We start from the raw sequence: 72089 nt of genomic DNA, 5'->3' as shown, positions 1-72089 counted from the left end.
GAAGTAATTTACTCAAGTTGCGTGATGGGAGGAGGTGGTTTGCTTGTGCGGAATTGAGAAGTGTGATGGTGAAAGAAAGAGAGCAACAAGTGTGATGCAATCAGCTAAGTTGACGCGCCGTATACTGACGTGTCATTGCTCCTTTGGGAAAGCGCGGTGGGGCCGGAGTCCAGGTTGCCCGAACAGAGCGGGAGGAAAGGCGGTCCACGTGGACGTTAAACGGAAGGGTGTGGTCTAATCGAGGTGGAGCTGGGGCCCGCAACTCTATGGATGCCACGCCATTGACGCCTCAGCAAGGGAGCACTATTTGGGCTAACACTCATAATTACATTTCCACTGCAAGATCTTCACATTTCCTCTTACATGAATCTCTCTATTCACTCTACTTTCAACTTTCTACCCCTCATAATATCAATCGTTTTAATTGTCAAGTAACTTGTAGCTCAACCACACATCTATAACCCTTTTAAATGAGAGATTACATGTTTAAACTCTAAGGGGTCGTTTAGTTCACGGAATGTAAAATTACCTTAGGGAATGTTAAATTACTGGGAATGTTAGATTCCTGTGTTTTGTTAAAATTGGGGTATATAATATAATGATGTTTGGTTTAGAGTTATCTTTTATACACACTATAATATCTTTAACATATTTTCATATATTTTCATATATTTTAATAAATTTAAAAATTAAAATAAATAAATAAGATAATGGTATATATCATATATAATTACATGATTTTAAAATATTAACTAAAATCTTGAACTTGAGAAACAAAATTATTTTATAAGCTAACATAACATAATAAAAATAAAAATATATATATAATTACAAAAATAATTTTATATATATATATATATATATATATATATATATATATAATAAACTAACATAAACAAGGTTATCTTACATTACCTAAGATTTTGAAGGGAATCACATTCCCTTCAAAATCCTATGTGGAGGGAATGTGACATTCCTTGGGAATGTTAGATTTCCTAAGATAATATGAACCAAACACCGGAATGTGAGCTTTGGAATGTCACATTCCCATGGTTATGTTATATAACCTGAACCAAACGCCCCCTAATTGAGACATCAACTCTTTGTGTTTTAATAAATTAGGAAAATATATATAGACAAATATTACATTATAATAGAGTAAAAAAATTTGTTTATTTTAATTACTATACTTATTTAAATGAAACCTAAGACTAATTAACTACTATGGAATGATGTACTACGTGTGTGATTATTACAAAACTAAATTGATAGTTAAATTATACTTTGTGTAATTTAATTACTCTGTAAATATTGTGTGTTTAAGGTGTCTATCACGTGTGTGGGTGGAATATAATGAAGCCTAAGACTAGCTACCATGGAATGATGTACTACGTGTGTGATTATTACAAGACTAAATTGATAATTAAATTGTAATTTTTGTAATTTAATTATATATTATATTATATGTGTTTAACATATCTATCACATGTGTAGGTGAATTTTTTTAATGGGTTGAGTAGCACTTTTCATGTGATGGTTGATTACTTTTTAATGGAACAAACAACAACAATAGATGTGTTTCATTTATACTAAATGTTTAAATTAATAGTTTGACGACATGTTTATTTTTAGTATAAATTAATAGTTTGACGACATGTTTATTATTTATGTATTATAAATTTAGCACTTTCAAATAATGATTATATACAACGTACCCATTAAAGATGTTGGAGATATATACAACATATATTGTGTTTACTGGTGGTGGTCATGTTTGACCTCGTTGGCACGCTTCCCAAGCCCCAAGTAGGGAAGCTGAAGTATTCAGCCTCTAGAACATCCTCTAGAACGACTATTTAGCAGTTCCATATAAGTTCAAATCACTCTAGAGCTAACACGTAATACAATTGACATAATTGACTATTACTTGATGCCATCACCTATGTTGGTGAGATCTCAACGTATGCTTATCTCTTGCACTATAAAAATTAGCCTCCACCACAGTAGATAAGACTTTTAAACCTAGGACCTTATAGCTGGGGTTTGGTTTTGTAACGGATGGGGTGGTGGGTTTTTCTAAAGTCCTTTCTCCAGAAAAATTTAATTTTTTACAGTTGAAAAAAAGGGGAAAATAAGCGTTTGATATCACGCCTGCTCTTAGAGGGCGCGCTTACATTTTTCTTATTTAATATTATTATTAAATTTTTTAAATTTTTTGAAATGTAGTTTTTTTAATGTAAATATATAATTTTATATCATATTATTTGACATGAAATTTTATAATTATTAATTAAATGAAATATTGACATGTTTAATTTAAGGGAAAATTGCATCTTTGGTCTCTGAGTTATACCCAAGTTCCGATTCAGTCCATGGATTATGACCGTATCCATTTTTAGTCCCTCTGTTATGAACAAAGTGGCGCATTTGGTCCCTGACCGTTAAAACTGACGAAAAAATTAAAAAATATTTAAAATTGAGGGGTAAAGTAGGAAATTTACATTTTATTCTCATTCTTATATTAGAACCACTTTCACAACATTATTTTTTACTTCTTAGCCTCTTATTTCAAGATTGTTCAATTCTAAAAGCATTTCAACAACTTTAGTATGACTTGTTAGGAACCTGGCTCTTGTATAACAAACTTAAGACTTAGCCCAAACAAAGAAAACACTTGATCATTGTCTTCAGACACGTGAAACACACTATCCTATCAATTTTCAATTTTCTTTACTAAGCAACCAAGGTAATTAAACAAGAACTTTTGAGATACAAAATGATGTCAGGATGCTTTTACGAGAAATTCACCAACGGAATAACTTAAGATTTTTAGTATGTAAAATTTATTCATATACAGTAGTTTAGTCAATAATCATTTTTAGAAGTTACAAAAGTTTTTAGAATTTTCATAACTGAGTCTTAGATTTCTCATTCATTACTCTAGTTTTTAAGAAAACAGATGAGGTATATATATATATATATATATATATATATATATATATATATATATATATATATATATATATTATTGTATTTCAAAAGTTATGGTTTGATTACCATTATGTTTAGTAAGGGAAATCATAAACTTTTAGGATGATGTATTTTACATGCTTGATATTTTACATGTTTGAGACAATGATCAAGTGTTCTCTTATTTATACAAAGTCATCGGTTCCTTATACGAGACAAAGGTTACTAACAAGTCATACGAAGATTATTGAATTGCTTTTGGAATTGAATTACCTTGAAATAGAATGCTAGGAAGTTGAAAACAATGTTACAAAAGTGGTTTCAATATAATAAAGTGAATAAAATGTGAATTTCCTACTTTACCCCTAAAATTTTAAATATTTTTTAGTTTTTCCGTAAGTTTTAAGGTTCGGGGACCAAATGCGCCACTTCGCTCATGACTGAGGGACTAAAAATGGATACGGTCATAACTCAGGGAATTAGTCGTCATTACCATTATAACTCAGGGACCAAACTTGCCATTTTCTCTTAATTTAAATAATTATTATTATTATTATTATTATAATTTTTAGAATGATAATAAATAAAGAAATAATTAGTACTCCATATATGTTTTTTTTTTTAATAAAAAAAATTGATGAGTCTAAAAAAACTTTGAGAAAATTTAAATTATTGTGATGAAGGATTTTTGAGATTGAGTGAAATAATTGAGGATGTGGTGGATGTTAGGCTCTGCAAAAAATTAAAAGAAAAAAAAAAAACAAAACTGTTGAGGTTGCTTTTAGGGCATCCCCAAAAGGGAGATTTTACATGGCTTTTGGAACTGTAAAAGTTGGAGGTTGCGGTTTTAACAAATGTGGTGCTTGGATTTTGTTTGGGTTCTTTCTCCTGCAAGGAGGGTTTCTTTGTGGGCCCCAAAAGATGTGAAAAAACAAAGCTCAGCAGAAATAATGCGCGTGCAGCGCAATTCTCGCGCCCAGTAAGGCGCATCATAGCACGCGCTTACTAGGCGCGTATTACGCAGCTTTGACTTTTTATTTTTTTATTTTTTTTATATACAGATTACTGTTTTTTTTTTACCTTTTTCTTTTTCTTCCCTTTATTTCTTCATCTTCTCTTTCCTAGTTAGCACCTCAAAAACCGTAAAAAATTCATTACTATTGAAGATGCCAGAGCATCCACACTAAGGGGATAATGTGGAGTTATTTCAGAAATAAATCACTCAAGCCAAAAATAATACTGATGTGGGAATGGGTTATTTGAAAAAGAATCACTCTGCAAATGAAGGGTTAATGTCAGAATTTTTTTTTTAAAAAAAAAAAAAAAAAAAAGGAGTAAGGGCAAAATCCAGGCGCATGCTGGCCTGACAGCATTAGTTTTTTATTTTTTATTTTTTTTTTAAAAAAAATCAATTTTCTCTTCTTTTTTTTTTCTCTCCCCTCTCCCATTCTCTTTCCTAATCACTCTTACATTATTCCCACATTCTTCCCAACTGATGCGATGGGGATGCTCTTAGTATCTTTCCCAAACCTAACTAGAGTTTCTAATCTCATGTACTTGTAACTAATTACCTGTGAACTAATACCTTCACGCGCGTACTTATAAAATTACTTCAATTTTACTCGAGCCTTTACTCTATTTTACATACTTTCATAGTGTATATTCTATAAACAATTGACGGTATTAACATGTCAATTCAATACTAAATAATGGAGATATAGCCCTCCCTTCATTAAATTAATATATATATATATATATATATATATATATATATATATTTTTTTTTTTTTACTACTGGTTTGTTGCTATGAAATTCTCAAATCTGATGGAGCAATTGAAATTATTATTATGTGCTCAACATTTTTGTAGTAATTATTAATAGTGCACTTATTTGCCAAGCACATTGTGTTCAGATGACACCTCTGTGACTCCCCTTGAGGGAAGGTCACATAATCGAATTTTGGTGGTGGGGAAAAATATAGAATAAATATTATTTTGTAATAGAGTTAATAGTGCACTTATTTTCATTTTTACATTCTACCATGTCCTAATATAATAATTAAGCTATAATTAAATTTTAAAAAATGGATTATAAATTATTTTTTGGGTTGTTATATAGAGCAACAATACATGTGTCAAAAGTTAAACTTTGAAAATACATCATTTATTTTCCCCTTTTTGTCTTCTTCTTCTTCTTCTTCTTCTTCTTTTTTTTTTTTAATTTTTTTTTTTTTAATAATGGATGACTTTGTATGTATTTGAAAGATTGTTGTGTGAAGACATTATTATGATAGCTAGACTTATTATACAAATCAAATTGAAAGTTTTATGTGGAAAAGGAAATGAATCTCAACATGAACCCTACATCTTCGGTATTGGGATATGTTCACATAACCTTCTCAAATAGGTTTAGTGTACTACTAGTAGCTCATTACTAGTCAATCTCATCAATCTTCTGTGTTGGTACTTTTTTTTTTTTTTTTTTCTTTTTTTATAACTAAAGTTTTCGACTTTCTCAGATTATGTCTTAAACTCTCATAAACCTATCCAAAGGTGCACGAAGTAAGTAAATTTCGACTTTTTCAAGTGATTTCAAGTTCTCTGTCACTTGTATAATTTTGTGAACGGACAATAACATACACCCATCTTACTTCTATTAGTAAGATTAAGTTTATTTTTGGTAACATAGTTAGCTTATCAGTCAATTTTGACTTATTTGACAATTATTAGCTGTTTGACCACTAACTCAGTTAACGAACAGCTATTTATCAAACATCTTTAAATATTAATTAAGTGGACGTACGCTTGAGCTATTCCATTTCGAGTTCTACTACATGTATTCTCAAATCTTATTCCCTAAATTTTACTCTCTGATGTGGAGGGCTCTGATAAGCTATTTTTTTTACATAAATCCTAATACAAGTGTCTATATTAAGATTTTGTATGTAGGAGTACAAATTGAGAATAGAAAATGGGAATACACGTCATTTTCCATTCCAGAAAGCTATGCGTTGGTAAATTTATCAAGTTGGACTTTACTTTTTAACTTTTCACCATTGATGGTTGTACTTTGGCAGAATCTAAGGCAAGCTAGCTATATGTGGGATTCATTATGATGAGATTTCTGTACGTGCAGATAGCCTTACATCTATCCCTTGCTATGGCTCTTGTTAAATTTAATGAGGGAAAATTGCATCTTTAGCCCCTGAGTTATAACCAAGTTCCGACTTAATCCCTAAGTTATGGTCGTTTTCGAGTTTAGTCCCTCAGTTATGAGTAAAGTGGCGAGTTTGGTCCCTAGCGTTAATATTATGTCTACAGCTAACGGAAAACTTAAAAACAATTTAATAATAGATGAGTAAAATAGGAATTTCAAATTATAACCCTCTTTTTATGTTGAAACTCGTTGCGCAACAATTATTCTTTTCTTCTTATACCTACAATTGAAGGTCTTTTTCTTCCCCAAGCTCTGAAATCTCCCACTTCCGTTAGATATAAGAATAAAATAATGACGGTTGCGCAATGAGTTTCAACATAAGAAAGGGATTATAATTTGAAATTCCTATTTTAACCCTCTATTATTAAATTGTTTTTAAATTTTCCATTAACTGCAGACAAAATATTAGCTCTAGGGACCAAACTCACCACTTTGTACATAACTGAGGGACTAAACTCGGATACTGCCATAACTTAGGGATTGAGTCGAAACTTGGTTATAACTTAGGGACTAAAGATGCAATTTTCCCATTTAATGATGATGATACAATTTGCTTTTACATGGATGTTAAATAATGTATTGTCTATTGAAAATAGAATTGAAATATTTAATAAAAATGTATATTACTTAATTAATGTTGTGTGTCATTATACAATAAATGTTAAAGTATGATATTTATTTAAATTTTATTGAGTAATTAGTATAGAGAAATTTGTAGTCATCACATGAAAGTGTGCATTAAAAATTCTCCACTAAGAAGATTTTGTGCGATAAACTTGATTGAAAGACTGTCACACTATAAGAAGTAAATCACACTATAAAGGTCATGTCGTAGACTCAACTGAAACAATGTTGGCAATAAAAAAAAATAGGATATTATAAACTAAAGTATCACGTCGGGGGAGGGGGTAACTATTAAATTACAACAAAGACTGACACAACTGTAACACTTCAAGCCAAACAAAATGTGCAATATTACTCATTTTCTTTTATTTTATGAGTAATACTATATGTATTTTGCTAATGGCATTGTAGTCTAGTTGTACGAAGTGGCTTTTCCATATGAGAGGTCATGAGTTCGAGCAGTGTTAGTGGGGGCGGTATTAACTTTTTTTGTTTTCGTAAGTTGAGAAAGTTGTTATGAATAGATACTGCATTGTAACAGAGTTAATAGTACTAAAAAGAATATTATATCAGTCACCTTTTTTTATTTTGAGTCATTGAGATGTGAACGAGATAACGTGAATTTCTTTTAATTTAACTAGCTAGATATTTTGAGTTTGAAATTTATCATTTTCTACCTCTCCATGGTTACAAACAAGTTATCGTTCTTCAAGCTTGGGTTGAGAAGTTCAATAATTTTAGAGTTGAGCAGTACAATTGTGTATGTTGTTCTAATGACATGCACTTTTCCTTCGCTATCCTAAGGTCAAAACCTCTTTATTCATTGTGTTGATGATATGATTATAAGAAGTAATGAATTAAATGGCATTAATAATGACCTCAAGTAATATCTATGCTCAATTTTGAGATTAAAGATTTGGAACGTCATAACTACTACTTTATAGGTATGGGACCTAGCAACTATATATATTATTATAAGAAAAATATCAAATATGCTCCTAAAGTTTACTCAAAAAATAAATTAGGCCCTTAAACTTTTAAAGTTGTAATTAAATTCATAAACGTGTTATTTTAAAGCATTAAAGTAAAAAAATCGGTTATAGTGACCTATGATTACAAGTCATTAGGGTTCTGACCAACTCTGGCAAACCTCTGACCAATTTACAGCAACAAAACACCGACCTTGGTCGCATGTCACATTTGGAGTTCGCAGGAACCCTAATGACCTGCAATCACAGGTCACCAATCGATTTCTAGATTTCAATGCTCTAAAATAACATATTTATGGATTTAATTGCAACTTTTAAAAGTTTAAGAGCCTAATTGATATTTTGACTAAAGTTTAGACACTAATTTGACCATTTTTTCCTATATAATATTTGATTTATAGAAAAAGTTTCAATTTGTCGATTTTTTTTTTTAATTGGGTTAATTTCACTTTTGAGTTTTGATTTATTTTTTTATTATTAAGATAGGTAAAAATGATTAAATTATTAGTTTAATTATATAAACGAGTCAATGTTATTTTTATTTAATTATTAAGGGGACCATTTGAGAATCTCAAATGATAAATTATATTATATTGTTACACGTATTTAGTGTGTTTTAAGTTTTCATATTATCCAATTGCTACTTTCACTTGTTAAATTGGTGATATGAATATATGCAAAGTTTTTATTATTATTATTATTATTATTTTTTATTGAAACAAAGGAAGGGGAAATATGCAAAGTTTAATATAGAACTAATAATTACTTTTTTTTTTTTAAAAAAGAACTAATAATTACTGATTTATTGTACCAAGAGGAACTAAAATAATGACTTTGTTGTATAATTAGGGTAACATTATCTCACCAGGACTATGTGGTCTAATGGTATCCGGGTTGGACTTTCATTTGGAAGGTTGTGAGTTCAAGCCTCAGTGGAGGCGTTATTGGCTCTTTGTGTTTCAATAGGTTGAGAAAGTATATGAACAGATACTACAATGTAATAGAGCTAGTAGCATTCAAAAAAAAAGAGTAACATTATCTCACTTTTTTTTTTTGAAAGAAAATATCATTATCTCACTTCTATAATTAAAATACTAATCCAACAATTCTTATCTATTTTAGATAATGAAAGTACAATAAACACTTATTATAACCAGCTTGGTTGGCGTGATTGGCTATGCACTCTCGTTCCTTAAGAGAGGTCGGGAGATTGAAGTTCCTCTCATATAGAAAAATCAATCTTTGCCCCTTAATTGTGGCAAAAAAAAAAAAAACACTTATTATTATTATTATTATTATTATTATTATTATTATTATTTTATTTTATTTTATTTATTTATTTTTATTATTATTGATGGCGACATGGCCCGATGGTCTATTTTATTTGGAAAGTCTTGGCCAAAACAGTTCCCCCCTTACTAGAGGAATTGGGAAAGTCTTGGCCCAAACAATTCTCGTGTACTAGAGGACAGGAAACTCTAGTTATCGCAAATTATGCTGTGGACTCGTGTCCAAAATGCATTGTGGGCACAAGTCCAAAACGACGTCGTTTTCAGGGAAAACGACGGCATTCCTGTTTTTTTTAAAAAAAATTGATTTTGTCACGCCGTTAACGGCGTTATTCGTTTGTGGAATTATGAATGTACAGTTATGGAATTATGAACACAGAGCTATGACATTATGAACTTACAATTATGAGCATATAGTGATAAAATTATGAACATAAAGCTCTAAAATTGTGAACATAGAGCTTCGAAAAGTATGAATGTACAGTTATGAAATTATGAATGTACAATTATGGAATTATGAATCTACAGTTATGAAATTATGAACACAGAGCTCTGATATTATGAACTTACAATTATGAACATATAGTGATAAAATTATGAACATAGAGCTCTAAAATTGTGAACATAGAGCTTCGAAAATTATGAATTTACAGTTATTGAATTATGAATGTACAGTTACAGATATGAATTTACAGTTATGGATGTATGAATGAACTGTTATGAAATTATGAACACAGAACTCTGACATTATGAACTTACAATTATGAACATATAGTGATAAAATTATAAACATATGCTCCTATAACGAAACAGTCTGAAATTTATTTTAAAAAAATGGTGGAAGATAACAGTGCCACTAACGGCACCGTTACCTTGTCCACAATGTATACTAGACACGCGTTCATAGCATAACGATTGCTCCAGTTATATATGAGGGCAGAAAGTTCTATTTATGTATGGGGAGTGAAATAATACAAACTCTTCATCGCAAGTGTCAACTAACATTAATGCAAGTTGTGATAGTTGATTGGAGCATGCAAATTAAAGATGCAAACAGTCCATCTTAGCTTTCATCAAAACTTTATAACACTCCATGCACAGATGCATTCCAAAACATAATCTTGAGCTAAAAACAAGACACATGGCAAGGTGGATTACTAATAATTAATGCTCATCCACAAAGGTTGTTGTCTTCAAGCCAACTTCTAAACAGGAAGTTCACTGTTAACTTTTGTTAAGCAACATCCCCTTGGCGGCAATCGTTTCAATTCTACCAACCACTTTAATTGTTGCAAAAGCTTTCAAATTTAACTCAGACAAAAGCACTTTCTTTGTTTGAGTTAGTCAGCTATGATTCTTATGAATAACGTAACCTAGTTTAGTTTACATCGATTAGAATCACAAAGTGGAGTTTACCTAATGCACAACCTATCTTTAATAACTGCGAATTTCTCTCATCACAGGAAAAAAAGAAATAGTTTCAATTCTACGACCTACGTTAATTGTTGTAAAAGGTTGAAAGTTGCATTAAAGGGCACTGCTGTTCATCTAAATATCTCTGCCAAATCGACATTGCAGTGAGGTTTTTATAGCAATGGAAGAAAAAGGTTCGACAACTTTAAAAATGAAAGGGGTCGTTTACTTCATTTCTCTGTTTTTCCATCTCCAGTTTTTTATTTCTCCATTTTTCCAGTTTTCCATCTCCATTTCTCCAATTTTCCATTTCTCCAATTTTCTAATTTTCATTCCATATTCCTCCCGTTTTTCATTTCTCTAATTTTCTGATTTCATTAAATACAATGCCATATATCATTTGTACATTTCTATAATAATAATAATAATAATAATAATAATAATAATAATAATAATAATAATAATAATAATAATAATAACAATAACAACAACAACAATTAAAATAATAATAATAATAATAAATATGTGTGCATAAAGAGGAGCCAAAAAAGAAAAAGATAATAATAATAATAATAATAATAATAATAATAATAATAATAATAATAATAATAATAATAATAATAATAATAAGGTTTTCAAATAATAATAATAATAATAATAATAATAATAATAATAATAATAATAATAATAATAATAATAAATCTGTAGGGAGGAGGAAAAAGGAAAAAGAAAAAAACAAATAATAATAATAATAATAATAATAATAATAATAATAATAATAATAAAACAAATCTGTAGGGAGGAGGAAAAAAGAAAAAAGAAAAACAAATAATAATAATAATAATAATAATAATAATAATAATAAAAGTAAAATAAAAACAAATCTGTAGGGAGGAGGAAAAAAGGAAAAAAAAAAAAGAAAAACAAATAATAATAATAATAATAATAATAATAATAATAATAATCTTATCTTACTCTATATAATAGCAAAATGTTTTTGCCATGTCATTTTTCCGCCTAAATGAAATGGCATCATTACATGGTATAACCTTAATTGTTAGATTAATTGTAGATTAATTGTGGATGGCTGAATTATTAATCACAATGAGTTTTAAATGTCTTGGGAAAAAAATAAAAAATCATTTATTTACTGTATATAGTTTAATTTATTAATTTTAAATTATGTATATATATATATATATATATATATATTTATATATAATTATTTATTTAAATGTAAAATTTTAAAATATCATGTGATATATAATAACACAATGTTTTATAATATATGCTAATAGTATGTTGTGATGTTTTAATATAACAACCAATTTAGTATTATAAAAAAAGTAACATTTCCTAATTAATTTTAATGATTGATGTTTGAATTTTATCAACAACAAAAATACTTAAATTTTATACCGTGCATCGCACGGGACAAATAATAGTAATATAATAATAATAATAATAATAATAATAATAATAATAATAATAATAATAAAACAAATCTGTAGGGAGGAGGAAAAAAGAAATAAAAAACAAATAATAATAATAATAATAATAATAATAATAAAGTAAAAATAAAAACAAATCTGTAGGGAGGAGGAAAAAAGAAAAAAAGAAAAACAAATAATAATAATAATAATAATAATAATAATAATAATAATAATAAAACAAATCTGTAGGGAGGAGGAAAAAAGAAAAAAGAAAAACAAATAATAATAATAATAATAATAATAATAATAATAATAATAATAATAATAATAATAATAATAATAATAATAATAAGAGCGTAAAGGAGAATAACCTAGAAAATGAAAAAGACTTCTAAAATGCGCACAGCAGGATTCAAACATAGACCTCGCCCATTATGTACTGTTTAACTGAAATTTTTTCACTCCTCCATTTGGAGAAGTCCAAATCTTCTTTCTCCAAAATTGTACATGAGGTTGGAAAATGGAGAAGGAGAAAGCATTTGGAATAAGAAACTTAGTAAACAACTTCTCCAATTTTTATTTTTTCCACTCTCATTTTCTTCATTTTTTTGGAAAATCCTCCATTTTTCCAAGTTAGTAAACGACCCCAAAATATTTCTTGTTTTAAGCATATGCTAAGACCATCAAAGATTCTCCTAATTTGTATACAATTAATTGATGTGATGATAACAATAAATCTGGGAAAAATAATAATTATAATAAAATTAATTGTTATTAAATACTTGAATTATAATACCTCAAAATTCTAATAACAAGATATGACTAAGGCATTCATAACTTAATAATAAGGAACTAATAAGCATAATATACCCGACATCCAATAATAGATAATATGTATATTTAAAGTTTAAAGACACATGTTACTGCCATATCTATTTCACCCAAATAGATGTAAGGCTACTACAAATATCCATCCAAAATATTAAGGATTCTAGTAATCCCATCAACATCGTCTAGCACCAATCCATACATCAAAAATTCAGAACAGAGTAATTAATCTACCATCACCAAATTTCATAATGCCATTAAAGTCTAAGATCCAACAAAATAAGCTAAGGGAGTCTATAGCTTCTACCGTGCACTCGCAAGCAAACAATCAATCAAAGCCTGAAAATGTTAAGTTATAAAAGACGCAAAACACAATGTTAACATAAAGTTAAGTATGTCTTACTATGCTCCGTAAAATACATACATTTGTAATTTGAAAATAATTTTACTTTTTTCAAAATAGTTTAGAAACTTATTATAAGATATATGTTAAAATATTCATTCAAGGTATAAGATTTTAAACAAGGTAGTAAACAGTTGTCAAGTAAAACCAAAGTAACTCAATATAATTTTTTTTTTTTTTTTGAAAACAATAACTCAATATACTAAACAACTTTAGAAAGGCAAATAGGTTGTAAATAAATAAGGTAACTTTCATAACATACTTTTACTTCTTGAAGAAAACATAGACTTTGCATATACTTAAATGATCACCTCATATCATAGACGAAACTTAACTTTACAACATAGTCAAAATATATCCTAGTTTCAAAACATAAAAAGACCATTGCAGTTTGCAGACATGGGTGAGAAAATTAGTGTCAATATATCCTGGTGGTTGCTTCATTTGACATTCTCACTCAGGCAGTCATTGAGGAAAATATTGTGAACATCAAGCTATTTGATACACCAACCATTTGTTATAGCAAGAGATAAAAGAAGTCTTATTGTAGTTGGTTTGATGACTAGACTAAAAGTGTAAAAATAATCTTCTCCTTAAATCCGATTGAACTCTTTGGCAACAAATTTGACTTTGTATCATTCATTTATACCATCGGTTTTTCTTTTGATTCTGTAAACCCATTTGCATCCTATCACATTCATATCTCGTTCATGTGGAACCACCCTCCAAGTGTTGTTGTGCAGTAGTTCATATAGCTTGGGAGTGACACGTGGGTTCTGAGTCATCAACACAAACAATTAAGACTTTGTTACATCGAGTCATGTGCCTTAGAATCATCAGATGAGTGCGTTGATGATGTTTGGGCATGAGAGGATCAACCGAAGGTGGAACAGGATCAAAATCGGCCGGGGGAGAGTTGGGGCCGGTGACACGGGTGTGTCGCAGGCGTGTCTTTCACTGGAATTGGGATACGGACGCAATGCGGTGGCGACACGCTCGTGTTGAAAGTCATTTTCGTGGCTGGTACCGTGACACGCCTGTGTCACACACTAGAAAGTCGACATGATCCCAACACGCTAGCAACACATATGTGTCAAATTTCTCCTATAACGATATGAACATGGACAAAATAGATGTATCCTGACATATCCAATTTTGAATTGCAGGATTGGCGGCTACTAAGGACGATCCATTGGAACCTTAATAAAAGAAGCTTAACACGAGAATGTGCCATCTACATTAACTATTAAGATCTTGCCCGCGAAGAAAATGAAAGAGATGGGTCTTCCAGAATAAATAATATAATTAGAGGATGTAAGTTTTATAGATACAAAATGATTTTCTGTCTATAGGGTATTTATTGATGGTGGAGGGGTGGAGGATATATCGGAGAGGGTATGAGAAGAGGACATTTACTCACCGGTGGGTGGAGGATATATCGGAGAGGGTATGAAGAGGACATTTACTCACCGGTGGTTGGTGGCAGCACGAATGTGAACTCTAAATTTGAGGAGAATAATAATTCTGGAAGAATGAATTGTTATTGAATACTTGAATTATACAATATATGTGAAAGAACTATTTATAGGGATATAAAGAGTCCTAGTCAAACGTGGAATAATACAATGAATATACAAAGAGAAGAACTCTAGTGTGACTAGGAGATAGAGTCCTAATATGATTGACTTCAATTCAAGCTAATGTGCACTTATACATTACTAGTGGTGAATGGACAAACTGCATTATATATTCCCGTTTCCACCTTAGTCTAAGGTTAAGGAAATCGATTTGGATTGGTTCATACAGAAGAGAAGGTCGATTCCAATGTTATTGTAAAAAGAAATTTAAGAAAGGAGTTTTGACGGCCTTAATCGACACTATTATAATTATAATATATTAATATGTATCATACACGGTTAGAGACTTATCAACTCTCGTCTAATTTTTCTAACCTAAAAAGTGTATGAAAATGTATACTTTTTTAAACTTTCAAGAGTATTGTCGGGGTTGTCAGAAAATGATCAAAAATTGTAACATCTAGTCAATCGTTGGTCTGAAAGTTATATATCACAATAGAACATCTAATTTTTGACCACCTTAATGGTCAAAATCTTAGACCAGCAGGAGACAATCTAGCAACTGAATTATCTAAGTTTTTTGATGATCTTTATTGGTGATCGAAAATAACAAGAAATGATTTTTTTTTTAAAGTTACAAAAAGGTAAAAACAAGTGTCATTTCCAAAAAAAAAAACAAAAAACAAAACAAAAACTTGAAACTGCCATTCACTTTTTTTGTTGTGGTTAGAAATTTAAGATTTTCACAGTGATATAGGGGAAGATTTTTTTTTTTTTTTTTTTTCAAAATATGGCCATACATCAAGGTTATTGTTATTATTATTATTTTTTTTTTAATGTCAGGTATGACCATAAAGTAACAAAGCATTTTTTAATAGATTTTAAAGTAGGTGTATTTTAAACATCAAAACCTACCAAGACTATGTGGTTTAATGTTACCCGAGTTGGAAAGTATAAAGTATATGAGCAGATACTACATACTGTAGTAATAGTGCCAATAGCATTCAAAATCTAAAATATTTTGTGTTAAGCTTTGGATTTGTTCCAAGAATTTATGCCACTCCCATTTCTGCACATGACCATATAGCATATATTATCATTTGAGTATATGCTACAAAATTTAGGTCAAATGATCAACTTGGTGTGTGACTAATTCCATTGAAATCCCTGTTCTGTTCTTAATTTCTTATGCCCCTCTTCTTTCATCATTGCAACCAACTTTCTTTTCTCTATTAATTAATAAATCCTTAGTTTTATACATGTTAAGGATTTTTTTTAATTTTTTTTTTTTAATATTGGGAGTGTATGCTGAAGTGCTGATCCTGAAAAATAAAAATTGTTACCTTAACAAATATCTGCAAATAGTTTTGTTTAATTAATTAATTAATTGTGATGATATAGATTATGAGAAGGTCCAAAATATAAAAATAGAAATAATAATGCTTCCGCAATAATAAATAGTGTGTGACGATGCAAGTGACTTTAATCAACCCTGGTCTTCCTCCTCCTCCTACTACATCTGAGCTTTTTTGGTTCATAAAATCAGACCAAAACTCTCACTCTCTCACTCTCTCTCTTTCAATTTCTGCTGCCTTTAAGCTAATGTAAAGACCCAGCAAGGATTTGGGTGGAAGTAGAATGGCATATATGTGTACGGACAGTGGAAATCTAATGGCGATTGCGCAGCAAGTCATCAAGCAGAAGCAGCAGCAAGAACAACAGCAGCAACAGCAGCAGCAGCTTCTGGGTGTAAACTCTTTTTGCCTGAATCCATGGCAGACGCCTCATCCGGCGTTGAGTGGTAGCCCTACTTTGGGATATGGGCTCGCTGGGGCGCCGTTTGCGGACCCGTTTCAGGTCCCCGGCGGCGGCGCGGATGGTGCGGAGGCGGGGTTTCAGTTTCCCAGCTTGGAGCAGCACGCCGGAGGGGTGTTTCCGTTTACTGATTTTGGTGGCGGGCCGGGCGGCGAGTTCGACTCGGATGAGTGGATGGAGAGTTTGATAGGCAGCTCGGAGTTTGGTCTCTACGGTTCGGATCCGTTTGCTGGCCCGAGTCGACTCAGTGTTCCCTCGTCGGCGCCTTCGGATCTCAACCGCGTCATTTTCTCTGAAGCTCAGAGGAATAATAATACTTGCCCTCTACAACCTCAGACGGCGGAGTGGGCCCCTACTTCGTCTTCGCCGCCGCCACAGCCGTCCTGCATCGGCACCAAGCAAACAAGCCCGACTCACCGGAACGACGTCGCAGCAGCAGCAGGCACCTCCTTCAGTTCGCCGGACAATTTGTCGTCAAAACCGTTGCTTAAAGCGTTAGTGGACTGCGCTAGACTGGCGGAGTCGGAGCCGGACAATGCTACGAAATCGCTGGTTCGACTCAGGGAGTCGGTTTCCCAGGACGGAGATCCGACGGAGCGAGTTGCGTACTATTTCTCCGAAGCGCTCTACAGTCGCCTTTCCCGGCTACCGGCGAAGATTCCGTTGGCCGTAGAAGCGAGCTTGGAAGAGTTCGCGCTGTCTTACAAAGCTTTCTACGACGCCTGCCCGTATTCAAAGTTCGCTCACTTGACCGCTAATCAAGCGATTCTAGAAGCTACCGAGAAAGCTTCGAGGATTCACATCGTTGATTTTGGTATCGTGCAGGGCATTCAATGGGCGGCGCTTTTACAGGCACTGGCAACCCGACCCGCCGGAAAACCCAAATACATTCGGATTTCCGGCATTCCCGCTCCGGTGCTCGGCAAGTCTCCGACGGCCTCGCTTTTAGCAACCGGGAACCGTTTGCGCGACTTTGCGAAGGTTTTGGATCTGAATTTCGAGTTCGATCCCGTTCTGACCCCTATCCCGGAGTTAAACGAGTCCAGTTTACGGGTCGACCCGGATGATGCTCTCGCCGTCAATTTCATGCTTCAGCTATACAATTTATTGGACGAGACGACGGCCACCGTGGAGGCGGCACTGACGCTCGCGAAATCGCTGAATCCCAGCGTTGTAACGTTGGGGGAATACGAATTGAGCCTGAATCGGGTCGGGTTCCTGGAGAGGTTCACGAATGCGCTGAATTACTACTCGTTAGTCTTCGAGTCTCTGGATCCGAATATGCCTCGAGACTCGCCGGAGAGGCTGCAGGTGGAGAGGCTGTTGCTTGGCCGGAGAATCGCCGTGATGGTGGGGCCGGCGGAACAGGAGACCAAAAGAGAGTGTACTGAAGATAAAGAACAGTGGAAAATTCTAATGGAAAACGCAGGTTTTGAGCCGCTACCACTCAGCCATTACGCAATGAGCCAAGCAAAAATTCTTCTCTGGAACTATAGTTACAGTGCTTCATATGGGCTGATTGAATCTCCGCCTGGGTTTCTCTCCTTGGCCTGGAACGATGAACCTCTCCTCTCTGTTTCTTCATGGCATTGATTGAATGAATCAACAATGGTAGATTTCCGGTCCCTGTCTTTTCTCTGCAGATCAGATACCTTAAAATCACAGAATTTACCCACAAATCTTCCAAGAATTTGCCAAGTATTGTGTTTTGAAAACATAAGTTCTGAAGCCATCCATGAATGAAGCTTTGAAGAAGCCCCCCTTGGTCTTTTAATTTGATGTTCCCTGTAATCAGTATGACCAAACAGATTAGTATAGATTGATATTATATATTTTTGATCTCTTTAGAGTTTAGACCAACCCAAGATGTTATTAACTTTGCAGCTTGACTTATCAAGATTGATCAAGGTCCCATGTTTATATCTCTGTTGTTACCTTCTCCCCAGGTTTTTGTTTTTGTTTTTGTGGTATTTGGTAGGAATAGTTTCTTACTGCCCTCTTTTTTCTTCAGGGCAGGGTTGGGAATTCTTGAAAGTTGAAAGGCAGGGAACCAAGTGTAACTGTGCATATATGGTTTTAGTTTTTACTATGGATATTGATTTGCATTAAACTCTATGTTTCTACTTTATAATTGTGTGTAAACATGGGTGTGGTGTTCTATTAAGGTTTGTTGCTTGCAGGCTGGTAAAAATATGAATGGGAAAGAAAAGATGTCATTTTCTCTCAGGTTCTGTCTGCAAAATGGGCTGTCAGCTATGGTTATGACAAAGACCCAAGCTTTTTTTTTTTTTTTTTTTTTTGAAAAAAAAATCTTTAATTTCTACTGACTTGCTTCTGTAGACTGTAATCTTTTGTTTTGGATGTGCAATTTCCCATTTCCTATTCAGTCATCCCAGTCCAGTACTGATACCAGAAATGACCTTTTTCTGTGTACTGGTGCACACTTGAAAATAGGAATGCATTAATGGATGGATGTCCCTTTCTCCCTGCAAACTAGCTGTCCATTGTGGGTTTAATGTTAAAAAGTTGAAATTGTCAATTTTGTGTATTAATCTCTGTGGTTGCACGGATTCTTGGTTTAATGAACTATCCAGTATTCAGTGTACTCTGTACTGGATCTGGTATCTGAATCCCACTCTGATTTGGCCTGTGCACTGTTACCAACTATGGGTTTTGTAATTTATGGCCAATAAATAAATGTAGGCCTTTCTCATATCCTACAATCATAAAAACACTAAATCCTAATTTTTTGTGTTAATTTGTAAATGGAAAATCTACCTCAATCTTTATTCTGTCAACTAGGTAACACGAGAACTAGGGCATCTCATTTGATTTTTTTGAGTGGTAGATCATAGGCAAGAATACTAGATCGAGTCTTAGTGGGTTCTTTGTGAGCACCAAACACTTGTCGCCTTAAGGCAAGGGGGTTTCGTCTTTTATGGACAACGAGAAATGAAGAAAAGATTAACTAGGTGGTAGATTATGGATAAATACACAAGATTGAGTCTTATTGATCACTTCTTGTTCTTGGGGACGCCAAACACCATTGCCCTGGAGTCTGGGTTAAATATAGAAGGAGAATAGTTTAGTTTATTTGTGCGTACTAGATTATGAACAATAACACAAGGTTAACTGATTAAGTTTTATTGGGTAATGGGCACCTTGTGACCACCAAACATTGGTTCTCTCATTTAATGAGAGCCATAACATTTGAAGACTTAAGGGCAAAATTGTTTCACTTATCTTCAAAAGTTCGAAGATCGTCTTGGGACGAGGGAGTGTCATCTTTTGTGGGCATCAAGAAACGAAAAACGAGAAGGAGAGAAGGGGCATGGTAATGGGGATTTGAGTTAGATATAGAGCGGAAAAGGGAAAGCGTAGTAGAGTAGGCTTACAGAAAGTGGTGTCGGAGGAGTGAAAACAGAGAAGTATGAATACATTACTGCATCGAAAGTCATCAATAACGAAATTAAATCGTTAACCTTAAAAGTGAAGTGACATTTCTTTCTTTGATGTCGCGTCTCTCTTTTTCCCTACGCCTCAACTAGGAATCCAGGCTCCATTGTCCCATCTACCTACTTACTTTTCTCTATCACCTTAAAATAAATATATCTACAAATAGCCTTGTGAATTGCGATACACATTTCAATACAATCTAGTTTATATATTTTGTTATTTGATGACATTACTGTTACAGATTGAATCTTATTATACTCAAGGTTCAAATCTCATCCTATTCTTATATAATAAGAGTTTGATTAATTTTTAAATACGATTAATTATGTTTTACTTACCAGTAGCCGGTTTGAGTGACGTGGTGATTTGAGGCAACGGTCCAGTGGCAGTGGTCCCATATTGTGAAGACAGAATAACCCCCACAGTGCTACACTCTACCTCTTCATATATTTACTGCACACTACAGACTACAGTATACAAGTCCTTTCTCGCAGCTTCTTTTTTTTTTTTTATATTTTTCCACTTTTCCCCACCCTTTCTTTCTTACTGTCCTTTCTCTCCTGCTACCCCAATCTCGATGACCCATCTCTTACGCCCCCCTCCCCCACCTTTTTTTTTAAATAATTATTATTTGGGTATTGTATAGTGTATTTCTGTACGTATTCACATGGATGGCAGGACCAACTTTATTGCTGAATACGGAGTATGTATAATGGAAAATTATGCTATGGAATCTTGTCCACCTTGCAAAGTGTCATTTTAAAGTGTTCATAATATGAATATATAGTTTAAAAATTATGAACATATAATTTTATAATTATGAACATATAATTGTAAACATAATTATAAGTATATAATTTGTAATTATGAATATAGAGATTCAATAATTGTAAATATGAAGTTCCAAAATTATAAATATATAACTTCATAATTATGAACATATAGTTCAGTAATTGTGAACATAAAGTTCTGTAATTGTAAACATAAAATTAAAAAATTATAAATATATAGCTTTAAAATTATGAATATCGAACTGTGTCTACTTTGTAAGATGGACACGATTTCACAACATAAAGATTTGCACATTTGTATAAAGGGCCGTTCTTCATATAAAGGGCCATAAACCAAGGCTCGAAGCCCATTGATTGAGAGTTTTCTCATGTCAACTGGTAGTGAAAATAAAAAGAAGATTATTGTCAGGAAAAAACGACGTCGTTTTTAATTGTTTCTTTTTTACTTTCATTTGATCTGCGAGACTGCTCTCGCCTCTGCGCCTCCCTCGCCAAAACGTTCTCTGCTCTCGCCACCGCCCAACGCTCGCGGCCCGCCACCACACGGCGCCTCTTCCTCGCCAGTCACCGCCGCCCACCGTCTTCTGCCTCAGGCCTCTCCACTGTCGCAAGCTGCTCAGGTTCAACTTCTCACCCCATTGTTTAATTGTTTGCTTAATTTCAGTAATTTGTTCAATAAGCAACTTCTCTAATATTTTTGTCCGCCCAATTGCCCTAATTTTGTTTTTGCTCTAATTTCCCTAATTTTGTTTGTTGCTGGTTTAATTTATGTAATTATGTGATGCCCTAATAATGTTAGTTGCTGGAAATGTTAGTTTCTAAATTCTAATTTGAGGAATTTTTGCAGCAAATTTGAGTCATGTTAGTTTCTAATAATTTCCCTAGTAATGTTTGCAGCAAATTTGAGTAATGTTTGCTGCCCAGGTTCTAATGTTTACTTATACTGATGGGTGATGTACTGCTTAATGTTTGCTTATACAGAGCTCAGAAAGTACCATTTATGCTTAATGTTTGCTTATAAAGTACCATTTGGTATTTTAGTTAGAAATTGAAATAACATACAGAAACTGAAATACTCCGTAATACTTAAGAAATTAGAATCACATGAATTATATGTTGACCAAGTTTTCTTTGTTTTGGACTCCCTTAATTAGTGAGTTAAAATATCATTTGTTATTTGTCTTGAGTTTCCAACTGAGGATAAAGTACCACTTAGTTGTCATGAATGTTTAACGTTTCTAAGATCGTGGATTTCTTATATTTTCGATCTAGAAATGTTTAATTGGACATTTTTTATTAGTTATTACAAAGCAAAGGTTGCAATCTTGGTGTGGTGTTTAGCTGCTGTTTGAAGTAACGGATTATGATTTTGAAGTCTTAGATTGATTGATGAATGCAGTAGCAATGGAAGCTAAATTCTTTCGCTTTCTCAAGATTGTTGGAGTTGGTTTCAAAGCACGAGCAGAATCTGAGGGCCGTTTGTTGTACCTCAAACTGGGTTACAGTCATGAGGTTGAGCTGACCGTTCCTCCTGCAGTTCGCGTATTCTGCTTCAAACCCAACGTGATCTGCTGCACTGGGATCGACAAGCATCGAACGCATCAGTTTGCTGCATCAATCAGAAGCTGTAAGCCCCCTGAAGTGTACAAAGGGAAAGGAATAATGTACATTGATGAAGTGATCAAGAAGAAGCAGGGGAAGAAATCGAAATGAGCTCCCAGGTTCCATTTTCTTTGCACCTTTCCTGTTAAATTTCTCTGGAGGGATCAAAAACCTACATTCCATTTGATAAGATTATAGCACTCTATTTCCCTTCAAGATTTTGTCATGCAATATCTTTGCTTTGGAAGGAAGTATTACAGTAGCCATGTTCTTGAATTTGGTGTTCTCCCTCTGCATTCTATGACTATCTGATATAAAGATATGCTCATTGAAACACCTTAGAATTCGTATTTATTTCTTAAACTAATTGATTGATTGCACATTATATTGACAAGGAAAGCCAACATTTTGGTTGTGGTCTTGTGGAGATCTCTCAGTTGTTGGCATAATATCCTTGACTGGATGTGATATTTCCCTTATGGTAGACTGACTGGTGCTATTTCAACTTTGCCGGTCAATTGAAGAAAAGAAAATTGCAAAATTGATAAATGATTTTAGGGGATTGAAAAAATCACATTTGAATGACAGCTTGATTAGCAACTCCAAGTTATATTCTCTCACAAAACAATAGAGAGATATCTTAAATGTGAGTTTAATTTAGTTTTTTAAATAGAATTACTATGATTCAATTTTATTTATTTTTTTTTTCTTGTCAATGTTTTTCTAATTAATTTGTAATTATTTACATTGAAACAAACCCCACAATTTGTTAGTCACAATTGAATAACAATTTGATTTGTGCTATGGTGAAATGTGAAAAAGCAAGCATGATTTCATGTTGATAGGAATATTGCACTATAAGTTATATTCTCCGCTAAAACAATAGAGACTAGATTTTTTAGAACTACAATTCTTTTTTTTTTTCCCCAATGTTTTTCTAATTAGTTTGTAATTATTTACATTGAAACAAACACCTACAATTTATTATTATTGTTAAAAATATAGCGGAATAATTTAGAAACAAATAATTGAAAAATAAAAAATTATAGAGAAGTTAAAATAATAAGAAAAAATATAAATGACAAGAGAATTGGGATTGAAAGAATGTAATTCTATATATATATATGTTATGTTATAATTTTTCTATAATTTTCAAATTTTGATTATTCCCTTCTATTCCTAATAATTATTATAATAATTTTTTCTTGATATTAATATCACTACAATTACGATTGCAATACAAGTAATAATAATTTATTGTTGATGGATTATATTAACTCGGGGGTTTGAATTAATTAACCCGATTAAATAATAGAAATGACAAGTATAGGATTACGATAAAGACAATGATGAATTGTAAGGTAATAAGGGATCGAAATATGTACGAATGTAAGTCATGGGGAAAAATATTTGTATTAGTCACGTGTTGAATGTTATTACAAATGTTCAAGTAATGTAATAACAAGACAAGATTGTGGATTAGGACAGCTCGTGTCTCAATAGGGCATGAATGAGGGTTTTTTATACCCAATTTCGTCATAACAACTCCGGAGAAAGTGATGGGAAGTCATCTCAACCGTCTTGGACCGCAACAAACGCCGCAAGACTCGAACAATGCGGAGACCCCGCCCGTTGGCCGAGCACGGAGCTCGGCCAAGCGGCCGACCTCGGCCCTAGTCCAAGTACGGTGCCTCGGATTTGATCCGCTCCGGATCCGTTTCGTAATTATTCCATCAATTGTAATAAGGATCAGTTATCAAATATGTCAAACTGCAAAAACTTAATAAATTGTAATTTGGATCAATGAACAATGCAATATCATGCTATTAAACCAAAAATAAAATGTTTACCCTTTTTTGCTGACATGGTCGTTACCTTATTAAACGATTAAAAATTTAAAAAAAAATCCAACCCCTAACATATAATGTGCCGGGCGGATCAATCGTAAAAAATATATTCTATAAGAATTGATGAAAGCTAGACAGAGTTGCCCGATCAACAAATGGCCTACAGGCAACAGAAGTTGAAAACCGAAAATATAAAAAACGCAAGGTCCCACCGAGATTTGAACTCGGGTTACTGGATTCAGAGTCCAATGTCCTGACCACTAGACCATGGGACCTCTTGTCTAGTTGTCTTATATTTACCATATTTGTATTCATTTCTGTTGTTGTTGTCACTAGCAATGAATAATCCACTGGAATCTTGATCAAACTCGACTGGAGAAGCTCTTAAGTTTTTTACCACACACCACCAGGCTTATAAAAATAATAGTCAGAAATTCTTTCTTAAATAATTATTATTCAATATTACATTTATACCAACATTTTAATGATTTCATTTTGTAGTATAAAACTAGCTTGACTATAGACAATATGAAAGTGAGTTCCACCAATTTGATTTGGTGTAAAGTGAAATTGTCATAGTTGATTCCACCTGATCTTTAGTTTGATTGTTTCACAGTCCCATGCCGCTATTGAACTTTACAGCATTTCCCAAAACGCCTGTTCAAGTTGGTAACACCGGCAACTTCTGTCATTGTGATTCTTATTATTACACAAAAAATCTTAACATTACAATTCAAGATGAACAGGCAACAATGTCAATTTTCACTTCTTCAGATGATCCGGTGACGCCGTGGGGCAGTAAGTTTGCACTCGCTAAAATATCTACAACATCGCAGCATTGCAGATGGTTCTATACCTTCATGTGATTAATATGGCAGGATCAGCTTCTATGAATCCCCGGGGGAATACTTGATAACCAAAGTTTACTTCAAGGTATGGAAATCCGTGCAGTGGGTAAATGCGTAATGGTTGCGTCTGTCAAGTACTATCTAGCCCACCAAGAAGAAACAGATTTGGCCACTATTTTGCTTGCGGTCGAGGCTGACTCTAATCTGTATTTCATTGATACCATTCTCAGTTAAAGAACTCACTTTCACTAATTTGAGCATACAAAGAGCATCATTTTGAAGCCCACCAAGAAACCTCACATGCAAGTGAACATGAGAAGCACATGCATGCATGTGTGACTCTTTTCGGAGTGGCTGCCCGAGTGCATGTGTGTGTGTGTGTGTGTGTGAGAGAGAGAGAGAGAGAGAGAGAGAGAGAGAGAGAGAGAGAGAGAGAGGCAAACTTTGTGATTTCTTCAACAGCCTTCATAAGCTCAAAAGAATCTGTTCCTTGAACTTGACCTCCCAAAATAATTTCATCTAAGATAGCATGCATCTGTGGAAGACATTATATGCATCACATATTGTTGGATGCATTTTGCAAAATTCTAATAACAGATCACGACAGTATCCACACAAAAAGGAATAGCAGAACCTTTAGCAACTACATAAAGGATCACATTAGTCAGCAATGATAATACTGCTACTTTACATTCAGAACCTAGCATTTGATTGGCTAAGCAGCTTTGAGTGGTCCATTGGAAGAAATGATTTCCAATTTGTCATACATAATCATTAGATCACAATTAAGTGATTATCTCTTAATCCAGTAGTAAGTCTCTTTAGCCTAGTTACTAGATATTTCAGAGATTGGAACACTCAACACGATGGATTCTTTTTGGTGTCACCTCAAACAAAGCAATTTGCAAATGTACACCAATTTAATTATTTCATATCCAATGTCTGAACCAAAGTATGTAGGATAAAGGCATGAAGTTTAAAAACTAGAAGAAAAAAAAAAGATACTGAAAATACTTAACCTTGCTATAATTAAATACGATGTCAAGCTCACAAACATTTTTGAAGCATCTGTCCAATGTCTCCACAAGAACTGAAGTTGACATTGAAGATAACAAGTGATCAAATCCATAGCATTTAAGATAAAGGAGAAGCAATTTATGTTAATGATGAAGGAAAATAGTTTGAAAAACATGATAAAGTAAGAGTAATCTTCTTAATCCTCATTCATCTGTTTAGTCCAAGTACAAGCAAATAGTATAAATGTATAATACCATATCAAGTAACTGGCACTAACATGCTTACTTTTTCCAGAATTTTTTGGGCAGTCAAATTTCTTTTCGCAATAATAACACATTCCTTTAAGTAAAGCCAATAGTACGGTCATTCATTTGCACCAAAAGGAAAATGCTAGCAAACGTGCAAAATCCTTATCATTAACCCCCACCCCCACCCAAAAAACAACCTCCTACCTCTCTGCTGAGATAGCTTCCAATAAAGTACCATAAGAAGATTTATAATCAATCGGAATAAACTGATAAACTTCAAATTCAGTGCTACAAGAACAGTTATAACCAATCATTCACATTGTTTTCTGAAGGCAGGTTTAAAGTACGAGAGGATGACAATGATCAAGCTATTACCTTGTATTAGATCAAGCATAGCAAGTTCATTCTCAGAATTATCAAATAGTAATACAAAGTATAAGGTAGCATAGTGTTTGTATACAAGCTGTGTATCCTGAAATCCAAATTACAGTACGAATTAGACCAAAATGCAGTAGGAATCAAAGCCAATTTGAAGATTAACACATCTATTAAAATTAAAATAGCACAACGAACATAAACAAATCAAAATAACTACTTAGAACTGAGGAGGAGGAGGTAATGAACAATGAATTACCGAACCGAAGACTGATCCAATTCCCTGTACAAAGTTGCTTACATCTCCAGGCCGGTTGCTCAGCACTGTAAAACAAATAAACAAATAAAGCAACTATAAAAAAATCGAGAGAGACTGAGAAGTAAGGAATTGACAAACCTGCATAGACTTGACGAATGAACTCTTGTTGCTTTTCCGGAGACTAGAATAAGTAGTCATCATATTGATGTAAGAAAAAAAGAAATTAGATAGCTGATATTTACAAATCTATCAAGAAAGCAAAGGAGTTAGGAGTGAACCTGGGATTCGTAGAATTTGGAAAAGCGAGGCTTGCCGGTGGTGCTAATCACCATCACCGCCTTTATCATTTTGGTTAGATTAGATAGACGATGGACAGTGAGAGTGAGAGTCGCCGGATGTCAACCTTACCTGTCTTAGCATTCACTACAACTCATCATCATTGCCTACTAGGATTAAACAAAAAGGCTTTTGTGTAATTCAGCTCCTAAAATGACAAAAACCTAAACTCAAACTTTTTAATTTCGCGAAAATGTTTTCAATTCTAATGTAACATAATATTCCATGTACTTTCATTTTGTACTTCTAATTTTTATTTTCATATACAAAATTTTGATGTAGACATTTGTATTGAGATTCACATGAAAAAAAGTAGCCTATCAGTGTTCACTCCATCAGAGAGTACAATTTAAGAGTCTATGTAGTAAACTCAGAGCTATATGATTCGTTTTTTTTTTTTTTTAATTTTAAATTTATTTTTAATATAGTTACCCTCTATTCAAGAAGAAGACGTCTATGACCATCTAGACCATTATCTAAATATGAAACTCAAAGATGAGGTTCAAATCTTGAACATTTGAAACGTGAGCGATGACCATGGCTACTACCTATAGAGACTTCATGTCCTTTTAGATTATTCATTTGGACAACAACTATGGTTGTCTCAAATGGTTATGACCGTCTTTTTTTGGATAGTCACAATTATCCAAAAAATTTTAAAAAATAATAAGCGAAAAGATACATGTCAACCATATAAGTATTAAAATGCTATGAAGGGTTGCATTAGAACTCAGTCGAATGTTTTTACCCTTTGAGAGTTTGATTTGATCATTTTTCCCAAAAAGTATAACAATAAATCAAATATTTTAGTGTAGTTTCTTTTAGATTAAAAATTATATCAAAATTAAAATTTTATTTATAATAATTTTTATTTATTTTCACATTATAATACTCCACCTACCCAACCATGCGACCACGAGAATTTAGAATTCTATCCCTTGTATTCATTACTTTTATCTTCCTAATTAATGGTACTTGTTTTTATTTTCAAAAACAAAATCAAGAAGATAATTGAATGTCAAAATTGAAAATTAAATATGAGTTTGAATTATAACCATAATCACAAATGAATTAATTCTCTTGGTACAAAAAAATGTGCGCATTACATTAGTATTATTGCCCAACCACACTAGTATATATAACAAGCTCGGGGTCTCTAATGATGCATATTCTGAGATTTATCTCCTCCACAAAACCTTAGAGATGGGATAATAGGAGACCCTGGGGATTAGGATTCAACCTTTCAAAACCGCAAATAATTTAAAATCGCATTTTCAGATAATCTTACAACACACCTGACACCACACATTAAATTGCACAAAACTTATGGCAACTGTAATACATGAGAACAAGGTTGCTATTTTGCGCTCCTCTCTGGCGCGACGACTGAGAGTGTCCCTTGTAACATCTTTCATGTTCTGCAAATCTCTAAACCAGACAAAGCGTACAAGGTTTGCTATTTTGCACTCATCTCTTGCGCGACTGAGAGCCCCTTGTAACAGCTTTCATGCTCTGCGAATCTTTAAAGCAAACGAAGTGTACAATTGTCTTGCCATTTGGATACACAGCAAAAACACTCGTCCCTATCTTCTTGTTGCAAAGAGAGCACATGCTATCACCGTTGATCTTCACCACTGCTTTCCTCTGGGTATAGAGCTCATCTTTCACCTGCTCATAGTAAAAATGGATACTAACTAAGAACTAAAGCATTGGTAAAAAGATCAATATTGGAGGGAATGTTAGTCACACTGCCAGATGGAATTTACCCCAGAACCCAGAGAAGAGGCTTTTTGAGTTGGTTAAGTGTAAAGACAGCTATTAATGACACCAAAAAGACAGCTGGACAGAAGCATCATACTATGCATCAAGCAAAGCAAGTCCATAATGATAATTTCCACATATGAAACAATACCTGTAGGTTTTCACTCTCCCTCAAACTCCTGATCACTGAAAAGTTTCGGTGTGCTTCACTTGATTTTCTCAGAAGAGGTCCAAGAAACGGAAGCAAGTTCTGGAACAATGTCAAAAGAAATTCAAGATAGGATACAATGTTAAAAGACATTAGGACTAGCAGGTTAAACAAGAAAATTTGGTTAAAGTTGAAGAGTTTATTTTTTACAGTTTCCCTGGGAAGTCTATCTCAGATTGTGAACATTTAAGATGAATTGATTATAATCAGTTTATTATATGGAGATCCAGCCAATGTCTAACTAGTTTGTCTATTGTTTATTAACCCAAATGCTACAGGAAGTGTTACTAATAATTTTATTTGACTTTTAGAGAACTTAAAAGAAAAAGTTATGCTTTTCCTATTGGATATTTGGATTTCATTGTGGCTTGATTTGTCTGTTTGCAATTTTTAAATGTGTGCAGATCTTTCCTTGCATTGTTATGCTGGCTCTATTATTGTTTCAAAACAGCAACAAAAAAAAAAAAAAAAAAAAAAAAAAAAACACATGTTACTCTATCAGAATTGGTAATTTCATATAATAACTGCTTCTAAGTAATGTCATATTCACATTATAAAAAATAATAACAGTAATAATAAGAGCATGTCCAACAAAAATGGTTAGTACCTCCAATTTGGTCTCCCGTGGTAAGATTTTCAAGGCCTGAGCTCCATTGATTCGGTCCCACCTTCGTCCCAACAGATCAAGGACCTGATCAAGCATAATAGTAGAAACTCCTTCCTCACCAATATCGTCTACATCACCGTCACTCTTATTACTATCTGTGCCACTTGGACTGATTCGAGTGTCCTCAGCACCTTCAATTTCTGCAATTTTCTTAAAGCGGTTTCCCCTGAGTTTAGTTGTAGGTCCTGGGCCAGGCTTAGGTATTCCAGGGCTCTGGGATGATACCAGATTATTGATTCTATTTTCAAAGTTTTTTGTAGTCTTCCGAGGGTTCAAATAGATTTGCAGTAGTGTGAGGTATATATTGCTGTGAGATTTTACTGAATTTTGCTGAACTCCAGACTCATATACTCGATCACAATAGGAGAGAGCAAGATCAGGAACATGAAGCTGGCAATGTTTAAAGAAAGACTCAATCATGGCTATAGTATAAAAAATTAGAATAGATGATGGACAAAACAAGAATTACAGTGAGAAACTGAGGGCTTAAGTGCATACCACATCTAAATAGTAAATACTGACAAAAGTAGGGGGTAACAAGTATATTTGAGCCCTTTTCCCAGGTCAATGTACACATGGGAAATGATGAATCAAAGGAGCAAATAACAGTAACAAATTTAGAAAATAATCAGAAGTCCTTGACAGATCAGTAGATGCACTACTCAACAACTAAAGCATATAAACTTCTCAAGAAGAATGATCAAACATTTAGATAATAAAGGGATGAGCAATATTAAACCACTTATCAATAAAGAAGATCCAGAGTCATTAGTCTTTAATGGACCTTACGTTCCTCCAAAGAGAGCCTACACATCAACCTGAAAAAAATACCTTGTGTACATAAATGGATAGGGCAAGCTCATGTTGATTCATTTTTCCCAACAGGATAGCATGTTCCTCAAACAATGCATCTGGAGGAAGTCGCTTCAATAAAATATCTGGATTGTACCCAGAGACACTCTCCAGAGCAGACAGTAGCTTTTTTCTTGTTGGGGAATAAGTTTTCTCATCCCAGTTCTTCTGAGAATTAAGTTCAGTATACCAATCAAGCACTTCTGAAAGATAGATTTGCACCTGTAATGGGTTAATTAGCACATATTTTAGATAGTTAGTTATAAAGGAAAATGCCCACTTCACATAAAAGCATCTCATTCAAGCGGATTTTATCATCAAATTCCCCCCAAAAAAAAACTTTTCACAGCAAAAGAATGCTTTTATGCCTGGATACATTTTTCAGTGGATAGGGAAGTTTTTAAAAGGAAGGAGGGGAGATATGTAAAGGGTGGTGGATAAGAATTGTATTCTTATGAAATTGTGTAATTATTTATTAGATCATTTCTTATTAATTGTTATTTCAAACCAATTTTGGAGCAACAGCAATAGCTTATGTGAAATGGTTTGCAATAATTCCAATTTCACATGTACCTTCTAACCCAACAACGTAAATGCACGTTGCACACCATGTTTAGTCTTTTGCTCTTGTCCTCCATCCACTTCATATTGGATCAGACATGGCCACATGGGTATAGGGAGAGAATTCCAAGTTTCTAACCTAACTTGAGGGTTCTATAAAAATCAAAGGAAAGAACAGTAAGCAAGGACACAAGAATCAACAATATTCTTTACCATTTCATTCTGAAGATTTCCGGAAATGCTATTTTCATTCATTGCAAGCATAAGTTCCAAATATGTAGCCTGCAAGTTAGGAGCATGCTGCTTTAAGTAAGAATTGACCATGTCTGCCGGAATGTTCCCAGATAAGAACAGCTCAATAGTTTGCATCGGACAACTTTCAAGGACGACCATTGAGAACTCCAAAACAAGCATGGGATCAGTCTCACACAGAGGCTGCCAAATAAAAGAATAATCAGATTAAATTTTTGCATGTATGGAAAATCCATGTTACATACATCAAGGAGATCAAGTGAGCACTTATAAAAATAAGTAGATGCGCAGGCAGATAAAGCAGACGTCATAATCTTGAAATCCTGTGGACCTTCTAGGATAATCCTCTTTTCTATCCCTCAAAGAGTGTAAAATGAAGTCATTAATTTTATTTTTAAAAAAAAAGAAAAAAAACACACACACACATCAAGTTAATGAGTCTACAATCCAGCAGCTTCAGAAAACCGAAAAATGAGTCCATATTTGAAAACAAAAAATTCAAGAAAGCAAATAAAATCTCAATCACAAAGAGGCGCATACTTTTAGGTATTCAATGATCAACTCAGGCTTGAATTTCTGTGACAGCTCAGCAGATGCTTGGTCTGACGTGGACTCTTCCACCAATTGATGAAGAAGTTTAAGCGCTTCACGATGCATTCCACTGGTTTTGTAAAGTTCTAGCAAACAGAAATACTGACTCCTTTTCTGCAGGAATTCCTCACAGATCTTTACATCACAATAGTTAACACCTCTCAGCAAATCCAGAGCAGCTGAAGCCTGTCCAGTTAAAATCAGTGCTTGTAGAAGTGCAGTGTCCAGTATAGCTGCCATATCCCGAGCAACTGAGCCGATAGGAGTATTTGTACGGCCCTAAGAGACGGAACTGTATAAGAATTTCAAATAGATGCAAACTAAAACTAAAATATATTAATTGTTGTAAACTATCAATTACTGTTCTAGATACATTGATAACTCACTAAGAATGATACAATAATTAACATACATAAAAACAATAAGGGAATTGGTGAAATCTAACACAACCATTATATATAAATATACAAGTCAATAAAAATATTAGAATAAGACCCTAAAGCAAAAGACCAAATTTAGTATTATATGTGAAATATTAGGCAAACTACTGAATCTTGGTGCGTACATTAGAGGTGCTGAAATTGATAAATATACACACCTATTCTCCCCTTTTTAAATAAGATACATCAAGATTCAGATGACAGATAAGTTCCAACTCTATAAAATAAGCATCTATATGTAATAAGCACGAAATCATCTGGAAAAAAAAAATAATAATAATAACTATAGTATTTAGAACCTAGAGGGAAAAAAAACCATTAAACCTTTTGGCAAATGTTAGCAAATATGTTCCTTTGCCATTAACCCCTTCATGAAATAAATGTATAGTAAACCAAATTCATTTGGCTGTAATACACATGCTATATAGAGTCACATACATTCACTATATCAATAACTGTTGATTACAAAATTCCCAAGAGGATAAAAATAAAAGCTACCTTGATTGTTTTCTTGGACCGACTAGTCCCATAGGAAACAAAACTATCTCCTACAGCATCTGAAACAACCTCTTCAGTTCCCTCGGCAGTAGCTTTTTCAATAATACCATATCTTTTTTTCTGCAGAAACTTAATAAGAGCCATCAAAGTATTGTGGCTCATTTTTTTGGATTCAATATCTGTCTCATCAGACTCCAATATATGAGTATTTGATTCCATATCATCCGACAAGCTAGAGGAACCTCTGGAAAGGTTTGGATAATCCCCACTCATATCCACAAATTTCTCTGGCTCAGGAATTACTGCAGATTTGGGAAGAATGATGGATGGGTATAAAGAAAGAACATAAGTAATTTCTACTTGAGATGCCAGAAAATGTTCCATGGCCTCCTCATAGCTCCCATTTTCATATAAATAGTGTGCATATCTGTAATGAAGATTGCTTACTATTACTCATCTTAAATTGAAAGCAAAACAAAACAGGTAGAGTACAAAAGCACAAATTGCTTCAATTTGAAAAAGATTTGAAATGTAGATTTTTTTGTATGTTCTGAAGCCTTAAAGTAAAGTGTCAATAAGCATCACCAAAAAAAAGTGTCAATAAGCATAATGCCAAAAGTTAAAACTAGAAAACTAAAAATAAAACTGGCAGAAGGATGGAAATTAGAAGTGAAGCAGAGGGCAAATTACCTTATATGAATTGACTGTTCCTTTGCAGCTCTAAGGCTGGAATCTTCTGGTGGAAGCAATTTGCACAAAGCCAAGGCCTCCTCAAAGTTGCCAGATGCAGTTAGTTGTACAATCTGCACATGAAACATAACATTACTGGATTTCCAAAACCTCATTAGTCTCTCTAAGAGCAAGCAGTTCACAACTTCAATATTGCATACAACCTCCAGGATCTGTTAGTTAGAAATTTCCTGTCCTATAACATGTTTTTCAAGCAATACTTGACATCTACTTTTACATGTTCAACCACAACATTCAATGTGCTAAAAGCAACAAAAATTTTCAGAACCTTCTATTTAATAACAGAAAAGAACATAATTTAGCAAAGATAGAGGAATTCTTTGCATCGATATGAAATCAGATTCACAAGTGTTGTACAGAGACTATAACCAGCTAAAGTTACTCTACCAAAGAAAAGTTGGACTACTAAATATTTAACCTGTGGTGCATTTTAGTGAAATATTCCTCCAAATAAAGAAAAGTGAAGAGTAGAAACATTCCCAGAATGCAATTTTCAAGGCTAATTACAATCAGTTCCACCTGATATGAAGTTTCTCATTCCAAGCCACAAATACAAGTTGCAATGTAATACAACCTCAAGTGAATATGAAGGCATTATTATTTACACCTTTGCACCTAGAGAAACAGTTGTTAAGTTCATGTCAAATGTCAATGATTTAGAGATTGAGAAATACCTGTGCACCTAAAGGAACAGGAAAGAATCCAAAAACAGAGTTCTCTAGAGCAACAATTACAGCATTGTTGCTTTGAACAAGACGGCGAACATTTCGGAGGACAGCTGTCTGTATCAATGGGTAAGGAACACGAAGAGAACGTATCTGTGATCCACATAGATATCAAAGTGCATAAGTGCATGCATTACACTTACTAGCCATACTTAAAATGGGAAAACCATGTGCTTGCTAGGCTAAAAGTCAAGCTACCTCAATATGTCTTGGTTGGAGACCTATTGCATATGGCTTTTGAATAACAACAACAGCAGGAGCTTCAGACCAACAAATCCTGCCTTCCTGAAGTAGCTTACCGTTTTGGTCAACAAATACTCCAATATTATCCTACACAAAGAAAGCAGTAACAGTTAGATCTACATGTAAAAACAAAAAATGTTAAACATGCATAGAAATTTGGCACTAAGATGTTTACTTAAATATAGCTTGAAATTTGAGTTAAAGTATTAATTATACAACCAGAACCACATTAAGCAATTAAGCAATATAATACTATAAAAGCACAGCCTCTCACGCAAGGATAATTGTTAGGAATATAATCTCAGTTTATACAAGAATAATCCCCATCCCTATCATTCCACCACCCAGCATCTTAATGGATAACCATTTATTGTACTTCCTCTTCTTATATTTCTCTCCAAGTTAGAGAGTAATACTTATATTTAGTAAATATTTGGAAAATCTATATACTACAAGACCATAGATGTGCAGAGAACTAATAAAGCAACACATCACTACACAAACAGCGGGATATCAAATGAAGTAATAACAACAAGAATTACCTTCCCCAAAAGAAGTTCTCCAGATGGAAGTGACACCACAAGAGGGGGGGCAGTCCTCCCTGAAGGAAACACCTCAGACATTGCTCCATTTGTGGTATTCAATATCATGTAATCTCTTCTAATTCCCAAGCAAATATTATCGCCGCACCAAGCCATTGACTTAACCGTATCTGGTACTCCAAATTCTTTAACCTCTACGAAACCCCTTCCTCCTAAATACGTGATAAAATGAAGAAATAAGACTTCAATTTCGGGGAGCTTCTGTTAAAGTATGCAATTTCAACATTACAAAGACAAATGCTACTTTGTTATGTTAATGAAAACACTAAAATTTCACGGAAAGCATCAATTTTACCGTCATGTCTGAAAATACAAACTCTTTTTTGTCTCGCGAAGCAAAGATACCCTCTCCTATCGTCCCACGAGTACACATTCGCCCCTTTTGCCTTCGTAATCACGGCCAGGGTCTCCAAATTGGGCAACCGATGGAACGCGATGGACTCGGAGAGCGATAAAAGCAGCTCCCGCGACGCGATCACCTCCATTGCCAGCATAGCCCTCTTGGAGAATCCGTTCACAGTCCGTTCCAGGACGTAGCGTTCCTTGCGAAGCTCTGAGGTGTGGTGATGGAACTCCGACGCCGTCGACCGGTCGGAGCGGGTGGATTCGGGTACGTACACGCGGAGCGATCCATCCGAGCAGACGATGAATAAGTTTGAGCCGTACGATTCGACGGCGTCGATCTTCGTGGGGCAATCATTGAGGAGCACGAATGAGTCGTAAGCGCTATGCACCATTGTTGCTCTCTCCCCTGTCGATCGCTGAGCTTTCTCAGACGAAAAAGTTGCCAAACTGGCAAAGGTGTCCTCAACGAAACGACGTCGGTCTAAGAACAGGAAGCCGGGACATTTTCTGTTGCTACGCTCTTGGCTTTTGCCCGCGCCATTCTTAGTACAACTAACTATCTTAGCACTAATTTATTTTAAGGGAAAATGACACTTTTTTCTACTGAGTTATATACTTATAACATTTTTTTTCTCTAAATGATTGACTCCCTGAAATATTAATTGGACATATTTACCCTTAAATTAAATATTTAATTTATTTTTTTTCTCCAATAAATTATGACCATAATTTGGTTCAAACTAAACAAACACTATAGCAACCAAATCGAAATATTCCAATTACAATTTAGAATCGAAATTCGATATTTAGAGTTTGTTAAAATCGTGAACCGGAACGGACGGTTCATGTTCCGAACTGAAAAAACAAAATACATTTATTGTTGAATTTAGACTATTTTAAAATAAAAAATACAATTTTAAAATAAAGACGGTTCAAAATCGCGAATCAGATCCGGAACCGCCGGTTCACGGTTCAAGATTCAATTTTTTTGATACATAATTTTAATAAATTGACATTTAAATATTGGGTTCTAGATCTGAATTATAACCGTAAACTATTAATTCGATTTCTTTAGTATCCGGTTCAATTCAAACCGAACCGTGGTCATCCCTACGTATACACAATAATTTGTTGGAGTAGTAAAATAAATAAAATGTTTACTTTAATGGTATAAATGCCAATTTAATATATCAGGGGGAAAAAAGCACCACTTTTAAAATAATTAAGGGGGCTAATGTGCTTACCTAAATAATTGAGAGGGAAAAAGTGCTATAAGTATATAACTCAGGGGTAAAAAGTGTCATTTTCCCTTATTTTAATTATATTGCATAAGTGCCTAGTAATTACATCAACATATATGGAAGATTGGAGGCCCTGCTCTAAATTATTCATAATTTTATCATTTTATGTAATTGTTAAATATTAAGATTCGATTCGAGAATGAAGAAAATACAATTTGTTTCTCTGCATGGGCAGCTCAACTGGTTGTAGAAGTGTAATTTATCATAAGTGACCAAAGATCGAGTCTGCAGCAGTGTGGGAGCAGTTGATCAGTTGAGTCACCATGATTATCCCTCTACAAACTGTCGGGCTAGGGTTGAATGACCAGTTAGTCACCGTGATTTACCTCAGTTGTTATATCGTGCACCAGGGCGCACAACGCATTGTGCGCCCTGCCTTATCCAAAATGACGTCGTTTTTGTGCACTGTCAAAAAAAATCATCTGTTTCGAATACACATAAACTCATAACAGAATACACAGAAACTCATAACTGAATACACATAATATAACAATACACATAAACTCATAACAGAATACACAGAAACTCATAACTGAATACACATAATATAACATGATACATAATACACAGAAACTCTTATCTGAATACACAGAAACTCTTAACTAAATACACAGAAACTCTTAACTGAATACTCATAAACTCTTAACTGAATACACAGAAACTCATAACACGATACACATAAACTTTTAACTGAATACACATAATGGGGTTTGGGCCGTTTGGACTGACAGAGTGACGTCAGCAATTGAAACGCACGTGTTTTGTGCCTGGACGCACATTGCTATGTGCGTCGTGGTGCACGATATAAATTGTCGATTTACCTCTCCACAAACTGTCGGTTCGAGGTGTGGGAACCCCTGGGGTGGGCGACCAGCAAATTTTAATGTGGACCATGGTCCATGTATTAATGTGGTGCATAAAGTAAATATCATTCTAATTACACTTTAGTTTCATTTGACAATATTGCTCTGTTTTTCAGTTTCCTTTTCCACACTCACTAGTTTCATTATAGCAATACCAAAATATCATTTTAATTCTACTACGGTTTCATTTGATAATATAATATACATTATTGTATGAACTCTATTTTGTTGTTTCATTTTTCACATACACTAGTTTAATTATAATAATGCTAAAGTATTGTTTTAATTACACCACACGTTCATTTGACAATATATGTTATTGTATGGTTCTGAATTTTAGTTTCATTTTTCACACACACTAGTTTCATTTTGACAACATTAAAGTATCATTTTAATTATATTACAGTTTCATTTGACAATATACGTTGTTAAATGAGCTCTATTTTTTAGTTTCATTTTTCATACACACTATTTTCATTTTAGGAGAGATGGCAGAGAGAAAGTAAGAACAATGTATCTTCATTATTGAGGAGTAACTGATTTACACAGAGGATATATATTGGAAAGCATGGCGGTGAAAATGGTTAAAACAAACCAATGAGAAGGATTACAAGAAAGCCCTTGTGGGATAATACAAGAATGCCCTTCACTGTTGTGCATCATCCTCTTTGTTACTTGATACCCCCCGTAAGTTGGAGCATGCAAGTCTTGTATGCCTAGCTTAGATATGAAGTGTCGAAACTGAGAAACCGGCAGTGGCTTGGTGAATCCATCTGCTATTGATTTGAGGATGACATGGATAGCAACTTGATAAGTCCTTTGTTTAGCTTCTCTCGAACAATATGACAGTCAATGTCAATGTGCTTAGTGCGTTCGTGGAACACGTGGTTTTCGGCAATGGCTATAGCGGATTTACTATCACAAAACATGGTGGCTGGTCTGTCCATCTGTACTTGCATATCTTGAAGAAGTGTAGTGAGCCATTGTACCTCACAAACTGTGGCAGCCATGGCGCGATATTCAGCTTCAGATGATGACTTTGATACCGTGGCTTGCTTTTTGGATCTCCATGATATTAAGGCTGGTCCAAGAAATATACAATAACCTGTGATTGATCTCCTATTTCACTGCATGATGCCCAATCTGAATCTGAAAAAACATTGAGCTGCATGTCCATATTTTTAGGGTAAAAGATGCCTTGACCTGGTGAGCCTTTTATGTATCTTAACACCCGATGTGCTACAGTCATATGTAAATCTGTAGGAGCATCCACAAACTGGCTCAGTTGTTGAATAACATAGGTGATATCAAGCCTTGTAGCTGTCAAGTACAACAGTTTCCCTACTAATCTTCTATAGCTGCTGGAGTCTGCAAGGGGTTCACCCTCATGTTTGAGCTTCAAATTTTGCACCATAGGTGTGTTTGCTGGCTTGCATCCCAAAAAACCAGCTTCCTCCAAAATTTCCAGTGCATATTTGCGCTGGCATAGGTTCATTCCCTCGCCAGTGGTTTTCGCTTCAATTCCCAAGAAATAACCAAGAGCTTCTAGATCCTTGATTTTGAAGGTGGAGTCCAGGAAAGACTTTAGCTCTTGAATTAGGTCCAACTTTGCACTTGTGACTAGAATATCGTCTACATAAACGAGCAAGGCAATGAAGGTATCGGCATGTCCTTTAATGAACAAAGATGGATCTGCCTTGGACTGTTTGAATCCAATATGACACAGGGTAGCACTTAATTTCGCGTTCCATTGTCTGCTAGCTTGTTTGAGGCCATATAATGACCTTAATAATCTGCATACTTTGTTGGGTTTTTCATTCTGAAATCCCGGGGGCAACACCATGTACACTTCTTCATTGAGGTCCCCATGAAGAAATGCATTGTTGATGTCCATTTGGTGGATGTGCCAGGCCTTGGAGACTGCTATTGCAAGGAACGTGCGGATGATTGTGATTCTTGCCACCGGAGAAAAGGTTTCCAAGTAGTCTATACCGAGTTGTTGAGTATACCCTTTCGCCACCAGCATTGCCTTGTGCCTCTCTATTGTTCCATCTGCCTTTAACTTGGTCTTATAGACCCATTTGCACCCAATGGGGTTCTTACCAAGAGGGAGGTCTGTCAGCTCCCATGTTTGGTTCTGCTGCAATGCATCTATTTCTGCCTCCATTTCTTTCTTCCAGCACTCGTGTTTCACAGCCAGGCAGTATGTTTTTGGTTCACTAATGGCAGTGACTGCCATTGAGAATGCCTTGTGTGGTGGTTCAAGATAGTCATAAGATATGACCTTTGATAGAAGATGTGGAGTGTTTCTATGAACCATAGCAGTCTCACAATAATAATCATGTAAACGACTTGGTACCTGGCGTTGCCTAGTGGACCTTCTAGGCTGCAAAGGAGACACTTCTTGAGATATATTTATGCTGTCAACTTTGTCATTTTGCACGGGATGTGAATAGCTAGCATTGTCAGTTGGAGGACTATCAACTAAATGACCATCAGTTAAAGAGTTTCTAGGATGACTATTGACTGGAGTAGTGTTGGTCCGAGAGTTGCCAATATCCATAGGTTCATAGGCTTCATTTTCCATAGGTTCACGAGCTGTATTGCTGCCATGTGCACTCTGCATGGACTGGCTATTATCTATTGGAATATTTACTGCCTGGGGTTGTATGCTGGCTGGCTGTTGATGAAAGTTGAACTCTTCGCAATTGTGCGTGGGAATAATGGGCAAGGGGGGACCAGCATGCAAACGGCTAGTGTCATCAGATAGGTGTTCCTTCTCAGTAAAGGGGAATTGTCCTTCATAAAAAAACCACTCACGTGAGATAAAAGTGGATTTATCATGCATATCATATAGTAAGTAACCTTTTATATTTGCAGGCATTCCAATGAGAATACACTTTCTGCTTCGGGGATCCATTTTGTGCCTTGATTGAGGTAGAGTGGAGGCGTAACATAGGCAACCAAGGACCTTGAGTGTGCTGAGATCTGGCTCCTTCCCATATAATCTTTTGTAAGGGCTTAACCATTCAATAGTAGGGGATGGGAGTCGGTTGATAAGGAATGATGCATGCAAGATGCATTGTCCCCAGAATTCCAATGGTAAATTAGCCTGAAACCGCAATGCCCTGGCCACATTCAATAGGTGTTGATGTTTGCGTTCAACCACTGCGTTTTGTTGTGGTGTGTTGACGCAAGTCCTTTGGTGAATTATGCCATTCTCGGCAAAGAACTCTCTCATATTAAACTCCAATCCATTGTCACTCCGAATGGTCTTAATTTTGAGACCAAACTGTGTAAGAGCCATCTTTTGGAACATTTTAATTAGGCTTTGTGTTTCAGACTTATTCTTTATCAAGTGGATCCATGTATATCGTGAATGATCATCCACAATCGTCAAGAAATATCTTTCCCCTCCGAGAGATTTAACCATAAAAGGCCCCCAGATGTCAACATGAATCAATTCAAAACAAACACTGCAGATTGCATTACTTAAAGGGAATGGAGATCTCTTATGCTTTGCATAATGACAGACATCACAAGCAGTTTTCTTTGAACTATAGTGAGGCACATTGGTAAGCAAGTGCATTTTATTCACAGGAAAGTGGCCTAACCGTTGATGCCAAAATTCAGTACTACAAGGCATGGCAAAGTGACTAGCTGACTGCACTTCTGGTATTTCAAGCAGTAGATATAGACCATTTCCTTCCTTAGCAAAACTAACTGTATTCCCATGATTTCCCCGAAGAAAGCATTGATCAGAAGTGAAAATTAACTCAAGAGAAGATTCTTGAAGAAGCTTGCTAACAGAAATGATATTAAATTTAAAAGATGGTATGTGCAAGGCATTACTTAGACACAGATTGTTCCTCAGTCTTATGTCTCCCATGTGTGTAACATTTGCTTGTTTCCCATCAGGTAAATTAACCGTTGTTCCTTTCACAAGATGATAAGATTCAAAGAAATCCAAAGAACAGTCTATGTGGTTAGTGGCCCCAGAATCCAGTATCCATGTAGAAGAATGTAGGGAAACAGAGTTGACATTAGTGAACTTGCCTTCATATGATTGTGATTTTATGTTGGCATTGGGCGTGAGAGTGACTGCAGCAGAAGTGGATGATTGACATTGCCCTATTTGAGCTTGTAGATGGTGGATGAGCTTCTGGAGTTGCTTATCTGAACTGCCGGTTTCTTCCAGGTTGCTGCTTCTCTGCGAAGCCAAATTCTTCTGTGGACTGATGTTTTCTATATCTTCTAGGTTACTGCCTCTCTGCGAAGCCAAATTCTTCTGTGGACTAATGTTTTCTATATTTTCCAGGTTACTGCTTCTCTGCGAAGCCAAATCTTTTTGTAGACTGATCACAGATGTGGTGCGAGCAGGAGAGTGGTTGATCGGCGTCATCGGATGCGTCCTTTGGCTTGATTCTCCGCTGCGTAGCTACCGTGCCGCCGCTCTGATACCATGATGAATTGTGGTGCGAGAAGCTTGAAGAGGGAAAGAAGGAGAGATGGCAGAGAGAAAGTAAGAACAGTGTATCTTCATTATTGATGAGTAACTGATTTACACAGAGGATATATATTGGAAAGCATGGCGGTGAAAATGGTTATAACAAACCAATGAGAAGGATTACAAGAAAGCCCTTGTGGGATATGTAAGTATTTTCCCTAATATAATATATTATAATATATTGTATTAATTAAGTGGTTGTGGTGCAAGTGGAATATTAAGTCAGTTAGTGACTTAGTTTGTTAGCCAACTCAGGATATTCGGTTAAGCTTTAACTGAATATATGCCTACATTGATGGCATGTAGGCTTCTAAGCAAAATAGTCCTCCCACAGCTCCCGTGTTCAGAATACAAGCACCATCGAGTATTCAGGAGAGAAGTGATAGACAAAACACTAATGTCTATTCTGCAGGTTTACCATCCCAGAGACAATACCAACAACTATGGCTGGGGATATTCGGGCGATCCTAAAGCTTCCGCTGCAACGAGACAGGTTACTCGTTTACTACAGTTCATGTTAGTCTAAATTTATTATCTAACATTTGGTATCAGAGCCCTACAAATCTCTGCCTGGTTGTTTGTATTATTGAATACAAAAATCTTTTTATCAAAATTTTGTGCTGATGGAATTGAGAATTATTTTGATTATTGAATCAAAATTACATCCTGCTTTAAAGTATTGCTGGATTTATTTATCTTGCATTAATCATTTTTTTTTCTTTCGCATGAATTTGTGACTACGAGCATACGTGCATATCGGCGAAGGGAGGTTCTCTGGTAGAGACAGTTTCTGGACATGGAGACGTCGGCGGCGAGCGGCGATTCCGAGCGACATGGCGTTCAGTGCTGCTGTCGGTGGCGCTTCGGCTTTGGTTCTCCGCTGTGAGGACACCGCCATGGACGCAGGGGCGGCTGCTGTTGGGCGGCAGAGGGATGACGGATTCCCTCCGGTCGCCAGTTGCCATGAGAACGACGGCGGGGAGGATGGTGGAGGCGGGCTGGTGTCCGGCGGCGACACGCAGAGAGATGCTGCGACAAAGACAGACGGCGGAGGTGCGCTGGGTTCCCGGCTTGTCACTGTTGTCTCTCTCATTAAGGTCGCACTAGCTCCGGCCACCTCTGTCTCTCTCCGATTGCTGCTCCTCAAGATCAGGCGGCGCTGGTTCCGCGGAACAGAGAGTTGCGAAGAATATTAATATTTACATTCTTTAATTATCCGCACGACTGTACTGGTAAGTCTCCTATTTACATGCAATTATACTTTTTATTTACCATATATTAATATTTACCTTACTTAATTATTTTATATTTATATATATTAATTTTGGTAAATGGTAATTTGATGCGTAGTATATTTGCAAACAAATAATTCTCGGAGTACATGTTATCGATCCACAGGGAAGTGGTTGTATCAAGCACTAGTTACTAACTTATTCATTAGAGCTAATCCTAACAATTACTTAGATGATTGATTGGCATAAAATAAATAAAATAAAACAAAGGTTCAGGATTTTGAAAACAATTAGAGAGAAGTTGAGATTCATGGGATTCAAGTATTTAATCACCTAGTGCCAATTATCGTTTGCAATATTTAGTTTGGAATTAAGATTTGTGTGGGAATGCAAAGTGGAATCGAATTACTCCCGTAATCTCTATTCCTAGTGAATTTCCACTCCCGTGGCTTAAACACCCAATAAGATCGAAGATCGGCATTCAATTATTCCTAATTACTACCATCTCCCGATTGGCAACAATCTAGAATAAACTTCCCCTAATAAGTTCCCCTTTCCCAAGGTCCAACCATTAGGTGCAATTGTGTGTACCCTAATTTATGCCCCAACTCCCATTGGTGACACAAACATGGCTATGAAGCTAGTAACTATGGCCATTAATTACAAGCATCAAACAATATTATCACGATTGCAACACAAGTATTAAACCCAAATAATAATATATTAAAGAAACTGAGAGCTCAGGCACATAGGTTTATAAACACTTTTACCCAAGAATCTCTAAAGAATTTAGCCAAGCATGACTAAATTATACATAGCAAATATAAATAAAGAATTACAAATCATCAAAAGAGTACAAGAATTAACCAGACGATTTTCCCAAATCTCCCTAGTCTTCTTCTTGCTTTCCAAGACAACTTGTGGCTCTTGATTTCTCTCCTTCTTGTCTCCAAGAATCTCTGAATTCTCTCTGTCTCCGTCTGTTATTAGGGTTGAGGAAGGAGGGATTTTATAGTGGGTACAAAGTTGAGATGAAATAGGAATCTTGTACACAATTGGACTCAAATTATAATTCCTATGTTTAAATAAAGAATTGCCCCTTTTGCTTCTAATTTCCACGCCTTCGCTCGACGCGTCGAGACCAGCAGGTCCCGATCGCCAAACTTTCTGGAAATTTTCGACGCGTCGAGCCCTTGGCTCGACGCGTCAAGTCCACTGGGCTCCGAACTCGTCCAAAATTGCTCCAAACTCATCCTTGAACTTCCCTTGCTCATAGAATTGACCTACAATGGTTCAAAAACACTAACAAACACCGTAAAACATTCAAAACAAGTGTGAACCATAATTAAATGATAATAGCAAGGAAAATATGTATTAAATAAGAAAAATTAAAGAACTTAAATACTGAGATGATTCAAAATAACTGTAAAAACAAGCAAAGATGTGATAACATCATAATTATTTAGTTTAATATTGCCATATTAATATTACCTTAATTAATATTGTAAATGATTTTGGTAAATGGTAAATATTAAGTAATTGCTTAATTTTGAAATAATAATGCCCTTTAGTTATTCTTTAATTTTGGCATTAAAATTTTCAAATTTGAGTTCAGATTAATTGTGACATTATTTGTGATTGAATTATTGTTATTATAAAAATTCTTGTCACAATTAAATAATTATTATTCATTTTTGAGCAAATATGAAGTTTTGATTTGCTATTTGAATTTTAATTTAATATTGAGAGTTATATTAATGCCCTTTCAATTTTGGCATTAAATTCACAATTAAATTATTATTCAATATTGAGCAAATATTAAGTATTAAATTTGCTGTTTGAATTTTAATTTAATATTGATGTGCATGTTAAATTGCTTGAATTATTGCAATTTATTTAAAATTCATGAGTTAATAATATATTAATATGCAAAAATCCCAACATGCTTTGTATATTTTTTAAATTATTTTATTATAATTGTACATTTAGAAAAGCATTTATTAAGGTTGGATATAGCTTATTATTAACTCATAGATTTTATATTAAATATCATTCAATTTTGGATCCTTAGGCTAGTTTGGACAATATAGCCTATTAAGACAGCTTGTTGGTTTCTCATTCAATTTTGAGCATATTTTTTAGTCCTATTTTTCACTTGGAATTTTTAAAACTTATTTTGAACAAGCTATTTAAGACCTATCTGGGTCATTAAAGTATAGATTTCACCTATTTGATTGATATTTTAATAATAATTGTAGCACTTTTATTTGATTATAACATGTTTATTAAGGTTCAATTATTACTAACTACCGTATTTTTGATAACGGTATTTATCGTTGGTGATAATATAATGTTTGGATCTATTTACATATTAGAACATTTATTATTCATGTTGTAATTAACTTGGGCTATTAAGGTTTATGTGCCTGACTTAAGCAGTTTAGTGCTATAATTATTATTTTTTTGTCTGATTTTGAGACATTAAGTATCTAAGGATTACAATTACCATTTGAAGTCATTAAGACTTATAATTATTGTTTTGGCCATTAAGAATTATAATTATTATTTAAGTTAATTATGTTTTTAATCTATTAATAGTTTTCAGGGCCTTAACAATAATATTATGTTTTCTTAATGGTAAGCAATGTACATAGCTATGTTGCCTTTGCATTATTGGTAATTTGGTTATACCTTAATTTTAGTCTCAGACTCATTACAGTTTTGATTAATTATTATGTGGTAAATTGAGATTAGTATTTAGCATCCCTTAATTACAGTTTTACATTTATTGCAATTATTATTAATTAATGTTATTAAGTTTAGGGGCTAATCTCATTTATTATTTTTTATAATAATTATTAATTCATGGTAATCTACTATATTTGGTACATTGGTAAGATTACCCATGTCACTTCATTTTCTTACCAATAAACTGTTGCGTACCATTGGGCGATTCAATTAAACACTCCGTGAAGATGGGAGGTTTTGGAGGCTTTCTTCACTATCGCTGTTAGTGCTATCGATAGATGTACTTTGCATCATTAAGGTACGCAAATCATTAATTACAATTTATTATTATTGGTAACTACTGTTGTGCATCATCCTCTTTGTTACTTGATACTCCTTTTGTGAGTTCTTCTTCCGGTGACCTGTCTGGCTATGGATACTACTGCTGCTACAAGTGCGTTGGCTACCCTTAATCTTGTGGATCTGGACGATGATGAAGGAATACGACAAGTTGAAAATGTTTCTCTAGATCCGACGGAAGAGGAGGATGTCTTCTATGTTGTTGGAAAGCTTCTAACTAATAAACCCACGAAGTATATGTTTTTCAGGGATACTATGGCTTCCATGTAGTGCCCGGCAATGGGAATGAACGTCAAGGAATTGCAGCCGAGACGCTTACTGTTTGAGTTCTATCACGAGAAGGACATTTCACGCATCGTTGATGGAGGTCCTTGGGCCTTTGAACAGAGTTTATTGGTTATGAAATGCATTTCTCCTGATGATGATCCAGAAACTATCCCTCTTGATAGTGCAGAATTCTGGATCCAAGTACACGGTCTCCCGGCTGGTTTTCGGTCGGATGGGGTTCTCCAGGCTATCGGAGGCTTCATTGGTCGTGTTGTTAAGTTGGATGATAGAAATTTTGATGGCACTATGCTTACGTTTCTCCGACTAAGAGTGGAGATCAATATGTTAAAGTCCCTTAAGAAGGGTATGAAGCTTAACAAGGATAATGGTGAGTGGGTTCGAGTGGAGTTTCGTTACGAGTCAATACTAGTAAGAAATTGACAAAAGAAATGGACTTGATTCAGACTTGTATTAATCTTCTTCGTGAGCAGCGCACTCATGATACTTTGGCTGAGATTTGATATTTAGATGGCAGACTCAACCATTTAAATGACCAAGTGAATATCTGGCAACAAAGGTCCAAACAGCATTGGTTATTTCATGGTGATAGAAACAAAAAATTCTATCATTCATGTGCCTTGGCGAGAAAAAGGAAAAACACTATTGTTCGACTTCAAGATTCAGCTGGTTAGTGGTTGGAAGGGGAGGCCTTACTTGGTTTAGCCAAGGATTATTTTAGTGAAATTTGTAAGACTAGAGGTATGTCAGTGAACTCGATCTTCACTAGATGGCTTTGATCTAAAAGTCACGCATGAGGAAAATGTGAGGCTGCTTCAACCTTTTACTATTGATGAGGTCAAAGATGTTGTATCCTCCATGGCTCCAGATAAATCTCACGGTCCGGATGGATTTAGTCCAACTTTCTACCAATTTTTTGGAAGGAAATTGGTCCTGATATTGCTCAATTTGTAATTGACTGTGCAAATACTGGGGTTTTTCCAAAAGGATTTAATGACGCATATATTACGTTGGTCCCTAAAAAGGAAAACCAGTTTTTATGAGTGACTTACGGCCTATCGCTCTTTGCAATGTCACTTATAAAATTCTGTTTAAGATGTTGGCTAATCGTTTGAAAGTAATTTTGGAGGGCATTATCTCGGTTACCCAAAGTGCTTTTATTCCGGGACGCCTTATCACGTACACTGTACTCTTAGCCTCGGAGGGTATTGTAACACCCCGTGCAATTAGCAACCCTCATGACGTCAGCTGGGCAGGAAACGGCGTCGTGTGAAAGAAAGACGTTGGAGGCGGTTGGAAGTAAATCAAACGACAGCGTTGAAGGGTGGCAGTTAGGGTAGAGTCAGACGGTGTCGTTTTGGGACTCTCTTGGCTAGGGCTGATCTGTTACTAAGAAGAAGATTCCAGAGAGTGCAGAGGATTATTCCCTATTGTTATGCTTAGTTTTTTGTCCTATTTAAGTTAGGTTTTTTGTTATTTTCGTTATGCATATTTTGGAGTAAATGAAATTTCTCTTCCTTTCCTAAATTTCTTCTGAATCCCTAACTTCTCTTCCCAATTTCTCTCAATCCTTTACCCTAATTTCTTCTCTTCTTTCCCTGTTTCCTTACTGTTTTTGCTGTCAAAAGTGAGGGTTGTGACATTTGGTATCAGAGCTCGTAATGGGGACCCAGTCTACATCATCAATGGAGGATAGAATGGACCGGGTGGAGGCTCAGATGATGGAGAACGGCAGGAGGTTGATAGAATGTCAACAAAGGTTGACGGACGCCATTCAGGAACTCAAGGGGGAGATGGAGGTATGGAAAGCTGAGATTTTCGAGGAGCTAAGGTTACACGGGTATATCCTTCCTGCCTCAGTTCCTTCTTCAGCTCATGACACAAGCGTCAGTTCAGCTCCGTTGATTCCGGCGGCTGAAGAAGTTGGGGATTCCGCCGGTGAATCGGAAGGGGAGAAGCTGAACTCACGTATTGGGGTGTGGCCGGATCTGATGAAAGAAGCCAAGGGCGGCAGTCTAGATGCGATTGAGACAACTGACGTTTTCTGGAATGACCACGAACCAATGCGTGGCTCCGATTCCGTCGACGTCACCGGCGATACCATCGCCCAGCTCCGAGATCGATGGGTGAAGAACAAGGATGCTCTCCCTCAATCTCTCAAGTTGCAGAATGTATTCACGAAGGTTTTACTCAACCAAGTAATACTCGGACCTTCTGTATTTGCTTCTGTTTTTGTTTGGAACGATCTATGGCTAGGGAAACTCTCGGAGCTTCCAAATAAGTATTGCAGAGATGCCCTTTCCACACTAATTTTTGGATTTAGGTTCCGGATCCCTATCAATGTCTTGAATTTTTGGGTGGTTCCTCTTCAAGCTCGAGTTGCTTTCGTGTCAATGGCCTTTATCCTGCCTATTTTGGAGTCCTTAAGGAATGGACCTGCCACAGCTACTCCAAAGACTGGTTATGAGAGAGCTCCGAGTGTTCTGGTTCTCTTACCCACTAGGGAATTGGCTCTTGAGGTATTTGCTGACTTTGAATTCTACAGTGGAGTATTGGAGCTGACGTCCGGTTGTTGGTATGGAAGTTCTCACCATGTTCCCCAACAAACTAAATTGAAAACAGGTGTTGAAATTGTAGTGGTGTGGCTGCTGGGTGCTGCGGGACGCGTCACGGATCTCATACAGAAAGGAAATATTGATTTAGCCTCATTAAAGTTTCGTGCTCGTGATGAAGTTGATGAAATGCTGAGAATTGGGATTGTGGAGGACATCGAATTTATTCTAGGGAAGGTAGGGGATGTAGGACAAGCCCAAACACTTCTCCCAGATTGGGTGAATTGTAGGAAGATAATTGTTGAGGTCGAAAAAAGAACCAAAAATATTCTCCGAGCAGGGAAAGGACTTACACTTCATAATAATTACTATGAGCGTGGTCGTCTTCTTGGACACTTTAAAGTAAACTTTCAGCTGCAAGAGCTTGTCAATGTTGAATGCTATGGTGAATTGAGACCTCCTCTGGGGAAGCATCGCTTAAAGACCGTGGAATTCATTTTGGTTCTACTGAAAACTGTCAACAAAGTAGCAGAGACAGAACTGATCAATAAACAACACACTCTTTCCAGTGATGTTAATCAGGCAATTATTCCTGCTGCGAGGAAAAAAGCACCTCGGATGGGAAACATAGGGAGCATAACACGCATATCTAATAAACTTGTTCAGCTGGGAAACAATGATAGACGAGTCCAGACACATCTTGAGAAGGTTACTGAATGGAATGAGTGGCATGCTACAGTATTACAAGATCGTAGTAAGACTAAGAATGTCTCTCGATGGGCATGTGGCCGTCCTACTGTCTTGCGGGACCGAACAAGAGACAGTGATGGGGAAGATGTTCACGACAGAGATTCTGATATAGCTGCTTTAGCTAATAATTTGAGCTAAACATTCAGATACACCATATATGATGATGATGATGATGCTGAGGAGGATCAGGGAGCTCTTGGTACTTCCTTGCTTGATCCTTGGGGACAAGGATCCATTAAAGGGGAGGTACTGGTCATGGAGCAACAGATGTTTATGCAACGATATAGTAGGACTCACTTCCCAGAATTCCCAAGTTTTAATGGAGATAATCTCAAGTTTTTTATGAAGGAGTTACATGGAGTTTTAACAATTGCAATGTGGATATATTTGGTGACTTATAGACTTGTAGATGAAGAAAAAATTGATGAAACCTCTGTATGGTATGTTATGGACGAATTAGGTTCATCTCTGCGGCATAGTGATGAACCAAATTTTGAGAAAGAAGACTTGCAAAAGGAATTTGAAGGAGTTATGAAAGTGAAAGAATCGAAGAGGGTGGAAGTGGAGACTGCAGCTTTGATGTTGGTGAGTTTGGAATCAATACCAGGCTTGTTATTTCGCTCGGATGATGTGAAACATGTTTTAGTTGGATTGATGAGAGATCTTAGAGGAATTGCAATGGCTACCAGTAGTTGGAGGACATATGGGTTCCTTTTTGATTGGCTATATCCAGCACGCATGCCACTTATACTGGAAGCTACCACTGTATGGGCTGATGTTCCAGAGGTCACAACACCAATACTGAAATTCATTACCGGAGTATTTGACCTTCCATTTACAGATAGATCCTTATTAGATGTGGTTGGCTGTAAGGCACATAGAGAGCTAGCATGTGAAGCTGTACGCAAGTCCTTAGTGCTACTAAAGAATGGGAGGGTGAAAGAAAGCAGATTTGAACCTGGAAGGTGTTATAGAATCTACTCTGAAAATGATTTTGAGAGTATGACTTGTCAGCAGGAACCTGAAATTTGTAAGGTTCATCTTGTTGTTGCGGTGCTAAGGATTCTTGCCCTGGGCATCAAGGACATACAGAGTTTTGACTTTGATGAAACACCTAGTCCTAAAGCAATTGAGATGGCTATCAGAAATCTGATTCTCTTAGGAACTGTTGTGCTAAATTTGAGTGGTCGAGTTCTAAAGCCTAATTATTGTCTCATGACATGTTTTCCTCTTATTCCATTGGATGGGCGCTGCATACGGAGGTGTAAGCAGGGGTGTTTACAGTTTATAATCCTCAAGCCCACCTTAGTTGCGGTTACAGTTGTACTATATGCAAAAGGAAAATACGAGGATGGAAATTTCAGTCCATGGCAGTCGTACATCCATCTCACCATTATCTATACCATCTCATACTCGATGGTTCTATATGCATTGCTATTATTTTACGTAGCATGCAGAGATTCACTTCGGCCATATAATCCTATTCCAAAGTTCGTCAAGGTCAAGTCCGGAGTTTTTCTTACGTACTGGCAGGGTGTTCTGGTTTTTCTTGCTGCAAAGTCATGGTCTGCCATGACTGCTGGCTATGGAATGCATGGGTGAGCCAAGGAAGCTCTTGAAGTCTTCTATGAGATGAACTATAATTGTGTGACTCCAAATTACATCACATTCGTTTCAATCTTAGCTGCTTGTGGCCATGCTGGCTTGGTGGTAGGAGTTGCAATGGAGGGAATATCAGGGTACAATGGCTTCTATGCCAATCCTAAAATGCCATGGTGGAGTAAATTTGTTTTTGATCCAGGTGGTACTTCTTGCTTAATCCTTGGGGACAAGGATCTTTAGAGGGGAAGGTACTGTAACACCCCGTGCAATTAGCAACCCTCATGACGTCAGCTGGGCAGGAAACGGCATCGTGTGAAAGAAAGACGTTGGAGGCGGTTGGAAGTAAATAACGACAACGTTGAAGGGTGGCAGTTAGGGTAGAGTCAGGCGGTGTCGTTTTGGGACTCTCTTGGCTAGGGCTGATCTATTACTAAGAAGAAGATTCCAGAGAGTGCAGAGGATTATTCCCTATTGTTATGCTTAGTTTTTTGTCCTATTTAAGTTAGGTTTTTTGTTATTTTCGTTATGCATATTTTGGAGTAAATGAAATTTCTCTTCCTTTCCTAAATTTCTTCTGAATCCCTAACTTCTCTTCCCAATTTCTCTCAATCCTTTACCCTAATTTCTTCTCTTCTTTCCCTGTTTCCTTACTGTTTTTGCTGTCAAAAGTGAGGGTTGTGACATGTATCCACTACCTAAATCGAAAAAGAGATGGGATTAATGGTTGGAGTGCTCTAAAGCTAGGCATGGCGAAGGCCTATGATAAGATGGAGTGGGGTTATTTGAAGGAAGTGATGATCCGCCTTGGTTTTCATATTCAATGGGTGAATCTTATTATGCACTGTGTTACTACCGTCCGGTATAAGGTTGGTGTGAATGGGATTCTAACAGATTTCATTATTCCAACAAGCTGGTTGCGTCAAGGTGATCCTCTTTCTCCTTACTTTTTCATCCTCTGTGCTGAAGGATTATCCCATTTGATTACAAAAGCGGTGATAAACCGGCATATTTCTCCTTGTGTTGTAGCTAGAGGCGCCCCGGGAATTTCTAATTTATTTTTCACGGATGACTCACTCCTATTTTTTAAAGCATCAATTCAAGAGGCAGAAGCTATTAAGGGTTGTCTTACTGATTATGAAAGTATGTCGCGGTAGACCGTGAATTTTGGGAAATCATCTATTGTTTATAGCCGCAACACCAGTGATTTAATGAGGTAGGCCGTGGTAGCTATTTTTAATGTGAATATGGTGGATAATTTTGGTTCATATTTAGGAATGTTGATGGGCATTGGCAGGAATAAGAGACAAGTCTTCTCCTTTATTGAAGCAAAATTAAGACACAGACTTGGTAGATGGCGAAATAAAGTTCTCTCAAGAGTAGGGAAAGAGGTATTATTCAAAAGTGTTGCACAGGCTTTACCAACCTACACTATGAGTCTGTATTACCGACCAAAAACATTTTGTGAGCTTCTGGAAAGACTTATGAACAAATTTTGGTGGCAATCTGGGTCAAGTAATGAAGGTGCATGGTTTGCGATGGATGGCATGGGATAGATTATGTGTTCCAAAAATACATGGTGGAATGAGTTTTAAAAATTTAAATAGATTCAATATAGCTCTACTTGCAAAACAAGGGCAGAGACTTCTTCAGAACTCGTCCTCCGTGGTGGCTCAGCTGTTCAAAGCTCGCTACTATCCCCAATCTGATTTTTTACAGGCAACTATTGGCGCAAATCCAAGTTATTCTTGGAGATCAATCTTGGCTAGGCAAACACTTTTAAGACAAGGTTGTTTTCGTCGTATATGAAATGGGATGGGCAAGGCACTGGAATATGGAACTTCCCCTGGTTACCAGATGATTCTAATCCATATATTACTACTCCCATGCTGCCTACTCATGCGGATTTGAAAGTGAGTTCCCTTATCAATCCGGAAACGAATGACTGGGATGAAGCTAGATTGGAGTCCATGTTTCAGACTCGTGATGTCAACCTTATCAAGAAACTTCCTTTATCTCCACAGTTTGAGGATGAGTGGACAGTAGCCAGAAACCATATTGCATTTATTTTTTAATTGTTCACAGGTGGCTCCTGTTTGGCTTGATACTGTGCCTGGTTCTCTTCCTAGTGGAGATGAGAATTTCCCTCATTGGTTATTTACTCGTTTGTCACAGGTATCTTTAGAGGAGGTTACAAGATGGGTGGCTGTATGGTGGACTATCTGGAAAGAAAGAAACACAGTGGTGTGGAACAATTAATCTTGGCTTGTTTCTAGAGTGAGGTATGTTGTTGCTAGGCTTTTAAATGAATGGAGTATTAGCATGCATGGCAGTACTGTTGCAACTGACCTTATTTCACCTCATGTACCTACATCGCAAGATGTAGCGAAGGTTTATGTTGATATTGCGGTATTCAATGATTCGAATCAAGTTTGTTATGGTGTGGTGATTATGGCTGGGGATGACACTTTTATGGCGGCTAAAAGTGGCTTTTTACGATGTTTAAATGATCCCCATTTTGCTGAAGCTTTTGCGGTGAAGGAAGCACTCTCTTGGACTACAAGGCACAGATTGTTTAGATTGCAGTTTTATTAATGATGCTTTACCGGATTTATCATATGCAGGTTGTGTTATCCGTGACTGTCGTGATCTTCATCGACACTTTGAAGTGGAGCATGTGCTCTATCCCAACTAAAAGTTATTAGAATGGCTATATGCTCACACGCCTCCAAGCAACACGTGGACCGCTCACAGACCCCCATGACCTTTGGTTTGGCTCTGATACCAAATTGAAGCATGTGCTTCATCTCAACTAAAAGCTTAAGCTGATATTTGGATACACATTAATGGCTATATGCTCACATGCAGAAAGTGGGACCAGCCACAAATAAATGACAGCTGCACTGAAATTGCGTGAGAGCCACAGTTACTCCCAGCTGGGCGCGTGAACTGCATGCGCCAGCTGGGCGCGTTTATGACATCATTTACGAAATTTTTTATTTTTAAAATTAGATTTTTATTTTTATTTTTTTCTCTTCATACTCATCTTCTCTTTCCTAATCACACTTACAAAAACTCCTCATAAACCAAAAAAAAAAAAAAAAAAAAAAAAAAAAAAAAAAAACTATACTATTGAGGTTGCCCTAAGAGCATATACTCTGTCAACCATGAAGCATAGGCAATGCATCTTTGTGTAGGAGACGCACTGTCTCCTCCATATTCATTATTCAGACATAGAAACATTTCAAAATAAATTATTATTTTAAGTTCTTTATACTTTACCAAATAAAACTTATAATTTATTTATAACTTAAAGTTAATAAGCTATAAGTTCTAGCAAATATAATATGTGTCACATTTCACAAGTATAAAAGAGATGCATTGTCTTCATTTAGGTGTCTAAACTCATTTCAAATTTGAAATGTTGTAATGTTGTAATGTGACATAAGTGTAATGGTAACAATTGAATCAATTGAAACTTTTTTCTTAAAATAGTTAAATAAGTCATCGAATTAGTAGCAATAATGCAATTATATGCCATTGAATTTTTAAAAAAAGGTTTCAAAATTTGACTTTTAAACTTGTTAAAACAAGTGCAATTAGTACCTTTAACATGTTATTATCAAGTAAGAACAACAACATTAATTGAGTTTTTAGTGGGTTTTTTGTGGAAATGATAAGGAAAGAGAAAATGGAAAAGAGAAAAAAAAAATTATGCGTCCAGCTGGCGCGTGCACTGAGCGAGTGCTAAGGGCATGTAAGTTGCACGTTTCTTTCCCCCATTTTCCTAAGCAATAGGTCCTACAAAAAAAAAAAAAAAAAAAAAACAAAACAAAACAAAACAAAACAAAAAAAAAAAAAAAAACAACAAAAAAAAAAAAAAAAAAAAAACTAAATTTGCATGAGAATCATATCCCCCAAAACCCTCCATCCCTATTTGTTCAAAAACCCCACCCAAATTTTCTTATGAAAAAACCCTCCAAAATCCAGAAATGGAATTGCCCTAATATGTTAACTAAACATCTCATGTACCATTTTTAGGTGATTTGGTGCCAAGTAGTAGTAGCAGTACTAATAAAAATTTTAAAATAAATAATAAATAATAATAATAAAGGTAAAATTTTAAACTATTTGAAGGAGATCACGGGATTAAGTATATATATATATATATATATATGAGGTGGCATTTTATTGCAAAAGAACTTTTTTTGATAGGTAATAACAAGTTAAGTAAAAGGGATCACTTTTTTTTTTAAACCATGTTCAAGGCTATTAATGTTTTTTTTTTTTTCTTTTTTTTTTATTTTTGCATTCAATGAATGAATTACATTTTTTTTTTTTTTGTGGATAAAGCGAGGCTGCATAAAGCGTGGTTAAGCCTCAAGATTATCTAACCCTACGCATGAGAGCTCTTCCGATGTTCCGGCCGGGCTAATAGATCAACCAACCCTTCTATGGCTTCCGTGAACACACTACAGGTGCCCCAGTCTTTCTCTAGAGCTAGATTAGCTAAGAAATCGGCACAACAGTTTCCTTCTCGAAAGACGTGGGAGAAAAGGATACCATCCAACTTCAATTCGTCGGCATGTCTATGCAGTCCTTTAATTTAGCAAGGTGGCATAAGTATTATATGAATCTTTGTCACCATTCATGATGTCGATAACGGACTTGGAGTCCATCTCCACAATCATCATAGAAACCCACTTTTCAAGACAGAATTGTAAATCCTCTCTTAGGCCCCACAACTTTGCCATGAAACTATTACCTCTTCAAATCTTTGTTGTGAACTCCCAAATTAAACCAGTTCCCCAAGTTCATTACGAACAAGACCACCTGCCGACGCCAAACCCGAACTCTATTTGGCAGCTCCATCTGTATTGAGCTTGTGCTAACCGTGACGTGGAGGCAGCCATTGGAACCGGCCATGTGGAGCTTGCTTTGCCAGTGATCGTAGGCTTCGAAAGATCCGCTATCTCCGCAAGCTGAGCAGCCACCCAAGAGATACTCGGCAAATGAATTACACTTTTATTAATAATATATACATGTGGCCAAGACTATGTGGTTTAATGGTACCCGGGTTGGACTTCAATTTGGAAGGTCACGAGTTCAAGCCTCAATGGTTCTTTGTATTTCAGTAGGTTGAGAAAGTATATGAACACATACTACAATGTAATAAGGCCAGTAACATTCAAAAAAAATAATATATAAATGTGTGAGGTTTTTTTTCCCCTTGAAACACTCATAGATTCTTCTATCGTGTGATCATCCATTTGGAATGGTAACAAAGATATCGATCTTGTGACATTCCTTTTAAGGAGAGATTGGACAGGCAAAAGGTGCCAATTAACCACAAGGTACTTAACACTTGAGAGTTTATTTAATTTTTATTCTTTAACTTAATTTTAACATTTGTCTAATAATGACGGTTAAAGTACCTACGAGGTCCCTGTACTATAGCGTTTTGTTCAATTTAGTCCTTATACTTTTATTTTGTTCAATTTAGTCCCTATACTTTCAAAATTAGTGCAATTAAGGACAATAGTCAACGATGTTAATATTATCGTTAACTTAGGTTACGTGGCACTGATGATATTTATATTCCTACTCATATATTACTTTATAAATATTTAAAATCTATCATTTTTACCACCAATATATTAAATTAGTATGTCCAAAATAAATAATTACGGCCATGTTCGTAATGAGATTTAGACAATTGTCCTTAGTTTTACCACTTTTTAAAGTAGAGGGACTAAATTGAACAAAATAAAGGTACAAGGACTAAATTGAACAAAACACTATAGTACAGGGACTTCATAGGTACTTTGACCAATAATGACATATCAACCAATCATGTTATCAATCAGCCACACATTAGTAGAACAAATCATCTCCAACTAGTGATTTATAATCACAAGTTATGAATCACATCATTCAAATAAATTAAATGAGATGAGTTCATTTATTATCCCGCGATTTACATTATTCATCAATTTTCAAGACATTATCTAAAAAAAACATTTTAATTTGGGGTTAAAACTTATAATGGTTGTCCCAACCCTTGAAAATTAATTTAAATTGCATACAATTGCAAATTAAACATAAAACATCCATCATCGTCACACCATTATTGTCATCGCACGTATCCTTTATCATTCCGAAGATTTCAACAAATTACTATGTGAACTCAGATCCAGCTTGCAATGTGAATTTGGATCCAAAAGTATACAATTTACATACTGAATGTTCACAATTTTACATACTAAATGTTACCATTTACATACTGAATGCTCACAATTTTAATACACAATTTACATACTAAATACTCACAATTCAAATTGTGAATATTCAATATATAAATTGTGTATTTTGGAACTGAATTCACTTGCAAGGTGAACTTGAGTCCATATCATAACTGTCCGAAAGATTTCTTATTTCTTGCGCTGGGGTTTCCTTAAAACCTCCCAATAAGGGTCCTATTGGGCTTACGTGGGCAGAAAATCCTCACTATATGGACTTTGTAAAATCTGGCAATTGACTGGGCCTAATCAATTGTATTTGAATGAGTCTATCAATTTTCTTCCTTAATTATTGTGTTTTTTTTTAAAAAAAAAAAAAACAAACAAAAATTATTGTGTGTTTTTAAAAATACTATTTTGAAAAGGGTAAAAGTTAGAGGTGGTCACGGACCGATATAGAACTGAACTAGTCCTGAATCAGTCTGAAAAAAATTGGGCTTGAGCTTCACTTGGTCTAAGTTGGGCTTAGCTTGGACCAGAATCGACTTGTATAGGGCCGGTCCATGTCTTATTAAAAAATCAGTATGGGACCAGCTAAAAATCGGCTCAAGACCGGGTTCAAGCACAACCCATGCCCCTACCTGGCCCAGGCACGGCTTAGGCCAGAACCCAAGACCAGACTTTGAGCAAATTATGCTGTGGAATCGTGTCCATCTTGCAAGGTGTACACGGTTCAAAAATTGTTCATAATTATGAATATATAGTTCAAAAATTATGAACATAGAGTTGTGAATATAATTATGAACATATAGTTCAGTAATTATGAATATAGAGTTCTGTAATTGTGAATACAAAGTTCAATAGTTATGAATATGAAGTTCAAAAATTATGAATATATAACTTTATAATTATGAACATATAGTTCAGTAATTATGAACATAGAAAGGTAGACATGGTTTCACAGCATAACGATATTCTTGGCATATATATTCTGTAGTTTGTCTGTGTGTTTGGACATGACAATCTCTTTGTAATCCCATTACATTGATTAATACAATATTCTTGTCTTTTTCACCTCATTACTTTGTCTTTATCATCTTACTTATTATTTCTTTAATTATCGAGTTTTGTTAAGTCAAGTCACGCGGATTAATTTAATTCATCATCAACAAAGGGATAAATTACGGTCTGACGAATATTATCTTAGAAACTAAATAGTCACATTAAACACCTAATATCAACCTAAGCTAAATAGCAATGCAAGACTATCAACTGCTCTATTATATCTATTCGATTCCAATAAAAATGTTTAATTAAAATTACAGCAGATGAATAGAGCAAAGGTTGAGATTTTGATAGGATTCAGTATTGTTTAATGGGTTATTGGAAACGGGGCACAGGACGACAACTTATAAGCGATCCAATTTAAATATTCGCAGTGTTTCACACTTCACAAATCACATTTCAAACCCTACAAATAATCACATGTAATAAGAACAGATCGACTATACGTATATACTGCACCTTCAACTATACTTACAGCCTGGGGATTGTGCGTTCCAAAGGATTTTCATGGTGATCGTCACCTGTCAAATATTTATATATATATACTGAAGATCAGATTAAATACTTCTGCTAAATGCCGATTGTCGCCTCGGGACAATATATATTCATCAGTTTTCAAAACTACAGTAATAAATTAATTAATTAATTAAATTTGGTACACTAAAAAAATACAAATAAAAAAATTAACAATCTCAAAAGAGATAGTTGAGTGAGATGGAGCATGATTATTCTTGTTAAAAATTATAAATTTGACTCTTGACTAACACTTTACTGGTCGAACTCATATGACACAGTCTTTCTAGTGTTTGTTTATATATAATATTTATGTTGAACTGCGGGTCAGTGAGCTGAATTTCGCATCATATCATTGGAAAATGGTGTTGACTGCTACTTAAGTATAAGAAAATAAAGTTGTGTTTTTCACTTTTTGGGTGTAGTAATAAGTGTTTAATCCTACAATAATTGGTATGATAAATTGATTTTATCTTAAAGTGGTTGTTTACCAACTAAGATCATCACAAGACTAAATTCATTCAAAATACATTTTCGAATTCTAATTGTGGAGATTCCTTTAATTATTATTATTATTTTTTAAAGAAAAGTAAAAAGAGTATAGAGACATATATACGATGAATCGATGATAGAGGATGTAAGATTCAGTCCCGGTGGCATTGCATGAGTTGGTGGTGAATTATTGTTGCTTTTTAGGAATGTTTTATTGTTTTATAGAAGTCCAAAGACGATTAGTGTGTTGGTGTTCATTTGTAGAGTTCAAAGCGTGTTAATTTAATCCCAAATTCCCCTTTATTTTTCAAATCTCTATGCGCTGTTTGCCTACTTGCTTAACACATTTCCATGCAAGGCACGTGGATTCATGTACAATCATTAACATTATATTTAGTTATGATTATTATATCCATATGTTGAAAACACCATATTAAATAGGAATAAAGATCAAATAGATTATTTAATTACACACCAAACTGTTAAATTCAAAGAAAATGTAATTAAATCCCTGAACAATGCAAACTCATGCAATTCAATCCAAAATGATCTATTTATCTGAAATTGACATAGCAGTTATTGAATTTAAAAATATTTTAAATAAAATATTTTTTTTTTTAAAAGCACCTTCGTCTCCGCCAGAGACGAAGAAGTCTTCTTCATCTTCTTCGGTGGAGACAAATGAGGTTTTTTTTTTTAATTAATTATTTAAATTATTAAAAAATATTTTAAATTCGGTAACCACCAGGCCATTTCAGCATGTTTTCAGGTAAACATGTCATTTTGGGTTGAATTGTATGAGTTTGTGATGTTCAGGGACCAATTATTATTATTATTATTATTATTATTATTATTATTATTTTGAGTTCGATGGCCCAATTGTAATTTGGTGTACACTTGGGTGACCTATTTGACCCTTATTTCTATTAGATATATACTATTCCCAAAAAGGTTGAATTCTCAATTCTAATGGCTCTCTACGTACCGGTCCGACTGAGTATTTGGAATGATAAGTCATGGTAACACAACTGAACACATGCAGAACCTAGACATTTGCTTACTGCGCACAAGGAGTCCTCCTCACTTTGAGAGATTACTTCCACATTGTGAGACTCGATTCCGAATCATTGTTCCCAAACTTTATCCATGTGACCAACTAAACTACCCATGGAGACACCATATTAAATATATATGACAATGTGGGTGGAACACGATCTACACTCGACCTATATGCTAGTTGTAAAATGTGGTTGTGGACTCATAATAGGTAATCCATCCATGTAATCCGGGTTAATCTAGTTCTAATTTTTTTAACTTTAATTTTTAAAATTGTAATTTTTTTAGTTTTTAAAGTATAAATTTTAATTTTATAAATATAGAAATAACACAATACAATTTGATATTTTTAAAAGAGTAAATTCTACTTTTAGTCATCGACTATTATGGCATTGCCACATTTAGTCCTACTCTTTTAATTTGGTCATATTATATCCTTGACTTTCATTTGATTGCCACCATTAGTCCTCCGTTAAAATTTCCGTTAATATACCGTCAACAATAAGGTCTATAATGTAATTTCATATTTTTCTTCAAATCCAGGCAAAAAAAAAACTTAATTTTTTTTAGAGTTAATACCCAAAATAGTCCCTCGACTATGTCGTAATTACTAATTTGGTCCTCGACTATCATTCTTACCCAATTAAGTCCTCAACTATACAATTTTTATCCAATTTAGTCCTTTGTCAATTTGACTGTTTGTTGACTGTCAAAAGTGGAAATAAAATTGTAATTTTACAAGTTTTCTCCTTCCTCCTCATTTAGCAGCGCCAAACCATGTAGCAATAAGCTCCGGTTGGGTTCTAAACCTGTCAGTATTGAAGTAATGGTTATGCATCGGATAGCCCATGAATTTGATTTCCAACGATTTTTTGACGATCGAAATCTGATCGGAGTGTATTGATGCATGGTTTGGCGCTGCTAAATGGAGAGGAAGGAGAAATCTTGTAAAATTATAATTTTATCCCGACTTTTGACAGTCAACAAACAGTCAAATTAATACAGAGGACTAAATTGAGTAAGAATTGTATAGTTGAGGGATAAATTGGGTAAGAATTGTATAGCTGAGGACTTAATTGAGTAAAAGTTACATAGTTGAGGACTTAATTAGGTAAGAATGGTAGTTGAGAACCAAATTGGTAATTATGACATAATCGAGGGAAACCATTTTGGGTATTACTTTATTTTTTTATTATTAAACTTCTCCCCCTCCCTCTCGTAACCCTCTTTGTACTACCAAATAGTATATTTGTTTCTTGGAGTATACCAAAAAGGATGGTGGGCGGGGGGATAGATACTGCAGTTTCTCTTCAGCAAATTAAGCCTATACAGCAAATCAAATTCCAACTTTCTACAAATTGAGAATATACTCAGTTTTGTCTTTGAGATCCCTTCGTCCAAAACAGTGTTGTGTATGTAGCAATAATCATTGAATAAATATACCAAATTCTCAAGTGCAGAAAGATTGATGATAAACTATACGGTTCGAGCTGAAGCCACCATTATATTCAATGAATTGCTCAGGCAGAATCCCCACAGGCGAGATCCAGTTCGTGCAGCATATGAAATTTCATTATTGACCTTATTATTAACGGTAAATTAACGGAAATTTTAACGGAGGATCAATTATGGCAATCAAATAAAAGTCAAGGATGTAATAAAGAAAAATTAAAAGAGTAGGACTAAATGTGGCAAGGTGGAATGGATTCAGGCCAGTGACAACCTTAGGGGTCCTATTCAAGGCATTATTGAGGAAGCCAGATTATGGCTAACGAAGGATTGGAAAATCTCCATTCGCGCTGTCTATAGAGAGCAAAACAGGGTTGCAGATGCCTTAGCCGGTTATGGCGCCTTCCAAAGTGACGCTTGGACAACTTTCAGCTCGTGCCCCATCATTAGCAAAGAGGCTTACCTCCAAGATATAGCCCATGTTACAAGTGCTCGCAGAGTTAGGGAGACTCAACCAGAAGCTTGAGTCGCCCCCGGGTCTACCCCGTCCTTTCGATCAAAAAAAAAAAATGTGGCAATGTCACAATAGTCGAGGACTAAAAGTGGAGTTTGCTCTTTTTAAAATTATACAATAATTTTTTTTTTTAAATATAACTTTAAATTTTTTTTTAGTACTATTGATTGTGTTACATGTAATATCTGTTCATATATACTTTTTCAACTTACTGAAGCACAATGAGTCAACACCGCTTCCACTGAGACTCGAACCCAAGACCTCTCATTTGAGAGACTTTAAAAATACTTTAAAATATATTAGACCAGGACTATGTGGTCTAATGGTACCTGGGTTGGACTTCCATTTGGAAGATTATGAGTTCAAGCCTTAGTGGAGGCGTTATTGGTTCTTTGTGTTTTAGTAGGTTGAGAAAGTATATGAACAGATACTACAATGTAATAGAGCCAGTATCTATCAAAAAAAAAATATTAATTTAAAATTTTAATAAAATAGGTCCATTAGATCAAACCAGTGGGTTATCCTAGCCAACTACAATGTTAGGTTGGCCTCAATAAATCCACTTGGCGTTACTATCATTACATTAAACATTATATACATACACAGACATATATTGACGGGTATCATCCATTCTTTGGTGTTAGTTGGTCAAATACCAGACATATTGAGTGCCACACATGTGTTGATGAGGATATATGGAAGTACGAGGGTTAGCAACATATGTATTAAGATTTTGATGATACCAATGTAACTTAGATTGTAGACTCCTAACTTTTTATCAATTCTTCTGCTACCTTCATTCTAGACGAAATGTGCCATAACTCACCATGTAATTCGTGTTAAGATAGTCAAACACCCAAACACACGAAACCGAGTTATGATCGGTTAGTTAGGACTCCTTGGACGAAAGAAGATCGAATGTTTGAAGGAGAAGCTACATCAACAAGAAAGTCTATCTCTCGGATTTTCAACAAATGGAGAGATGCCCCTTTACAGGACGAAAGTAATCTTTCGTGAAGAGACGCTAAGTCTATGATCAGACTGCCAAGATAATCCATCTTCTCATAATTCAAGGAGAATGTTGTCTATGTCTTGGCTGATGAATCATCCTAGGAACGAGTTATCCTAAGGACAAGGAGCACATAAATCAAGGTGCATTAAATGCCATTGTACCTCTTTTCAGAAGCTAGAAGACAAAACTTGCAGGAGTTCTTGCCTCCAACGACTACATAATACAATCGCATTTAATGGAGCATTAAATGCACCAAGCTCTCCGGACATTACCCACTGGTTCATAGGTTTGAAATACCATCTCCCTCCAAGGGATGGATATTTCCTCTCCTGTAAATACCCATCTTCTCCATTGAAAAAGCAGCTGGTTTTTCACTCAAATGATCATATTCATACAAAAGCTCCTTATACAAGTCCACTATTCCAAGCTTTTGAAAACCAGTGATTCAAGTTGTGAAGTTTCAAAGAGAGCCATCAGATTACACCTTCACAACCTTGAAGAAGTCTTGCACCCTTGTAAAAGTTGATCATCCATCATTCAACCAGTCAGCCAAGACTTGAACCTGTTGGAGAACCACGAAAATTCTCTCTTCCAACCCTCAACTCTGAAGAAGACGTTGATAGAGGCGGAGTAAACTCTAGGAGTTGAAAAACCTTCAAGTAGCTGTCCGGCTTAGTGATCAAGGAAGCTAGCTTGACATAATTTGTACTAGGAACAATAGTGCAAACCTTTCACGAGTTGTGAAAGAAGAGTGGAGTAGGCACAGTTGGCCGAACCACTATAAAATTTATCGTCTCTCTCTCTCTATTTACTTACTGTTTTACTTTCGTGCATTGCATATTATAGCCCCTCAAACCGAAAGCTCTTATAAGCAACAACAGTACAAAGCAATCTTAAAACTCGTTCAACTAATCCGTTGCGTAATAACCCCGAAAGGAGTTATTTCTGTTAAAAATTGAATTGAGTCTATTCATCCCCCCCCCCCCCCCCTAGACTCTCCTTTCGACCCTACCGGGACCAACAGTGAGCAAAGAAAAAATAGAAGCAATGGTTTAGAGAATTAGACTTGAAATTAAAGTAGGGTTTATAAGGTACTTCCAATCAAGAGTATTGTCGAAATAATTGGGACTTTCGTTCTACCTTAAGGGCATCCCCAAAAGGGGGATCTTGGACCAAATTTTAAGAAAAGTAGTGTGAAGTGGTGGAAAGAGAGGGAAGAGGGAGAGAGAGAGAGAGAGAGAGAGAGGGTGGAATTGGTCCTGCAAGGTTGGGGGTTTTGCAGGTAAGTGGAGGCCACCAATGGATAATGAGACGCGCCCAGGCGGACGCGTAATTCTTCTTTTTTAATTTCTTTTTTTAATTTTTAGATTTTAGTTTTGTTTTATTTTATTTTTATTATTTTTTTTCCTCTCATCTCATTTTCTCTTTCCTAATCACACTTGTAAAATCCCCTCAAAGTCTTCACACTATTGAGGATGCCCTAAGGCCTGCAACCTCTTTCAAATGGTTTAGAGTGTTAACTCACTACTGAAAATTATGGAATTTCCGACCACCTGAAAGTGGTCTTAAATCAAATTAAAAGCAAAAAGTGATATGAAATATCAGCAAAGGTTTTTCCGGATACCAAAAGTGGTCGGAAACAAGGCTTTCAACTTGATTTAAGATCACTTTCAGGTGGTCAGAAATTTCAGAATTTCCAGTAGTGACTATGGGTTCTCCATTTCTTTCTCCTTAACTAAATGAAGAGAGGTATTAATATAAGTGTGGTTATACTCGTTTAGAAGTTGACTTTGAGAGTCTTTACTACTTCTAATGTTGACCAATATATAATTCCTATAATTATCTCAATTGCAAGATGATGTGTAAAAAAAACTTATAATTTTGATTTTTAAATTTTTATTCTAGCATGTGTTGCAAGCTAGCTAGCTTGCAACACTGACAAAAGCTTTATCACTTTTGGTGATGTTGAAGGGGTGTAGAGATAAGAAACAAGTGAAAGAATTGCAAATTTGGTAATGTTGAGGTATGATAAGACCCACTTTTAAAAGTGAAAAAGTATTTCTATGATAATGTTAGGTAATAAGATAAGCTATGCCACTCTTGCAATGGGTGGGATTTCAATCATATGTGGCTCATGCACCTAAAAATCTGGATTTCAATCATATGTGGCCCATGCACCTAAAAATCTTTATCACTAAAATACTCTTCCACTTTTAAAAGTAAACCCTACTTCCACATCATCAAATTTGTAATTAATTTATTATTTTCTCTACATCTATGTAATATTCTCTCACTTTTAAAAGTGATTCCACTTTCATATCACATTAAAAAAAAAAAAAAAATTAGCCAACAAACAAAAATATTTTTTTAAAAAAAAGTACAAAAGGCTTTCGCATGCGATAACCATTTGTATGGTTGCAAGCTTGCAACCCATATCATCAATTAAAAAAAATAATGATTTTTTTTTTCACCTAACCTGAAAAACTTGCGATGGGGTTAGCCTTATCATGTCGCTCACTTTTCTTTTAATAGGTAAATGTATTATTATTTGTATTGTATACATTCAAACTAAATTATTATTTAATTATAAAAATATATTTAAATATTTTAAAATTTATTTTGTATTGTAACAGTTTATTGCTACAAAATGCTAAAATTTAAAAATTAAAGTTACTCAAAATAAATTTTTTGATTAATTTTTTTAAAAAATCATTTTACATGTAATCAATTAACAACTAATTTACTAAATACTTTTTTACAATCAACTAATACTATCAATAGTCAAACCCAATAACCTAATGAGGTAACAACTATTTATAAAACACCCGTATATTAGTCATTATTGATACTTAGCAATAATGATATGATGAAGCAAATTGGAGTGTAATGTTTGGAAATTAAAGTGGTCAACAAGTGGGAGCTAAGGGTCCCACCAAATCCAAGGAGCCGCATTAACATCATTGAAATTATATGATATTGGTAGTACGAGGAGCAAGCGTGAATAGGAGGAAGATGATATATGGCCGGGGGGGGGGGGGTAGTGCAAATGTTGTTGTCTCTAAAAGGCTGTGATTAATTAATTTTTGCGTACGTGCTGTGCAGTGGGGGTGGGTAGGTCAAGGCTTGTTTCCATGATTAATCAAATCCCAGACTCAGTCCTCTATACTTTATAATAAAACAAATCCATTACAGGTCTTCATTTATTGCTCAGGTACAACTCCAATTCACTAGGTCACTCCTAGGATGACAATTTGTCCCATTTCACCTCGATAAAAATGGAGTGGGGAAAATTTTCAAGAAACAAAGACGGGACCATTCCCCGTTCCGACAGAGATATCTCTCCCTGCTCGGTTCCCGAATAATTATTATAATTAAAATTAAAATTAAAATAATATATATATATATATATATATATATATATATATATATACACACACATACATACATACATCTTAAGGGCCGTTTACTAACTAGAAATTTCTGAAAATTTCTAGAAACTGAAAAATAGAAAACATAAAACATGTTTACTAGTACAGTTTTCCATTTTGAAAAACTGAAAATAATTTCTGCAAAACTGGAACACTCTTAAAATTTGTTTTCTAAATGAAAAACAAAATCACCTATCATCTATTTAGTTATATGTCACTATAGTCACATTACTATGATTACATTCATTATCATCTTCTATCTTTTCTACTTACTTTACATATTTAAACATAACTTATTTGCTTACACTTTAAAGTTATACATTATTTACATTATCAAAATTAAGAATTAAACTCTATATAATGTTTTAGATTTTGATTGAACTCAATAGATTATTAGTTCGAATGTTTTTAATTATGTTACATCGATCGTAATACAAGTTCGGTCCAGATATCGGATTTTGAAATCTCACATATATTAGAATTCAAAGTAAAAGTTATATATTTATACACATGTCATTCAAATAAATATATCAAAAAAATATTTTAAATATTAGCTCAAAAAATATTAATATTATATAAATTAAATTTTAGGTGAACTTAGTAGGTTATTGGTTCGGATATATATTTTTAGTTAGTATGTTATATACAGATATAAATTTTGTTCAGTTATCAAATGTAAAAATCTTACATATATTAGACTTAAAAGTAAAAAAAAAAAAATTAAATTTATTCCATTTAAACCAAACATATGTAAAAACATTTTAAATATAAGATCTAAAAATCACTCGAAATTAAACTTGTGCTTATTTTATAACGTTAATCTAAAAAAATAAATTTGAAAAAATAAGTGTTAGTAAACAAGTTTTCTAAACAGGAAATAGAGAATGAAAACTGAAAAATTAGAAAACATAAAACAGAGAACGGTTTTCTGATTTAAAATTTTGACTAAGAATTGACCATTTTGACCGGACAGGAAATCTCCATCGCTGCCTAATTCCCCGCGGAAACGGGGATGGAGACTATTTTCAATTCTCTGTCGGGGATGGGTAGAGCCGTCGAAACAGTCTCGCGGGGCGGGACGGGCCAAAACACACCAAAGCCCGTCCTTGTAGCGGGGCGGGCTTGGAATGTGGCCGCCCCACCCCGTCATGCCAAAGCCCGCTGGCGGGGCGGGCCAGCCCGCCAACCAATACTTTTTTTGTAATTAGAAAAGATTTGTTCTATTGTAGGCTCGTAGTTACACTACTGTGTAAGTGTTTTAATTAAAAAAATGACATGCAAACTAACCCCATGTGTTAAATACTAAATATTAATACAAATTAAAATAACTAACAACTAATAGAAATTATCCAAACTTTCAAGTTTCTATTCAACATTAAGAATTAAAATAAAATAGTTTTGCAAATACTAAACTTCTAAAACTCATAATAATTCATCAACCATTATATCATTCATCTCATGTTCTTCTTCTCCTTGATCTCTATCATCATTGATTTGAAAATTTAAAATTGCGAAGCATGCTGCGATATATTTTTTTTAAATATAGATTAGTAGGCCGCGGGCTAAACTCGCGGCCCGCCTGACCGCCCTGCTTGGGCCCGTGACCCAGGCGGGACGGGCTAAAAAGCCCACCTCCTGACGGGTCAAATAATCAAGAACCCGTCTCCTACCTACGGCGGGACGCGACGGGTCGACCCGGCGGGTAAAACCCATTTTTGACGGCTCTAGGGATGGGGTCGGGGACGGGGCCGGGGTTTCGGGGACAGAGACGGGGAGTGTACTCCCTAGCCCTGCCCCTGCCCTGTTGCCATCCCTAGTCACTCCTAATTTCTTTTAGAATTAATTACAGAAATGGTTCCTTGACTATTGTCATTTACCAATTTTTATCTTTCAACTTTTAATCATACCATAAATGATCTATTGACTATTGATTTTTTTAAATTCTAGTTAAATATTATTTTAATAAACATTAAATTTAAGGGTAATAATGTACAAATTTTAGTTTTTCACAATGATGAACTCAATGTATTAAATTTATGAACTCAATTTGTCCATCTCAACAACAAGCTAATTTTTACATTATTATTCTTAAATTTAATGTTTATGAAATAGATATTTAACTGAAGGACCAAATTTGGAACAAAATTAATAGTCAAGGGACCTTTATGGTCATATTGAAAGTTGATGACGAAAATTGATAAAGATCAATAGTCAAGGGACCATTTATAGTCCAATTAAAAATCAAAGGATTAAAATTGATAAATGTCAATAGTTAGGAGACCATTTCTGAAATTAACTCTTTCTTTTATTTGCAAAAGGAAAAAAAAAAAATCACATCTATTAATCCACATTGTGACCTTAGTTTGTAAAAGACCATAAGAAAAGTTTAAACCAAGAAGACCATTAAATGTTAAACTTAGAACTTGCTTGATCAACTTGATTGAGTTGACTCCCAAATATCTTCTTCACCCTCTCTCGTGATGCTTAACATACCACCTAAGATATGTTTCATAATAATTAAAAATCTAAAAATCTATAATTGAGAATGCTCAATACTACAATCTCTTTACCGGTGAAGTGTAGGTTTAGAATCTTATATATATATATATATATATATATATATATATATATATATATAGAGGAAGGTTCAAGTGCGGCAGTGCGCTTAGGTGCGGCGGTGTGGTTAAATGTAGGCCATTAGATTAGATAAATTTAACGGATCACATTCATCCAGGCTTTTTTGATATTTTCGCGCACGTTCTCACACTACGCGAACTACAAGGTTAAAGTCGTCATTGGGCACCTGAATAGATCAAATCATAGTGTTGTGTGTTTTATGTTCGTTATTGGTGCATTATTAACCTTACTGTGGTGTATTTGAGGATTCGTGTTGGTGCCAAGTTTAGGTGTGCTCGCGCCTTCCCATGCGGTCAGTGCGGGTGCACTAATAGTTATACAAATATACACCATCCATGTTAGAAAATGCACACCAAAAAAACATGTCACAAATTAGATATGCATCACCAGAACGCACCATTAGGTATGAATAAAAGCACCACACACTGTTTCAAAATACACCATTGGGGTGGTGAGTTATATGGTGTATTTTTTAAGTGTGTTGTGTGTTTTTTGGTGTATTTGTGCATTTCATTGTGGTGCTTTTTCCTAACACTATTGGTGTCTTTTGTTAACACTGTTGGTGTATTGTGACAAGCGACCGATATAAATGACCACTACAATTACCATAACACCCCCCACTTATCAGGACACGCTTAAATCTTTAAATCTTCAGAAATTAGCCGCTACCGTTAGATTAAGCAAAATGGACGATGCTGATATAGCCGCACCTAAAGCCACTGCCGCATTTGAGCGCATATATATATATATATATATATATATATATATATATATAGTGTATAACATACATGATAAGAAAACAGAAAGTTCATGTTTAGCTTTAACATATTCCATATCATTTAAGATTTAGCTCATTAAAACTCGTTAAATGTTATGTCTTAATGGGTCAACTTGTTGTACTTGTTTTTTTTTTTTTCTTTTTGAAAAACTTGTTGTACTTGTTAAAAATCAATTTAACTTGTTAAGATTAGCGTGTTAACTATGATTTCTGAATGTTAATTTATACTTTTATGAATATCATTGTATGTTATGAGTTGAATATTGGTTCTATTTTGTGGGATTAAATTGTAAATTTCTTGAAAGGATTTTTTTCAAAAAAATTTAAACGTATAGTATTAACTGATCTCATTTAAACATGTTATCTTGTCTATTTATTATGTCAATAATCCGTTCAAATATCATATTTATATTCGTATTCAAAATTTTAAATGGTTAATTTTAATGAGTTATTTGTGTTTAATCTTATTGTACCTATATTATCGTGTCAATTAATTAACTGAACTAATTTAGGTGGGGGGTGGGTGGGGGAGGTTTGGGTAAACTCAAGCTAGGTAAGATTCATAGTTTATGGCAAATCAAAGTTTGTTGAATGTTGATAGAGAGCATCTTTTGGAAAGCGGAGGGTTTGGTCGTCCCGTTTGTCGAACTTGTACTGAGGGTGACACCAATCTCAAGGCGATCTGATTCTCTCTCTGTGGGTATGTATGTTCTTTTTCGTGTTTCAATCTTTTAATCGAATCCACTGATATTTCACTACTAGTGTTTTTGTTTTTGCTCATCTCACACAACATTTTACACCGTTAATCTATAGGGTGTAAGGTAAATAACTGTTAGCTGATAACTGTTTTTTCGCAAAATAACTTTCTCAAAAATGAGATCGGCAGCGTTTTGAAGCA

The 72089-nt window shown here is 35.0% G+C and overlaps 4 protein-coding genes and 1 non-coding gene across 6 annotated transcripts; 2 read left to right on the top strand and 3 right to left on the bottom strand.

Annotated features, from left to right (window-relative positions):
• The first annotated feature begins 10093 nt into the window (after nt 1–10093).
• LOC109168487 (scarecrow-like protein 4) lies at nt 10094–18668 on the top strand. 2 transcript variants are annotated; one of them, XM_019317515.1, is made up of 2 exons: nt 10094–10105; nt 16343–18668. In XM_019317515.1, exon 2 carries the CDS (start codon nt 16382–16384, stop codon nt 18149–18151), a length of 1770 nt encoding a protein of 589 aa, XP_019173060.1. In that variant the 5' UTR covers nt 10094–10105; nt 16343–16381; the 3' UTR covers nt 18152–18668. The 2 variants fall into 2 exon arrangements, with proteins under 2 accessions (XP_019173060.1, XP_019173061.1); XM_019317516.1 differs by lacking the exon at nt 10094–10105 and having other exon boundaries at nt 16203–18166; nt 18217–18668.
• A 2605-nt stretch (nt 18669–21273) lies between these two features.
• On the top strand, nt 21274–22836 carry LOC109168489 (60S ribosomal protein L6, mitochondrial). The gene is made up of 2 exons (XM_019317518.1): nt 21274–21425; nt 22205–22836. The coding sequence occupies exon 2, from the start codon at nt 22210–22212 to the stop codon at nt 22516–22518; it is 309 nt and encodes a 102-aa protein (XP_019173063.1). The 5' UTR covers nt 21274–21425; nt 22205–22209; the 3' UTR covers nt 22519–22836.
• Nucleotides 22837–24457: 1621 nt separating this feature from the next.
• Nucleotides 24458–24529, bottom strand: TRNAQ-CUG. Its single transcript has one exon. It is a non-coding gene; the product is annotated as a tRNA-Gln (tRNA).
• A 304-nt stretch (nt 24530–24833) lies between these two features.
• Nucleotides 24834–27497, bottom strand: LOC109168488 (AP-3 complex subunit sigma-like). The gene is made up of 7 exons (XM_019317517.1): nt 27280–27497; nt 27140–27182; nt 27002–27066; nt 26743–26839; nt 26122–26192; nt 25546–25637; nt 24834–25306 (listed from the first exon to the last, which is right to left on the bottom strand). Exons 1-7 carry the CDS (start codon nt 27346–27348, stop codon nt 25240–25242), a joined length of 504 nt encoding a protein of 167 aa, XP_019173062.1. The 5' UTR covers nt 27349–27497; the 3' UTR covers nt 24834–25239.
• An 882-nt stretch (nt 27498–28379) lies between these two features.
• Nucleotides 28380–36386, bottom strand: LOC109168486 (vam6/Vps39-like protein). The gene is made up of 12 exons (XM_019317513.1): nt 35783–36386; nt 35428–35639; nt 34841–34972; nt 34592–34735; nt 33858–33970; nt 33168–33594; nt 32179–32508; nt 31600–31821; nt 30805–31047; nt 29914–30363; nt 29250–29348; nt 28380–29005 (listed from the first exon to the last, which is right to left on the bottom strand). The coding sequence occupies exons 1-12, from the start codon at nt 36222–36224 to the stop codon at nt 28805–28807; spliced, it is 3015 nt and encodes a 1004-aa protein (XP_019173058.1). The 5' UTR covers nt 36225–36386; the 3' UTR covers nt 28380–28804.
• Nucleotides 36387–72089: the final 35703 nt, after the last annotated feature.

The sequence above is a fragment of the Ipomoea nil genome, unplaced genomic scaffold, assembly GCF_001879475.1.
Source record: "Ipomoea nil cultivar Tokyo-kokei standard unplaced genomic scaffold, Asagao_1.1 scaffold3199, whole genome shotgun sequence".
NCBI classification, from domain to species: Eukaryota; Viridiplantae; Streptophyta; class Magnoliopsida; order Solanales; family Convolvulaceae; genus Ipomoea; species Ipomoea nil.
This window is presented reverse-complemented; position numbering and strand designations above follow the sequence as displayed.

Excerpts from the sequence above, each read along its gene's own strand:
- LOC109168487 (XM_019317515.1), top strand. The coding sequence starts at position 16,382 with ATGGCATATATGTGTACGGACAGTGGAAATCTAATGGCGATTGCGCAG.
- LOC109168489 (XM_019317518.1), top strand. The coding sequence starts at position 22,210 with ATGGAAGCTAAATTCTTTCGCTTTCTCAAGATTGTTGGAGTTGGTTTC.
- LOC109168488 (XM_019317517.1), bottom strand. The coding sequence starts at position 27,348 with ATGATAAAGGCGGTGATGGTGATTAGCACCACCGGCAAGCCTCGCTTT. Across the intron at positions 26,840-27,001 it reads TTGGATCAGTCTTCGGTTCG|GATACACAGCTTGTATACAA; the intron begins GTAATTCATTGT and ends TTTGGATTTCAG. Across the intron at positions 25,638-26,121 it reads TCGTATTTAATTATAGCAAG|ATGCATGCTATCTTAGATGA; the intron begins GTTAAGTATTTT and ends TGTCTTCCACAG.
- LOC109168486 (XM_019317513.1), bottom strand. The coding sequence starts at position 36,224 with ATGGTGCATAGCGCTTACGACTCATTCGTGCTCCTCAATGATTGCCCC. Across the intron at positions 34,736-34,840 it reads TCCAACCAAGACATATTGAG|ATACGTTCTCTTCGTGTTCC; the intron begins GTAGCTTGACTT and ends TGTGGATCACAG. Across the intron at positions 30,364-30,804 it reads TATCCATTTATGTACACAAG|CTTCATGTTCCTGATCTTGC; the intron begins GTATTTTTTTCA and ends AAACATTGCCAG.